At 38.4% G+C, this 72,089-nt stretch overlaps 1 non-coding gene and 3 pseudogenes across 1 annotated transcript; 3 read left to right on the plus strand and 1 right to left on the minus strand.

The window, feature by feature from the left end:
• Window positions 1-11,131: 11,131 nt before the first annotated feature.
• On the plus strand, window positions 11,132-12,350 carry LOC150021501 (phosphoglycerate kinase 1 pseudogene; annotated as a pseudogene).
• A 3,631-nt stretch (window positions 12,351-15,981) lies between these two features.
• LOC150021502 (small ribosomal subunit protein eS4-like) lies at window positions 15,982-17,173 on the minus strand (annotated as a pseudogene).
• Window positions 17,174-38,745: 21,572 nt separating this feature from the next.
• LOC150021503 (U1 spliceosomal RNA) lies at window positions 38,746-38,909 on the plus strand. Its single transcript, XR_016513509.1, has one exon. It is a non-coding gene; the product is annotated as a U1 spliceosomal RNA (small nuclear RNA).
• Window positions 38,910-44,891: 5,982 nt separating this feature from the next.
• Window positions 44,892-47,416, plus strand: LOC150021504 (heterogeneous nuclear ribonucleoprotein D-like pseudogene; annotated as a pseudogene).
• The last annotated feature ends 24,673 nt before the right edge of the window (window positions 47,417-72,089 follow it).

Below are 72,089 nucleotides of genomic sequence, written 5' to 3' on the forward strand. Positions count from 1 at the left end.
CAAGAATAGTGCTCCATCCCTGAATGGTGATGAATGGCTCTTCTTCTACTTCACCTCCAACAATTTTAATATGGAATGCCTTAACATTGAGATTCCTGGAGCCCAGCAGAGAATTTATGTTGTTACTAATACCATTTCCATTGTTTAGAAATCAAAAAATAGAAGAGGGAGTATCTGTTTTGGGGCAGATGGGGATTCTAATCCTTAGTTTAAAGGTCTGCAGGGAGACTTCTGGTCAAGATAGTGGCATAGGCAGACTTGGCTCACCTCTTCATAGAACCACATCAATATTACAACTAAAATATATAACAACCATCACTCAGAACCATCAGAAATCAAGTTGAATGAAATTCTGACAACTAGGTAATTAAAGAAACCACATCCATCCAGACTGGTAGGAGGGGCGCAGACATGGAGCAGGCTGGTCACACACCCACATATAGTGGATAAAAATTCAGGAAGGATATCTCAGGAGCAAGGATTCCCAGCTCCATACCAGACCCCTCAAGCCCAGGGTTCCAGTGCCAAGAAGATAAGTCCCCACAATCTCTGGCTGCAAACATAGCAGGAATTAAGTCAGAGGAAGAAACTTCTGGAAGCACAAGCAGTTCCTCTTAATAACCCCCACACAGACTCACTTACTGAGACTCACTATGTCTGAACTCTAGCACTGAGGTAACAGCTTGAAAGGCACCAGTGGTATACAGGGAGAAACTGAAGTGTCTTGCATGAAGGTGAGCAGAGGCTATTGTCCCTTTTCTAAACCCTCTCCCCATAGAGCTGGAAAACTGGTGCCATATCTGAAACTCCATCAACTTTGCTAATACTCTTTGACCCACCTTGAATATCCCCAGAGACTCCACCTCACTCAATTTATTGGCCCACCCAAGCTACTTTTCCATATGAACAGCTGGTCTTGGCTCAGGCTTCACAACTTCCTAAATCCTTCCAAACAAGTAACATCTGGTCTCAGTGAGCCCCAGGCCTGGACCTAGCAGCAGCCAACCTAGATTCACAGCTAGGCTTTGCCTGGAAATCTCCAAGCCAGGCAAAGGTAGCAGCCATTTCAGATTGCTTTATAGCTCAGGCAGTGTGGCCTAAGGCAAAACACAGGTGGGAAATGACCTTGGTGTGTACCACCCAGGAAACCTCAGGGCCAGCACACCCAGTGGACAGCTACAGATCATGTTGAAGTACCACACCTTGCTCCTGCACAGCTGATATTCAATATAGGATGGAGGTTCAGTGGGCACAGCCAGATCTTGGAGCTGACTGACCTGGGTAAATCCCTCCTATAGATCTGCCAACAGCAACCAAGGCTCAACTATAAGAGGAGGGTATACTCAGCCCACACAAAGGGCACACCTTGAGTACCCAGCTTGGGTGATAGGGGAGGCTGTGCCACTAGACCCTACAGGACACCTACTACATTAAGCCACACTATCAAGGCATGCAGTCAAAACAGCTCTACCTAATATGTAGAAACAAACACAGGGAAGATGCTAGAATAAGGAGACAGAGAAAAATGGCCCAAATGAATACAGATTAGAACTCCAGAAAAAGAGTTAAATGAAGTGGAGATAAGCAGTCTTTCAGATGCAGAATTCAAAACACTGGTTATGAGGATGCTCAAAAGAACTTAGTGAGGACCTCAACAGCATAAAAAAGATCCATTCAGAAATGAAGAATACACTAATGGAAATAAAGAACAGTTTACAGGGAAACAACAGTAGAGTGGGTTAAGCCAAGAATCGAATCAATGATTTGTAACATTAGGGGGCAAAAAACAACCAGTCAAAACAACAAGGACAAAAAAAAGAATACAAAAAAATGAGGATAATATAAGCAGCCTCTGGTACAACTTCATGCATTCCAATACTCAGATCATAAGGGTGCCAGAAGGAGAAGAGAAATCTATTTGAAAAAATAACGAAAGAAAACGTCCCTAATTTTTTGAAGGAAATAGACATGCAAGTCCTGAAAGCATAGAATCCCATACAAGATGCATGCAAAGAGGCCCACTCCAAAACACATCATAATTAAAACGCCAAAGGTTAAAGAGAGAATCTTAAAAGCAGTGAGAGAAAAGTAGTGAAAAATGGAAGGGACAATTGCAAACACCTCTATTTCTGCACTTGTATAGTTTGCATATAAGGGAGATTGGTCATGTTCTCAAAAATCAAAAACACAGTGAAAAAAGCATTTGATTGAGAATAAAAGTACCAGAGTTCTACTACTGATGTATTTGTTAATTTATATTCTGACCTGTATAATCAGAGAATAAGTTATTAATCCATGCAGTGAAAGGGTTGGACTGGAGCTGCAGTGTTCAGACTCTGCTTCTACCCACCTTAGGGTTTTTCAGAGCTATAGCAGCATCAGCTTCTGGGGAGAGGGGCTGCCAAAGATGCAGAGTTCCTTGGCATTGAGAGGTGCTCCTTCCTTTTGCATTCTGCCATGCTTTATCTTATTGAATTGGTTTCGAAAGGTCATGAAGAAAGCAGAATTTAATTTTGAAGCCACTTTCTTCCTTGCTATCCCTTCTAGCAGTGTGACCATATTCTTTCTACTAGTAGGAACAGGAGACTAAGGTGATAATCTTGCCACCTAACAGAGAGAGTTTGGGGTGGCATCAAAATAACATGTGTTTTTATGGATTTTTGGAGAGAGACAGAATCCTTGTTTCCTTTTTTTTCAAACCTTTTGAGTCTAGTGATGAAATTTTAAGCCAAATAGGATGGGCAGGTGTTTTCATAGCAGCCAAGAAGTGCCTTCAAATTATATCACATAAATGGCCTCTCATTCTACCTGTGCGAGCTTCAAATATGTGCATTCACACACAGGCATTCACACACACAGTGCCAGTACTAATCTTTAGCTAAGTAGTTTAATATGCATTACTCATATTAAGAGGAATGTGCACACATGTACACACAGACACATTTGTTTTCCTACTAGCTCATGGTGATCTCACTTCTCTCTCTTCATAATGCTCAGCAGATGGACTAACACAAAAGTCAATCAATTATACAATAGATAATTATGAAGTACTTTGTATTCTAGAGGCAATTGGGGGTTTTCAAGGAAACAAGACACTTGTCCGCTAGGATCTTAACACACATGAAACATTAGCAGACAGCATATAAAGTGTTAAATTGTCTGCAACAGGCTGTTATGTAGTGGGGATTTCAGAGAAGAGGAAGAGAAATGAGAGCTAGTATAGTCAACTAAATCTTTGGAAGAGATGAAATATGAACTGAATCTTTAAGGGTGGCTATCATTTCTGTTGTCATAAAAAATAAGATGAGGGGAAAGCCCCTATGCTGGATGGTCCATCAAAGTAACTTTCATGACTTGATGTGCATCACAAGGGGCATAATTCAAGGGCATCCAGAAAGCTCTTCTGTCCCATCACATATGAAAAAATATCTCATACTATTAGGTATAATATTACATTTACTTTTTAAAATATAAATATTTGGGGGAATTTTAACATGTTAAGATAAGTTACTTTAGCTAAAACTACAGTTAAGATTATTTCTTTCCACTGAATACTTAATTGTAGAATAACAAGAACTTGTCACATGTATCAGACAGAGTCTCTTGTAGAAAGGCCCATGAAAAGATTTGTTCTTATGTATTGAGCCTCAGTGACTGGAAACACTTGGTTCCCTTAGATAAATTGTTTTGGTTCCTTATGATAAGGGGGAAACATATGTTGACATATGATTAGTTTAATGGCAGTAGAAACTTTGGCCCACATTTGTCCCTTCTAACTTTTCTGTAAGCTTTGACTATATATATATATATATAAAACCTAAGCGTCAGACTCCTCTCACTCATTTCCAGGTTCACCATCTTATGGCATATAGAGATAGAGGGAATATTGGTCACATTATTTCTCTGAATTATTCAAATATTAGTTTCTCCTCAGCATCATGTCTTCCTCAGGATCAATTTTGAGATGCTCCCCTCCATGTGACAAAGACTGCAAGTTGTCACCTATTTGTTTCCTTTTATTCCTCAGTCATAGAAACTTTAATTTTTAGCTAGATAGATGTTTAACTCTAATAGAGACTACTTTCTCAGGCTTCCTTGCTACAGGTATACCCATGGGACTAAATCTTAATCAATGAGATATAGGTAGAAGTGGTGCATGCAATTCATAGGAAGTTCCTAAAGTAAGTGGGCATGGCTTTCTTAGTTGCTTTCTCCTTCCTGTTAGAATATAGATGGAGTAACAAGATTTGAGCAACCATCATGGAGAAATGAGAAGACCTTGGGAATGTAGGTCACCTATGGAGAGCAGTAAGAAATAGTACTTATCTCAAAATATAGATGTAAAGAATAATAAGAAAAATGTATAAAATATCATTGTCACAAAAAATTACTCAAATTTCTTAATTTTTGCTTAGATTGGATTCTGACCTCTTTGGGAGGGCCGTGTGTGTGTGTTCCATCACTTGTCTATTTGATATCAGAATATAGCATTAAGGCTGCAGCTTTCACTCCAAAGGAACCAGACTTGGAAAAACCATATCTACTGGACTATGCCAGTATCCAACCAAGGCTGTCATGGTAGAGGTTTCATGACAGTCTTACTAGATTGGCTAGCTCACATTTGGAGAAATGTGCTGCAGAGGAATAGAAGGTGGATCTTGAGATGGCCTAACCTCTGATACTAGTAGAGCTACATTAAGCTTTGAATAACAAAGACTTAAAATAACACAGTGTTTAAAAAGACAATTATTTATTTATCATTCATTTAAGGCAGCGGTTCTCAACCTGTGGATTGTTACCCCTTTGGGGGTCAAACGACCCTTTCACAGGGGTTGCCTAAAATCATTGAAAACACATATATAATTACATATTATTTTTGTGATTAATCACTATGCTTTAATTATGTTCAATTCATAACAATCAAAATACATTTTGCATATCAGATATTTACAATTCATAACAGTAGCAAAATTACAGTTGTGAAGTAACAACAAAAATAATTTTATGGTTGGGGTTCACCACAGCATGGGGAACTGTATTAAAGGGTCGTGGCATTAGGATGGTTGAGAACCACTGATTTAAGGGTTAATACAGCCAGTTTTTAAAGATCTAATGTGATTTTTGGATAAGCTGATGTCCTTCTTCTCAGTCCCTAGGTAATTGAAGTAGGTGTGTCATTCTTACAATTAAGTAATTTTCTTGTGTCTGAATTAATTAAAAATTTAAAAAAATATACTTTCCTAAGCTTTCTTAAAGTATTGATAAAATGCTGTGGAAGGGATAACAATAAAATAGACCTGAGAAATTATAAGTTTTAATGGGGGAGAAGGAAGCAACCTCTCTCTGGACATGTAATTGTGGAGGGGGAGAGAGAGAGAGAGAGAGAGAGAGAGAGAGAGAGAGAGAGAGAGAGAGAGAGGAGAGAGAGAGAGAGAGAGAGAGAGAGAGAGAGAGAGAGAGAGAGAGAGAGAGAGAGAGAGAGAGAGAGAGAGAGACCCAAGTCAAGAGGTTCTCTCCTTGGCCTCAGTTCTTGTCTTGTTCGCAAGACACAAATTCAAGCAAGAGACAAACACTCATAGTGGAAATGAAATAGCAAGTTTATTTATTAAACACATGAGCACAAAGTTGCAAGCAAGCACCGAGCTAGTCTAAATGCCCCCTGTATAGAGGAAAGAAAGTTGTTAGTAAGTTTACTCTACACACTAGAGCCAAGGCTACAAATGGGTGCTTAGCTAATCTAAGTATGCCAACTATTGGGGTTCAGGGATTATATACTTCAGCTGGCTTCTAGGTTCCCCCTCCTTCCCTCCTTTGGGAATAATGTACAGCTACAAAGGCTTTCTTTCTCAGTTAGAACAGGCTCTTTGTCTTAGTGAAATTGTTACAGAGGCTCCCTTTCCCAGCATAGGCCTCCCTTTTCCTCCTATGTATCCTGCTTGTGATGTTCAGAACACCCAATAATCTTAGTAAGATTGTTACAGAAGCTCCCATTCTCAGCACAGTCTCAAGGATGCTCCCCTGCTTCTGTGCTATTTTGCTATTAATGCTTGAGGCACCCAGAAATCTTATCAAACTGAGCTCAAGGCTACTGAGTTAAATGGTGAGGCATGTTTTCCTTTTGCTTCTAACCTCCTTTTTTGTTAGATTGTAATGGCAAGGGCCCTGCCTTTATTTCCCCTCTGGCCACTCATTCCTAGCTGCTACCTAACAGAAGCTGAAGTAATAATACCTGATCAATGGGTAGAGTGCCCTGAGGATAGCATGAGGGCACTGGACTATGTGTCAGAAGACCTGAGACATGGAGGGGATCAGGCCACTTGGGAAAGCTCTGCCAGTCTCACTATCACTTCTCTTGACTGGGCTGTTGATGTCTGTTAGAGTTTTGTGTGTGTATTAATGAGCATTACCACAGTACAACATCTACAACAAATTTTTAACATTTACTGAGTGCCAACATGGTATGGAGGTGCAGCTATGTTTAAAGAAAGAAAGGCTTTTTTTTTTTCTTCTAATCTCCTATTGGGAAGGCCAGTTCATTTGTTTAGATTCAAGGAAAAATAGTAATGTATCCTTTAACAAGATTTCTTTTCAGAATCAATGTGCAATATGGGAATCCTAGTGAGCATTTAAGGACTGATAAAAATCATAAAAAGAGAAAGAGAAAGCATAAACTTAAATCAGGTTCATCAGCAAATAAAAATTAATGTCTTTATGTATTCCCTTATGAAGAATAAGATAGTCTTATTCTTATATGCTCAGCAAAGTCCTGAGACTCTAATGTGTGTTTCTCAATTTTATTCTCTATAAAATAAAATGGAAACTAAGAATCGTCTGACAGTGAAAAAATTTGTAGATGGAGTTAAAGGAGAAACCTGCAATCCCCAAATGATGTGGCTTGTTGAAGATGACCTAGTTCAATTCTATGTTGTTCATACACATAGAAGATTCTTTTCTTTTTAATATCCACTGGTCTCATTTGTATTATATAAAAGTATCAGAAACCAAAAGGGAGGGTTATTATAAGAAAGCAGGGATAATACAAGGGGGTTAGTGAAAATAAAACAGAAATATCTTCTGGAGGGTGGGTCTCTTGTAGTACAGACTTCCCCCATTAGGTGAGTGTTCTAGGAACCCATCTGTATCAGTGTATCAGCTGGCATTGTTGTGAGAGGCTGCATTTGGCTTCAGTGAATTTTTAAAAAGACTCTTTCAATGTGTTTCCTTGTTTCATGATTGGTGATTTATGAGCACACCTGCCCACTGTGTTCAGTAGTTTTTGACCAAAAATGGCATGACTCCCATGACCCAACCTCTCTATTCATCCAATCTCACACGGAGTGACTTTTTTGTTTGTTTGTTTCCTTGGATGAAAAAATCTTCAAAAGGAAATGTTTTGTTGATATGGAAGAGGTGAAACAAAAACAAAAAATGGCTGAAGCACTAAAAGGCATCAAACTTGATGAGTTCAAAAACTTTTTTTTTTCTTTTATTATTTGGTTTTTCAATTATGGTTGTCCCATTTTTCCAAATGTCTCGATAGGTGCATTGCATCAAATGGAGAGTACTTTGAATGTGACTGAAGTTTAAACATATAAGAATGAATACACAGTTTTTATAAATGTTTTTTTTTCTTTTGCCCCTCATTCCCCTTTCATGGAAATGGAAGACAGGAATGAAGCTGGTCTTTAGGAAAAACCAGGGAGCAGGAAAAGGAAAGCCATCAGGGTCAGCACAAAGCTCTATGTCTTGACTGATCTTCCTTGTTTGTGTGGTCTGGCCTTTCCTTTTCCACCATATGATAGAACAGGCTGCTCCATGGCTCACATGTTTCTGTGTTATAGATCTATGCTCTTGTGAATGGCTGTTTCATTGGCCAAATTTGGAATCTCAGGGGAGACTGAGCAGTTTGAATCCATGTCCAACTTAGTTCCAAATAGCTGTGAACAAGGGTGAGGGTCATGTAGTAGAACTGAACTGCCATGGGCTAACCTCATAATATTTATGGAGGTTACCCTCAAAGAAGGTGATTTGGTTCATGGTCTAGGCTGTCTCATCATATGGTAAACTACTATGTTTATTTCACATTCAGCACTTAATAAACTGCTTAAAAATTTTTATTTACCTCCTTGTATTAACTTCCAATAATATCTTGCAAGTGCTGTTATTCCAAGTCAGCATAAAGGAACAGTGAGATTCTATTAATTTGGTATATTCTCTTTGGAGAGTAAATTCTGAACTCCCTGATCCCTCCATATTTTGTGGATTTCACTCCAGGTAAATTTAAAGAAAATGAATAAATGAAGATAGAAAATTTATTTTATAGATATTTGAAAGCAGTGGGGCCTGTGATACATGTATTTATAAGTTATTAATACCCTGGGACAGATGGGGATAGCTTCTCCCATAGCAAATTCCCTGTCATCAAACAATTTCTTAGTTCACATTAAAAGAAAAAAGGAAACTGGAAGACAACATCTAATCATCTTGTAGACCTATTTACAAAAAAGATACGATGGTTAACCCATATTTTCAAAATACACATCTTGCAAAAAAATTCCTCAGGAGTCTTTAGATTGTCTGTGTTTGGATTGTCTCAGTGCTGACGGCTCAGATTCAGTCTATTGAGATTAGTTCAAAATAAGGAAAGCAACTGCAGAGCTGGAATTTGCATACCTGATCATGCCTTCTAAGTCTTCTAGAATCTGAGAATGACACTCAAGTCAGTATATACAGAACCAGCATCTTCAGTCCAGCAGAGAGCATCTTGAGGGAGGTACTGCTGAGTTTTTAGATGAAGAAGGAAAAAAATTATTTTTTACTTTTTTGCCATTCACAATCATTCCTGGTTGCGAGATTCCCAGCTGTTGAGACTGAATCAATCCAACACTCACTTGTGATAAAAAACACTCAGAAAAATGGGAATAGAGGGAGCATACCTCAACATAATAAAGGCCATGTATGTGAAACCTACTGCCAACATCATATTCAGTGGGCAAAAGCTTTTTCCTTAAGATCAGGAACAAGACAAGGGTGTCACTTTCATCACTCTTATTTAACATAGTACTAGAAGTTATAGCCACAGAGATTAAGCAAGAAAAAGAAATAAAAGGCATCTAAATCAGAAAGGAGGAAATAAAAGTATCATTATTCACAGATGACATATTGTATGTAGAAAACCATATTGTCTCCACCACAAAACCACTCACCCTTATAAGTGAATTTGGCAAAATAGCAGGATACAAAATCAATATTCAGAAATCACTGGCATTCTTGTACGTCAACAATAAATTATCAAAAAGAGAAATTAGAAAAAAATCTCATTTACTATAGCAGCAAGAAAAATAAAATACCTAGGAATAAATTTAACCAAGGATGTAAAAAACCTGTACTCTGTAAAGTATAAAACACTGAATAAAGAAATTAAGGAAGATACAAATAAATGGAAGTATATACTGTGTCCATGGATTGGAAGAATTAACACCATTAAAATGTCCATACTACCCAAAGCAATGTATAGATTCAATGTAATTCCTATTAAAATACCAATGGCATATTTCACAGATCTAGAAAAATATTTCAAAAATGTACATGGAACCAAAAAAGAATCCCAATGCCTCAGCAATCCTGAGAAAGAAGAACAAAGTTGGGGGAATCACAATATCTGATATTGAATTATACTACAAGGCCACTGTAATTAAGACAGTCTGGTACAGGCATAAGAACAGACACACAGATCAATGGAAATGAATAATGAACCCAGAGATAAACCCATGTCTCTGTGGTCAATTAATGTTTGACAAAGGGACATAAGCATACAGTGGAGTAAAACAGCCTCTTCAATAAATGGTGTTGGGAGAACTGGAATGGTACATGCAATAAAATGAAACTGTATCACCAACTTCACCACACACCAGAATAAACTCAATGTGGATAAAGGACTTAAATATAAGTTGTGATACCATGAAAATCCTAGTTGAAAACATAGGCAGTAAAATTTCAGACATCCCCTGTAGCAATATTTTTGCCGATATATCTCCTATGGCAAGGAAAATAAGGGGTAAAAATGGGACTACATCAAATTAAAAGTTTCTACACAGCTAAATGAAAAGCAAACCAACTGTAAAGAAGAACATATTTGCTAATGATACATTGGACAAGGGTTTATCCTCCAAAATATATAAAGCATTCTTGCAACTCAACACCAAAAAGACAAACGAACCCAATTAAAAAATGGGCCAAAGACCTGAATAGACATTTCTCCAAGGAGGACATACAGATGGCCCATAGACGTATGAAAAAAAGCTCAACATCACTAACCATCAGAGAGATGCAAATTAAAACCACAAGATGTCACCTCACACCTGTCAGAATGACCACAATTAATTAATCAACAAACAAGTACTGGCAAGAATGCAAAGAAAAGGAACCCTAGTGCACTGTTGGTGAGAATGTAGACTGATGCAGCCACTACTGAATTTCCTCAAAAAATTAAAAATGGAACTGCCTTATGACTCAGTGATTCCAGTGCTGGAAATATACTCTAAGAATCCTTAAATACAAATTCAAAAGAAGTTATGTACCCTTATGTTCATAGCAGCACTACTTACAATAGCTAAGTGCTGGAAATAGCCTAAGTGCCCATCAATAACTGAGTGGATCAAAAAACTGTGAACTACTACACAGCAGAAAGAAAGGAGGAATTACTATCTTTTGTGACAGCATGGATGGAACTGGTGGTTATCATGCAAAGTGAAATAAGCCAAACAGTGAAAGACAAATACTATATGATCTCACTTACAACTGGAATCTATGAAGAAAATAAACTAACAAGAAAAACAGAACCAGAGACATGGAAACATGGAACAAACTGATAGCTGTAGGAGGGGTGGGGGCGGGGGTAATGGTGGAAAGGAGAAGGTATTAGTCAAAGAAAATGTATGAATGACCCATGGACATGGATGATGAAGAAGGGATTGACTGTGGGGGGTGGTGGTGGAAGGGGCAAAAGGAAAAAAATTGGGACAACTGTAATAGAATAAATAATTTTTAAAAAGTAGGAAAAAAAGCACATTCACTGCAGTCCCCATCTCTGTGCAATTCTTTGGCCTCTCTCCGCTGCTCTATTCCCAATATGTCGCTTTCTAACGAGTTGAATCTGGACAAGCTGAACGTGGAGGGGAAGCACATCATCATGAGAGTGGACTTCAATGTTCCTATGAAGAACAATCAGATAAAAAACAACCAGAGGATCAAGGCCACCATCCCAAGGATCAAATTCTATTTGGACAACGGATCCAAGTCAGTTGTTCTCATGAGCTGCCTGGGCTGGCCTGATGGTGTCCGCATGCCTGACAAGTAGTCCTTGGAGCCTGTTGCTATAAAGCTCAAATCTCTCCTGGGAAAGAATGTTTTGTTCTTGAAGGACTGAGTGGGCCTTGAACTGGAGAAAGCTTGTGCTGACCCAGCCACGGAGTCTGTCATCCTGCTGGAGAACCTTTGCTTTCATGTGGAGGAAGAAGGGAAGGGAAAAGATGCTTCTGGGAATAAGGTTAAAGCTGAGCCAGCTAAAATAGAAGCTTTCTGAGCTTTGCTTTCCAAGCTAGGGGATGTTTATGTTGACGCATTCAGCACTTCTCACTGAGCCTACAGCTCTATGGTGGGAATCAATCTGCCACAGAAAGCTGGAGGCTTTTTGATGGAGAAGGAGTTGAGCTACTTTGCCAAGACCTTGGAAAGCCCAGCATGACCATTCCTGGTCATCCTGGCTGGAGGTAAAGTTGCTGGATAAATTCAATGAGATGATTATTGGTGGTGGAATGGCTTTTACCTTCCTTAAGGTGCTCAACAACATGGAGATCAGCACCTCTCTGTTTGTTGAAGAGGGAGCCAAGATTGTCAAAGATCAGATGTCCAAAACTGAGAAGAATGGTGTGAAGATTGCCTTACCAGTGGACTTTTTCACTGCTGACAAGTTTGATGAGAATGCCAAGACTGGACAAGCCACTGTGGTCTCTGGCATACCTGCTGGCTGGATGGGCTTGGACTGTGGGCCTGAGAGCAGCAAGAAGTACAGAGGCTGTTGCTAGGGCCAAGTAGATTGTGTGAAACGGACCTGTGTGCATATTTGAATGGGAAGCTTTTGCCCAAGGGACCAAAGCCCTCACAGACGAAGTAGTTAAAGCCACTTCCTGGAGCTGCATCACCATCGTAGGTGGGGAAGACACTGCCACTTGCTGCACCAAATGGAAAACGGAGGATAAGCCAGCCATGTCAGCATTGGGGGTGGTGCCAGTTTAAAGCTCTTCAAAGGTAAAGCCCTGCTGGGGGTGGATGCTCTCAGCAATGTTTAGTACTTTTCCTGCCTTTTGGTGCCTGTGCGCATTCCTCACTCAACTTAGTGCTTTCCCTATCTCTACTTGGTGTTAGCTAAGATCTTCCTCCATGTCAAGATTCAGCTAGTGGCCAAAAGATGCAGCCCTGGAACACTTAACACAATTGTACAGCAGCATATCAGCTCGCCTATACCGCACCCTGGATTTGACTACATTCTTCAGGAACCCATTTGAATTTCTTAGTGGCTAAACCATTGTGCATTCTAGAGTGCATATATTTATATTTTACCTGTTAATTAAGCTGCTAGCTTAATTCTCTTCTTGGAGTAGTTTACCCTGATTAGCTTTGTCATTGTTTTGCTACTGGACATGAAAACAAGATGAAACTCCAGTTGAAGAGAGGGAGGGAGATGAAGTTGTAGACCTATTAAATAAATAATAAAAGTATTCATGGAAACTGGGGTGGGGGGAAGTAGATAAAAAGACTGAATCACTTTCCATTAATCAAATTTTTTAAAATAAGAAATTGGTGACAGCGATGGTCTAATTTAAATGCACACAGGATGGTGAAGGTACTGTAGAGATGCTGGTTTAATATGGGATGGATTATTATGCATCAACTAATATCTAGCCAGTCTCTCCAACTCCCTAATATATTTAAAGATCTTATTCAAAAAATCAACTTGGTAATTTCTAAAAATAATATGAATCTTTTAAAAGAAATGAATCTTTTAAAAGAAATGAAATAAGTAATATGAGTTTGTTTTGGAATAATACAAAAAGTCAGTAGAGAATTCACATGAAACAAACCTTTGTCCTATCCTCCCCTGCAACAGATAGATGTCATTTGATTTATAATATTTTATTTATTTAGTTTTGATCTTTTAAAAGAAATGAGTCTTTTAAAAGAAATGAAATAAGTAATATGAGCTTGTTTTGGAATAATACAAAAGGTCAGTAGAGAATTCACATAAAACAAACCTTTGTCCTATCCTCCCCTGCAACAGATAGATGTCATTTGATTTATAATATTTTATTTATTTAGTTTTGAACCAAGTATTATATTAAAATTATATATTATATTATTGAGGTATGATTAAAATACAATATGATGTATGTAATGCATATGACAATGAATTTGGAGCACTTGATTTTTTTTAAAAAACCTGCTTAAGGAGGAGAGTATGGTTGTTTTTGATATATTATTATTGGATATTTTTTGTTTTGTATTGTTAATTTCTAATAAATATGCACATGAAGTTTTAAAGGTTACATGGAAAATAGGATTATACTGGATCTCAGCCCAGTGAATTACAACCAAAATTCACTAGATTGACAAGACACAAGGCAAAGAAAAGATAAAAATTCACTCAAGGGTAACATCAGTAACAGTGTGGTGATATATATTTTTCTAAATTTAAATGGCAAATAAGAATAAAAGTTTTTGTACTATCTCAGTATTGACTTAAAATAATATGTTGATAATCCTGCTACTCCTAGTCAGAGTAACAAAATAATGTGCTTTCATTTATATGATATATTCCCTTTGGAGACTAAATTTATGATATGAAATTGTCATATTTTATTCAGAATATTTTGTGTAAGGTATTCTGAAATCTTTATCTTTCTTCTGAGACAGAGCAAGAACTGTTAAATTTAAGAAAAATGAGTAATTTCATATGTGTTCAGAATTTATTTTTATTTTGAAATTTCTCTAATATAATCTTTTCCACTCTTTTTCTCTCTCTGTATCCCTCTATTTATTTCCCTTTCCTTCCTTCAACTTATGCATTATTAGGAAACATATAAAGCTCAAACAAATAAATGCTTGGCTTTAAGTGCAGTGGAGAATTCATTTTCTTTCTTGACTTTATTCATGTGTATATCCTGTTACCAGTGAATGATTTCATTATATTGGTTACCTCCAAAACTTACACCCAAATTAGTGGTTGGCTTAGTATGGTCCCTGGAATGAGAATAGTTTGTTTTCAAATTCCAGATATTGATTGACCATATGTTACTTTGGGAACAACAGCTGGCTTGTTTTCTTAGCAGGATAATGAGAAAATTACTGACCTCCTCTCAAGAGAGGTTTGGCAAATAGAGAATTACAAAATGCTTTGCATTAAAAAAGCTAAATATTCCACTAAGTGCTTTTATTTTTCTTGGCATAGCAATGTTCATTTGAGGATGGTTTTATGGGAAGATTTCAACCATGAGGCACATGTAACTTTTCTTTAGCCACTGCAAACATCTTGTTACATTCAGGAGGACCTGACTAAGAGAGTTTTAGAACTGCAAAAATGCCCTGACAGAGCCTGACCATGTGCCCATTAAGGAGACAGTAAGAGTTCCTGTGCCATGTTTTCCAGATGGATTCACTGTAATACCTGCCACTTAGCCAATCTGAATCCTTGCCCACTCACTTTCACTCTCCTAATTGGGTCATTACTGGGAAAGGTGGAAAGCAGTGTAATTGAGATTGGATGGGACCCTCAATGTTGCTGGCGGCATGGCCGTCCAACACAACCAGCACTGTTCCAGTATTGGCAAACATTTTAAAAATAAAATAAATGGGGGATCAACCAACATTTCATTTGTCACTGTCTCAACAGCCTGAGGCAGAACTCTGTTTTGTCAACTACATTTTTGAATGGAAGCAGGCATTTCAGTTGCATTCATTTTCCTGACAGTTCAGACTGTGTAGGTTCCACGGGACAGCTGCAGTTTCCCTGCCCTTGGCTCAGTGCTTCTCTCTGGTGCTTCTTCACAGCCATTTCCTCATAGCTTAAGGTTTCTGAGCACATGGGGTGTTTGCATTAGTAAAAGACTTGTATTTAGGTGCACTAGAATCTAAGACCTGCAATGGCCCCCAGGCAGGACTTAGCAAAAAATTGTTCAAAAGAGATAGTTGCCTACATTCTTGTAAAATACACACAAATGCACACCTTCACACATGCACACACACACAGCTAGAGAATTACCATAAGCCTCAGTCTAGTGAAGTGTGTAGTCGTCTATATTTGGATCCTTTCCACCCTTACTGTCACATCATAAGTTCTAGCCTTAGTTCTAAGACTAGGTACATGTTTTGGGCAAGTCATCATCTCTGCGGACATGATGTAGAGAGTCCTGTTAATAAAATAAAAATTAAAATTTCTCCTCTGATTTACACTGGTGTATTCAATGTAATGTCTGTATGGGTCTGGGACTGACTATGGTTGACAACTGTGGGAATTCACTGGTAGGTATAGAGGACTTCATTATGATATTGTCTGCTTGTGTATTTGAAGTATTCTATTATTAAAAGTTTTTAAAGTATAATAATAAGTGAAAATAAAAACCTGTCCTGCCTATTGACTCAATAGAAGTGTGAAAATCAAGGAGGTAACATGCAAAAGTGTTTTTTGAATAGTAAAGCACAAGAACAAGCATGTGTCAAAAAAGTTTATCTCCAAAGTGCACACATTAGACTCACTGTGTGTACTAATTTAAAAATAGAGTTGCAGAGTTCCACAGACCTATGGAATCAGATGTGGTGGTGATGTACCTCTGGGGAATCCCCCCCATTTTTTCATGCTGTATTATCTTTAATTAAGTACAAAGATTCTTCCAATTATGTCAACTAGAGCTTATTTCACCTACCACTCTATTTGGCGGCCAGTCTCTTGTCTCTCTCTTCAGCAATGGTGAGGTGGGTACTCTTTCCATGGGGAAGGGAAATCCATGATTTGTTGCCTTTGCCAATAACAAAAGTGTTGGAAAGCCAGGTGGTAAAGCTGCTGCCATTGGCTTCTTTCACATAAACTACATCAAAAGAACGAGGGTGTCCCTCTGTTGGTGATCATGCCATTTCTTCCCAGGTTAGCACCTCTGGTCACTATACACAAGTCATCAGTGACAGTTTGATGAAATCAGTAATTTTAGCAGTCCCAAATTAATCTGAATGGTGTCATTCATCTTGATGAGGGGATCAGGGTAGCAGATGGTGTGAGCACCATTGGTCACCAGATGAGGGATTCCTGTTGTGCCCACAAAGATCTTCCTCACTTTGCACAATTTCTACTTGGCCTCCTCAGAGGTCATATAATGAACAGCAAAGTAACCCTTTCACTGAACATAATTTTTAAAGATGCCAGGGAACCATGTGGAAATGTTCTCTTCACCCCCAACATGCAATCCTGTGGTTAGCAGATTTTGCTGCTAGAATGTGACTGTCTATCAGTACTATGAAACAATGAGTTTCCTATTTGACAAAGGAATCAAAGAATCAATTAATGTATTAAAACACCAACAAAATATATGTGCTTTTAAAATTCCTTTGGTTGAAACAATCAACAAAAGAAAAAGAGATAGAACGGTGTCACAACTTGCAGCCTGCTTTTGGTGCAGTTACATTTTCACTTGGTAGGATTTTGGCCTCTTTGAGAATGGCCTTGTGACAGAATATTTATATATATGTGTCATGTCAGGGTGACCGTAGCCAGGGTCCTCGCCTCCACATGCATGTATTTTCATTTGCCTAGGTCACCCTTATCTAAGAAAATTCTTTCTGTGTATGCATTACACAACTCAGACTGGCCAGGTGTCATCTTTGTCAGCTTCATGTATTTACACGGGCCCCTGCTGTTCAAGGGGTGCCAGATGATTTTGGCCCCCATAGCTACATCCTTGCCTGCCACCACAGGACGAGTGAAGGCAGATAATCCTTTGGCTCCCATGATTCCCCTGTTCTTGCTCACCATGACAAGAACTGTAAGACAGATCCTATTGTTCCTGTCCTTGCCTGCAGGAGTGAGAGTAAACTGGTATGATTTCACGCTCCAACGCTCCACTGTCATTTTTCAGTCTCAGCTACTCCAAAGTAAACTTATCTGGAGTCAAAGTCCTGTGCTGCTACAATACGTCAGAAACCTCATGGGTAATGGCTATGACTATAGAACAGAGCCTTCCTGCTCGTCATTCACCCTGCTCTTCGGGGTTCCCTGGAATTTTTCCTTCTTTCACTCATGTATTTTCTCAACCACGAAGCATTTATATTAATGATGCTCCAATTAGTATCTTCAGTTGGTATTCTCCAGACCTATAATTCCAACTGATTTTAGATAGCCGATTGATGGCATCCGATACTTCAAACTCAATAAACTTTAAACCAGACTTTAATCTTTGCTCTTTCCTACTTGTTCTCTTGAAATATTTTATTTTCCCATTTCAGTTAATGATGTTCCAATTTAATTATTTGTCTTAGAGAAAAACCTCTGAGTTATTTATTTTCACCTAATGCTCACTTCCCACATTCACTGATTTTACCTCTGAAATATCTTGCACTTTTTTTCTCACCACCATCATCATTTCCATTCATGTACTGTAAATTCTTTTTTTATTGGATTTATTGGGGTGACATTGGTTAATAAAATTATATAGGTTTCCGGTGTATAGTTCTATAACACATCATCTGAATACTGGAGTGTATTCACCACCCCAAGTCAAGTCTCCTTCCATCACCACTTATCTCTCCTATCCTCTCCTACATTCTCCCACCTACTGCTCCCTCTCGTAATCACCATACTGTCGTCTATCTATGAGGATTTTATATTTTTCTTAATCCCTTCACTTTTTTCACACAGCCCACTTAATCCCTCCTCTCTGACAACTCTTAGTCTGTTCTCTGTATTTATGAGTCTGTTTTTATTTTGTTCATTAGATTCCACATATAAGTGAAATCATATGATATTTGTCTTTCACTGACTGACTTATTTCACCTAGTATAATACTCTCCAGGTCCATCCATGCTGTCCTAAAAAGTAAGATTTTTCCTATTTTTTATAGCCAAGTAGTATTACATTGTGGAAATGCACCACAGCTTCCCCCAACTCTTTATCTTCAGCTAAGGACATGCTTTATTGATTTTAGAGAGGGGGGAAAGGAAGCAGAGAGAGAGGGACAGAAACATCAATGTGAGAGAGAAATATCCATCCATTGCTTCTAGCATGTGCCTCAGTTGGGAACCAAACCCAAAACTCAGGCATGTGCACTGACTGGGAATTGAACCTGCAACCTTTCAATTTACAGGACAATGCTGCAACCAGCTAAGCCACTACATCCAGGGATACCACAGCTTTTTTATCCACTCATCTACTGATGGGCACTTGGGCTGCTTCCAAATGTTGGATATTGTAAATAATGCTGCAATTAAAATAGGGGTGCATATATTTTTTCAAATTAGTGTTTTGGTTTCTTCAGTTATACTCCCAGAAGTGGAAACTCTGGGTCACAAGGCAGTTCCACTTTTCAATTTTTTGACATAACTCCATAGTGCTTTACACAATGGCTGCAACAATCTGCATTCCCACCAAGAATTCACAAGGGTTCCCTTTTATCCACATCCTTACCAACACTTGTTGTTTGTTGATTTATTGATAATAGTGATTCTGACAAGTGTGAGGTGATATCTCATTATGGTTTTAATTTGAATTTCTCTTCTGGTGAGTGATGTAGAGCATCTTTTCATATGTCTATTGGCCATCCGTATGTCCTCTTTGCAGAAGTTTCTATTCAGGTCTTTTGACCATTTTTAAATTGAATTGTTTGTTTTCTTGGTGTTAAGTTTTATAAGTTCTTATAAATTTTGGATATTAACCTCTTATCAGAGGTATCATTGACAAATATATTCTCCTATTCAGTGGGTAGTCTTTTTATTTTGTTGATAGTTTTATTTTAGTTTTTGCTGTGCAAAACCTTTTTAGTTTGATATAGTCCTATTTGTATATATATATTTTTGTTTCCATTTCCATAGGAGATATAGCAGAAAAAAAAAATTGCTAGGAGAGATTTTACTGCCCATGTTTTCTTCTAAATTTTTTTTATCATTTCAAGTCTAATATTTAAGTTTTTAATCCATTTTGAGTTTATTCTTGTGTATAGTATAAGAGGTTGGTCTGGTTTCTTTCTTTTCTTTATTTCTTCCTTTTTTTTTTTTTTTTGCATATACCTGTTCAATTTTCCAAACACCATTTATTGAAGAGACTGTCTTTACCTTACCCAATTGTATGTTGTAGTCTCTTTTGTTAAATAGTAATTGATGGTCAAGGCATGGGTTTATTTCTCGGGTCTCTATTCTGTTCCATTGATCTATATATCTGTTTTTATGCCAGCACCATGCTGTTTTGATTACTGTGCCCTTATAGTATAGTTTGATATCAGGTAGCATGATTTCCCCAGCTTTGTTCTTTGTCAAGATTTCTGTGGCTATTTGGGGTCTTTTGTGGTTTCATATAAATTTTTGAAACATTTGTTCTAGTTCTGTAAAATACACCATTGGTATCTTGAGAGAAATTGCATTGAACCAATAGATTGCACTAGGTAGTGCGGACATTTTGATGATGTTAATTCTTCCAGTCCATGAACACAGTATATACTTCCACTTATTTGCATCTTCTTCAATTTCTTTCTTCAGTGTCTTATAATTTTGTGAGTACAGATATTTTACATTACTGACAATTTATTCCAAAGTCTTTTATTTTTTGATGCAATTGTAAATGGAATTGTTTTCTTAGTTTCTCTTTTTGATTGGTCATTATTGGCACATAGAAATGCAATTGACTTCTGGAGATTTATTTTGTTTTCTGCTGCTTTGCTGAATTTATCAGTTCTAGTATTTTTTTGGTGGAATCTTTACGATTCTCTATGTTTATTATCATGTCATCTGTAAGTAACAACAGTTTTACTTCTTCCTTTCCCATTTGGATGCCTTTTATTTCTTCTTATTGCTTGAATGCTGTGGCTATGACTTCCGGTACTATCTTGAATAAGAGTGATTTTAAGGGGAACACTTGTAGTTTTTGCCTATTATCTGTGATGTTGGCTGTGGGTTTGTCATATATGGCCTCTATTATTGTAAGGTATGTTCCTTCTATTCCCACTTTGCTGATAGTTTTTATCATAAATGGGTGATGGATTTTCATGTAATAAATTTTTAACCAAAGTCTGTTTTCCATTTTGCAGTCCATTGTTTACATATGTCTCTCCCCACCACAGAGCCATGTTGTGTGTTTAGAGTCCCTAGGCCATGCACTCTTATATCTATATCCCTCCACACATGCTTCTTATCCTAGAACTCTTCTCTCCTCCCCTGTTGTCCTCCAATTTCCCATCTTCCCCTCAAAGGTCTAGTAAAGCTTATTCCTTCCTTTCAGAAAGCTCTAGAAGTAGGGGATGTCCTTCGTACTCCAATTGATCCTGGTACTCCCAACCACTATAACATTTGTCTTGTGGCACTGTATTTATTTATTTTCCCCCACTCTGCTACTGCACTGAGACTTGTGTTCCAGCACAAAGTGTCTTTTGCCATCTTTGTGGCTCCAGAAACTTGCATAAGTCTTAGAAAGTCTTAGGTGCTCAATATCTCTTGCTTTAGTGAATGGACAAGTGAACAATTTGTGATTCCCTCTGCATCTTTTCCAGTAAACAAGAATGACCTTCCCTTGTTTCTTTTTCTTCCACTTGACCTCATGAATATTTTCACATGAGCAAGAAAGGTGAAAGGGTATCTGAATATACTATCTTCCAGACACAGAAAGCAAATCGTCCTAGATACTGGGAAATTTACTTAGGAGCTGGAGAAGAGGTGGGAGCAGAGGGCCACAGCTGGAGTCACTAAAGCCCAGGTGCCAGAAGGGGTTCCCCAGTGCCCCTTTCTTAGTGCACATATGATGATGGTGTTAACAAGCAAAAAGGGGGCTTTTTCATGTGGTGTCTTGGTGTAAAACCCTACAATTAGTTTGAGGAAAACAGGTCTTTATTTACTAATATTCCAACCTGGAGGGGTGTGTGGCTGGGAGCACTCTTGCTCAGAGCCCTGTTCTTTCAGCACTTCCCTTGCTCCCCAAAAGCCTATAAGCCAAAAACATGCCCAGAAATTCCCCATTTCTTATCTGTCAGCTCTCTCCTTCAGGGTCTGGGATATGTTGACATCAGCCTCCTTATAATAGTCCAGAAGAGCATGTTCCATGTTGCACTGGATCATGATGACATCCAGAAAAGTTCAGAAAGTCCTGGTCTGCAAAGCAGAGTTCTTGGTAGCCTGGAGTCTGCTGAAGCCAGCATGATTAAAGCAGCAGCAGGACAGCTTTTTTACTAGCCCAGGCCAAATGGCCTCCCTTTCCTTCTTTCAGATTGCATGGTTCTCTTTACCCTTTCAGAACCACATGGTTTTCTTTACCTCCTTACAAACCACATGGCTTTCTTCCTCTTTTCAAACGGCATGGCATTCCCCCTGCTTAACAGCTGCCACCTTATTTTATTTTATTTATTTATTTTTTATTTTTTGGTTTTTCAATTACAGATGTCCCATTTTTCCCCCATTTCTCTCCCCCACCCAGCCCACCCCTTCTCCCACAATCATATCCCTCCCCATTGTCCATGTCCATGAGTCATTTATACACGTTCTTTGACTAAACCCTTTCCTTACTTATCCCCCTTCACTCCCTCCCCCTCCCCACTATTGACTGCTATTCTGCTCTTTATCCTATTTAGTTCCTTTGTTTGTGTTGTTCTTCAGTTTCCTGTATTAGGTGATATCATATGGTATTTTGCTTTCTTTTTCTGGCTTATTTCACGAAGCATAATTTTCTCTAGTTCCATCCATGTTGTTGCAAATGGCAAGAGTTCCTTCTTTCTTTCTGCTACATAGTAGTCCATTGTGTAAATGTACCACAGTTTTTTGAATCACTCATTTACAGATGGGCATTTAGGCTGTTTCTAGCACTTAGCTATTGTAAACAGTGCTGCTATGAACATAGGGGTGCATAAGTTCTTTTGAATTATTGTTTTAGGATTTTTCGGGTATAATCCTAGTAGTGGAATTGCTGGTTCAAAAGACAGTTCCATTTTTATGTTTTTGAGGTAATTCGATACTGTTTTCCATAGTGGCTGCACCAGTCTGCATTCCCACCAGCAGTGCAGTAGGGTTCCTGTTTCTCCACATCCTCGCCAGCACTTGTTTGTTGATTTGTTGATGATGGCCATTCTGACTGGTGTAAAATGGTATCTCATTGTGGTTTTTATTTGCATCTCCCTGATGGCTAATGATGTTGAGCGTTTTTCATGTGTCTATGGACCTTCTGTATGTCCTCTTCGGAGAAGTGTTAGTTCAGGTCCTTTGCCCATTTTTTAATTGGGTTGTTTGTTTTCTTGATGTTGAGTTGTATAAGCTCTTTATATATTTTGGAAATCAGTCTCCTGTCTGTGATGTCATTGGCAAATATGTTTTCCCATATGGTTGGCTTTCTTTTCATCTTGCTGATGTTTTCTTTTGCTGAGCAGAAAGTCTTTAGTTTGATGTAATCCCATTTGTTTATTTTTTTCCTTTATTTCTCTTGCCTTAGGAGATGTATTCGTGAAGATATTGTTACATGAGTTATCTGAAATTTTCTTGCCTATGTTTTCTTCTAGGACTTTTATGGTGTCATGGCTTATGTTTAAGTCTTTGATGCATCTTGAGTTTATTCTCATGTGTGGTGTAAGTTGGTGGTCTAGTTTCATTTTTTTGCACGTCCCTGTCCAGTTCTCCTAGCACCATTTGTTAAAGAGGCTCTTCTCACTCCATTTTATGTTCCTTCTCCCTTTATCAAATATTAGTTGACCATAGAGGCCTGGGTTTATTTCTGGGCTTTCAATTCTGTTCCACTGAATTGTGTCCACCCCGATCTGTCGTGGGGTGGGGGGCTTCTCTCGGTGCCAGCTGTTGGCCAAGGCTCGTAGGAAGTGGGCCAGTCAGGGCCTCCAGGCCGCCCTCCATAGGCTGGTTGCAGGTCCCTGCACCCTGGGGCGCTCTGTGTACGCCCTGATCTGGAAGGATAGTGGGATGGAGTTGGGGGTGAATGTGGCCGCTTGGAGGAGTGGAGAGGGGGAGCCATTGTGCAGCAGGACAGTTGTTGATAGTGGGGACCCCTGACTCAGGCTTGGTACCTGGGCTCTGTAAGGTCTGAGGGACACCAGTGATTAATATGGTTAAGGACACTTAGCAAGCCACCGGATGGATGGGCCTATCATAAGCGGCCCACCTGCTAGCCTGGTGTCTCCCGTGAGTGAGGAGTCTCTGACTCCTGTGTGTCTTTGTGATGCTGGTCCAGGGGATGATGGAGACATGGTGATCCTGAGCTTGTCCCCTGAGCTTGACCCACCTCGGTTTCCTAGAACTGTCCGAGCCCTGTCTGTGCATTAGGAGGTGGTGAGACAGACACATTCCTGAGCCCTGCTAGCCAGGCTTGTGTTCTACCATGACCACCCAGGCGGTTCTGATGCTGCCTGTCCAAACCCCGGAGGCTTTGGAACCACCCACCACTTTGGAACTTAGCTGGGAGTCAAGAAGTGGCCAAAAGCTGAGGCCCTGGGCATCACGCTGCATGTCACAGCATATTTTTAGAGGCTAGAATTCTGAGAAAAGAAGCTTAAAAGGTTTCTGATGTTTGTTTTATCTGGGCTTGGCTTGGATGCCTCCAGTGATGGGTGTCTCATTACCTTACAAGGCAGCCCAATGATTTCAACACAACCCTGTAGAAAGTGCTTCTTTCCATCCAGCCAATTCCTGCCTCTCTGTAATGTGCAGAGGGTGGTCTAGCTCAGTCATCTGGAGACACACAGTAAGTACCATCCTCTTCTTCAAACAGCCTGCCTGGCGTTCAGGTGTTTTTAATGGTGATGAATGCTAGTATCTATATAGGTGGATGTTGTACCCTGGCTGGTTTGGCTCAGTGGATTGAGCGTCGGCCTGCGAGCTAAGTGTCGCTGGTTCGATCTTCCAGTCAGGGCACATCAGAGAAGGAAAACTCTGACTCCAAAAAACCTCCGCTGCCTTGCGGCATACCTCTTCAGGGGAAAGGCTAAGGGAGTAAACCCCGACAGAAAATCCGGAGCCGGAGTCCCTAAGGCGGTTTGACGTTGTAGTCAACACCGGCAACTCCTGCGGCGCACCTGAAGCCAAGCTGTATTGACTCCGTCTTTCCCTTGGGCCCTTCAGCTGCAAAGAGAGGTGGGGTCTGCTGCATGGGCAACAGCAGACCCTCCATATCACCCTGCCCAGGCTCTGTAGCTTCAGCTTCACTGGAGAGGACACTCCAGCGTCATCGCAAGATGTCGATTCAACACGGGAGGAGACAGATACCGTGTCACTCCCGAGTCGGACTGCACAGCCATTCTTGGCGGTGCAGATAGACTCTTAAGAAGCTACACCATCGTCTCTCGAGACGGACGGCTGCCGATGACGACTTTCAGTTTTTGTCCATTGAGTATGATGTTGGCTTCAGGCTTCTCATATGTAGCCTTAATTATGTTAAAGTATGCTCCCTCTATTCCCATTTTGCTGAGTATTTTCATCATAAATGGGTGTCGTACTTTATCAAATGCTTTTTCTGCATCTATTGATATGATCATGTGATTTTTGTCTTTCATTTTGTTTAGGTGACATTATATTCATTGATTTGTGAATATTAAACCATCCTTGCATTCCTGGGATGAATCCCACTTGATCATGGTGTATGATCTTTTCGATGTATTGCTGGATCCTGTTTGCCAATATTTTGTTGAGGATTTTAGCATCTATGTTCATCAGTGATACTGGCCTGTAGTTTTCTTTCTTTGTTGTGTCTTGACCTGGTTTTGGGATTAAGGTAATACTGGCTTCATAGAAAGAGTTTGGAATTTTTCCCTCTTCTTGGATTTTTAGGAATAGTTCTTCCCTAAATGTTTTGTAAAATTCACCTGTGAAGCCATCCGGTCCAGGGCTTTTGTGTGCAGGGAGATTTTGGATTACTGTTTCAATTTCCTTCTTTATTATTGGTCTGTTGAGACTTTCTACTTCTTCTTGATTCAGTTTTGGAAGGTTACATGTTTCTAAAAATTTGTCCATTTCTTCTAGGTTGTCAAATTTCTTGCCATACAGTTGTCTGTAGTAATTTCTTACTATCGTTTGTATTTCTGTGGTATCAGTCATGATTTCTCCTCTTCCATTTCTGATTTTGTTTATTTGGGTTTGCTCTCTTTTTCTTGATGAGCCTTGCTAGAGGCTTGTCAATTTTGTTTATTTTTTCGAAGAACCAACTCCAAGTTTCGTTGCTCTTTTGGATTGTTTGTTTAGTCTCTCTGTCATTTAATTCTTCTCCGATCTTGATGATTTCCTTCCTTCTTCTTGCCCTAGGCTTTGTTTGTTGTCGTTTTAGTTCTTGTAGCTTTAGGGTTAGATTTTTTATTTGAGGTTTTCTACCCTTTTCCGATATGCCTGTATTATTATGCACTTCCCTCTTAGGACTGCTTTTGCTGTGTCCCATAGGTTTTGGGCTGTTGTGTGTTCATTATCATTAGTTTCTAGAAATTTCATGATTTCTTCTTTGATGTCATTGTTAACCCATTCATTATTTAATAGCATGTTATTCATTCTCCATGAGTTTGGGCATCTTTGATTTTTTTCTCTGAGGTTGATTTTTAGTTTCAAGGCATTGTGGTCTGAAAAGATGCTTGATATAATTTCAAATTTCTTGAATTTTTTGAGGCCTGTTTTGTGTCCTATCATGTGGTCTATCTTTGAAAATGTCCCATGTGTATTTGAAAAGAATGTATATTTTGCTTCTTTGGGGTGGAAATTTCTATATATATATCAGTTAAGTCCATGTGGTTTAGTGTGTTGTTCAGTGCCTGTATATCCTTGGTGTTTCTTTGCTTCAATAATCTGTCTATTGTTGATAATGGTGTGTTGGAGTCCCCTACTATGAGTGTGTTGTTGTTGATATCCTTCTTGTGGTCTTCTAGTATTTGCTTTATGTATTTGGGTGCTCCTATGTTTGGTGCATATATGTTTATCAGTGTTATATCTTCTTGATGGATTGTTCCTTTAAGTATTATGAAATGTCCTTCTTTGTCTCTTTTTATTGCCCTTGCTTTGAAATCCGTTTTGTCTGATATGAGGACTGCTACTCCAGCTTTTTATTCCGGTCCTTTTGCTTGGAATATTTTTTATATCCCTTTACTATCAGTCTATGTAAATCTTTCATTTTAAGCTGTGTTTCTTGTAGACAGCAAATATGTGGGTCCTGTTTTCTTATCCATTCCGTTACCTTATGTCTTTGAATTGGAGCATTTAATCCATTTACATTTAAGGTTATTATTGAAGTGTATTTATTCATTTCCCTTTGTACCTCTGTTCCTCTCCTCTTTTTCTTCTTCTTCTTTTTTCTTAGAACATTCCCTTTAGCATCTCTTGCAATGCTGGTTTGGTGGAGATGTATTCTTTTAATCTTCCCTTGTCTGAGTAACTCCTTATTTCGCCTTCCATTTGAATGAGAGCCTCGCTGGGTAGCGTATTCTTGGTTGTAGGCCTTTGTTTTTCATTGCTGGTAGTGTTTCTGTTGAGAAATCAGTTGATAGCCTTATTGGAGCTCCCTTGTATGCTATTTGCTGTTTTTCTCTTGCTGCTTTTAGGATCCTCTCTTTGTCTTGGAATGTTGCCATTTTAATTATGATGTGCCTTGGAGTGGGTTTTTTTGGGTTCCTCTTCATTGGAACTCTCTGTGCTTCCTGAACTTGTATAACTTTTTCTCTCATCAGGTTGGGAAAATTTTCTGCCACTATTTCTCCTATCAGTTTTTCAATTCCATGCTCCTTTTCTTCTCCCTCTCTGATTCCGATGATCCTGATATTATTTCTTATCATGCTATCCTGTAATTCCCTTACATCTTGTTCATATTTTTTCAATGTCTTTTCATTTTGCTGTATTGTTTGGGAGTTTTTCTCTACATTATCTTCTGACTCACTAATTCGATCCTCTGCTTCGTTTAGTCTGCTTTTGACTGATTCTACTGTGTTTTTCAGTTCAGAGATTGAATTCTTCATTTCTTCCTGGTTCTTGTTAATAGTTTCTATGTCTTTTTTTATGCTGGTTTAGTTCTCTGCAAGTTCCCTGTAATTTTCTTGGAGCTGCTGGTAACTTCCTTGGAGGTTGTCATAGTTGATTTTAAGGTTGTCAAGTATATTGAGCTTCTTCACCACCATTGTTTTGAATTTCGTGTCTGACATTTGGGCTATGTCTATTTCATCTACCTCTCTTTTTGGGAATTCCTCTTTTGTTTTCATTGCGAGGTTATTTCTGCATCTTACCATGTTGGATTCTTCTTGTTTGTTTTTATTTTTTTGGGTTTGTCTGCTTTGACTTCTCACCTTTGTGGTATGAGATTCTTTATAGGAGATCTGGGGGTTTCAGTGGTGCAGTCTCTTTGATCTCCTGAGCCTGATGTTCTTGGTTTACCCTTTATGTCATTTGTTTATGCTGTCTTGTTATACTTCAGATGCTCTTTGGTAGGCTCTTCCTTCTGCCTAGTTTATTGAGAGTCACTCTATCCACTTTGTCTTGAGTTCTTTTGTGGAGATGCTGTTAAAAACATAAACACACAGCCCATGCAGGAGACCCACGTCGTCAAAAATATCCCCCACCCTCTATTCCGCTATTGTCAGCCGATGAGCCAGTATTAATATAAATGTAAAGAGATTAGAGCTTTTATACTATAGGAAGAATAGATAAAGAGTTGTTTTTAGGGAGGAAAAATATGATTTTTGAGAGAGGGGATGATAGATTAATAATAGTTGAGACTATGCAAGACAGTAGGTAATATTTACATTGTATGTTAATAACAATATAAGAAAAGGATGGAAAAATGCAGAATATAGTAAGAAAGTGCGATTGTATAGTATTGGATTTATACAGTAATTATATTCTATTTATTTAGAGTGAAAGGGAGGCTAAACTAGACACACAAACAAATAAACAAAAATTAAAGAGGAAGGATGAGAAGGAGAGATCATATGAAACAAATTAGAGATATAGTTTTTTTTTTTCTTTCCTCTTTCTTTTTCCCTTCCTCTCTTCTCTTCTTTTTTCCCTTTTTTAAGAAAGGGAAAATAAAAGAAGAAGAAGAAGAAGAAAAAAGGAATGTTTTTACTCAGTTCAGCCTTTGTGTGTCGTCTTCTTTTTCTGTGTCCCCAGCTGGTCTAATGTGGCAGGTCAGAGGTTCTTGTTCCTTGCAGCAGCTGTGTGCACCTGCGGTGGCTGGCACAGCGCGCTCTCTTGGTGCCCGCTGGAGCCAGCTGAGGTGCCTTTGCGCGCGCGTGCCTCTCCGCACACAGGGCGGCAGGAGAACTTGCCTCGGCCCTGCAGAGCCGCACTCTGGGAGCTGATCTCTTGCGTCCCAGGGCAGTGTCCCAGACGCTCGTGCACAGTGGAAGTGAGTGTCTGTGAGTCGCTGCCGCCCACTGTTCCCATGCTGCAGCCACCCGCCATTCCGGCACCCGTCTGAGTGGGCACTAGTGGAGCCCAAGCAAGTGGTCTGTGTTCCGGCCTGGGGCCTGGCGCCCACTGGAGCTGGCCAGGGGTGTCTGCACACGGTCTTCTGCATGTTCATTGGGCCCACCCTGTGCCCCTTGGGGCACTGATCTTATGTTTGTTGGGGAGTGTCTGAGGGGCACCTGGACTCACGGCTCCGCGCACCTGGGCCAGTGAAGGAGGGCACTTCCTTATGCATGCCCGCGAGACCCAAGTGGAGGGTTGGGGAGTGGATGAGCGTGCTTCTGCACTTGCGCTCCTCAAGAATGTCCTACCACCCCCAAACTTTCCACCCCTCTCCGCAGTCCACAAGAAAAATATAAAGAAAAATTATTTTCTTACTTGCACAGCAGTACGCTGTCTCCTGTCCTTCAGCGCCAATGCCACTTGGTCGAGTCCCGTCTCTGCCAGAGTGCAGAGATCCACTCTCCTCCTGACTCCTGTCTGGGGAAGCCTGTGGTCACCAAAAAGCCTTTGTGTACTTCAAGCTGTAGCTCGGGCAGCCACCCCAGTCAGGAATCCTATTTCGTCCCTTTTTCCTTCGCTATCCTCACTAAACAGGTTGTTCCCAGATGGTTTTTTTCTAATCTAGCAGTGCCAAGGCTTGACTCCTGCCAGTGTCCAGCTGCTCACTGAGATGTTCTGTCTGCAATTAGTCCAAACTATAGATGGGTCTCAGGAGCCTGAAAGCGCAGCCTCCCCTCACTCCTCCGCCATCTTCTCCCCTCTGCCACCTTATTTTAAATCCCTGACTGTGGCCTGTGACACAATGGGCGGGATAACTGGTTCTGACCATTAGTAGAACCTCAAAAAGCCCTGTAAGCTCTTTTGTCACCATTCTATGGCCAAATCCCCTCCTATCTATCTATTGCCTTGGCACCTTGGAAGAACCAAAACCATTTGCACAACTAAGATACTAGCTACCAGTCATAAATATGCAAAGGCATCTCTCAGGAAAAATAGCTGTGCTCCATTGAGTCCCATCCCCCATTCCCCAATCTGTGGGATCTGGGGAATTTTGGGGACCCTGCTCTTTAAAAGTGGCACTGATGGAGGACTAACTTTGTGAATCAATTGACTAGAGGATTATCTGCGGTTTGGGAACCTGACTGTATTGTTCATGTCTCTCTTCTCAGTAATTGTTAGTCTGCCTGGCATAGGGCAGGTACCTAGTAAGTGATAAAATGCCCACTGTTTATTTTCTTATTGGCAGGCTGCAGTCTTGTGTTAATATGGTACCTAGAACTGTTCATAACTTTTGCGGCAAAAGCGAACCATGCAAATATGAGCAACTGTGACTTTATTGAGGTGTCTTTGATAACTGGGGAGGACTCATCAGCAGACTTTGTTTCATTATAGAATATGAATTTCTTTAGATAAAAATCTGTGCATTACATGCATGCCTTCACTTGAAATATATTGCTAAGTCTGGATGCTCACTGTGTTTCTTTATTGGTTCAAATGAAAGGAACAAAAAGGAAAAGGTTAGACTTTCTCTCTCTTTATAGATAGAGTAAAAATTCTGCCTCTAGTTATACAGATATATTTATTTGGTAAGATATAATAGAAGTGCATGAAGTTCATTCATATTTAAATTTTATTAAAACAAAACTTCAAGTTCTTTAATGTGGATAGACATCTTTTTGTGGGGCTCAAATATTTCTTCAAACATGTGACCTACTTCTGCTTCCCAAAGATTCCTGTTGTGATGATACTTTTTGAACAGGAAGTAATCTGAACAATCCTAATCCCCCTCACCCTCCAACTCTTGTGACTTCTGGAGAGAGTATAGTTATATTACTCTGTGTCAGCAACTCCCTGTCTGGCTGTGCTTCTTTGCAAACATTATCTCAGACTGTCAGTATAATAATAATAATCACTTATGTTTGTAAAAGGCTTTATAATATACTTTCACTTGTTTTATCCTCATAATAATAAACTAAGCAGTACTGATGGATCCACTTTACAGATGAGGATACTGAGGCTTAGAGATATTCTTAAGCCAAGTTCATACCAGCAATAATGTAAGCAATGGAATTAAATTCAAATTTTAATTTTCAAATTCTTCACGTCTTTTTATCCACACCAATTGCTAAACTGTGCTAATATTAGTTCATTAGAAAAGGTGGCTTTGGGGTGAGAGCCAGTTTTATTTAGCACATCTGAAAATGGGATCCTAAAACAATATCTCTGCTAATAACCTTTTACTTATTCCCGTTAGAGAAGCCCTTATAATTATTAGCTGGTGTCTGCTCTATGACAATGACACACATGAGCACAGGCCCTTGACAATGAGCACATGGGCACAGGTGTTACTATTCTTGGGCAGAGCATTAATAATTAGACATTACTTGGGGAAAAGGGCAACACTTCATCAAAAGACAAAGTGCTAGCTTTGATATCTCTCTGTGCAGTTGCCAGAACGTTCTTAGTGCCTGCTTTTGATCTAAAGATTAGCTGGCGGCTTTGCCCTTTTTCTTGTGAAATTTCTGTTCTTATGGGAAACCAGTACTAACACATATTGAGAATTTTTATGTCTTATTAAAGGTTTTTCACTGATATTTGTAGTTTCCTGCAACATCTACCACATTATTATCTGGCAAATTCTAAATTTACTCAGAGAGAAATAATGTTATGAAAAGAGTTCTTCAAAATCGTAAGGGATTTCACTGTGGGGTGAACATCTTTGTCACTGAAAAAGTTTCTTATGACTTGCATTTTTATTGCTTTGAAGTAGATTGGAGTGGACCTTAATTCAGAGCTGGAATTTTAAGAGGAAAACTTTAATGTCATCATTGCAATATTTCCAGACAGGACTGGGCATGGCTCAGTCAGCATCAGAAGGACTGACAGGAGGGGTAGTTCTTATTCAGGGTGGGCAAAGGGGTGCATATCATTGTGGGTGCTCAACGCTGTTTGGTCTTGAAAAAAACCCAAAACCCACTAAACTGCATATTCTGAGACTGCACCCTCCAGAGAAGACAAGCAGTTAGTACTGGGTGATGTATGGCTTGCAGGGAGGGACAAGTGGTCTAAGAATATCCACAGGTCCTAAGAAGTCCAGTTAGCTTCCAGAAAGTTGTAGGCAGTGAATCAGGGTGGTCTGCTTTGGGGAGGAGGCTCAACCATGGAGGTTTCTCTTCAGGGGTCAGGCTTTCATCCTCAGGGGGCCCTGTAGGTTCTAGGGTCTGAAATATATACAGATTTCAAGGTAAGGATTTGGTGCTAGATTGAGGGTTAAAGCTTAGATATCAGCACTGGGCCCAAAGGTGGAGCCTAATTCCTGGGGATGAGGCAGAAGTCCAGTTTTCACCAAGGCAGAAGGCCCAGGTCACTGAATCCCACCTAACCTCCATCTTTTATTCTATCACATGACAATGATAATAAGGTCCACTTTAAAGTTGCAAAACCTATGAATAATATATTTGGAAGAGCTTTAAGTATTATAAAATACCAAATAGTTATTGTTTGTAAGTTCATTACATTAGTAAGCATTTACCTTCCAAGTACTGCACCTGTGATGATCAATCAATAATACTGTTATTTAAAAATATGTATTTTTATTGTATGTTTCCTATACCATTTATTCCCCTTATACCACCTCTCTGCTTCTATCACCACATTATTTTCCACGTCTATGAGTCCTTTTTCCTTTTTGCTTTATCCCTCCACCCCTATCCCCCACTCCCACTCCCACCCCCACCCAGAGCTGATATAAACATCAGAACACCTTCCTGGTGCCTTCTTGCAGTTATGATCTATTTTTTCCACTCTTATCTGTAATTTGGAATCTTCATCTAGCCTTATTTTCTATGGCCACCCTGAGTCAACCCCTCTTTCTGTCCTCTTCATCCTTGCAGATGCCCATTTCCAGTATATACTCCTATGCTGTCATTGGACAGTCCAAAACTTTCAGTCTAGGAGTTGCTGAAAAATGTGCCTCACCTCTTTTAGGAACATTGGAACGCTCCCATATGGAGCTTAATGATAGTCAGTGTGTGTGTGTGTGTGTGTGTGTGTGTGTGTGTGTGTGTGTAGGGGCTGGATTTAGCAGTAGATTGGGAAACAACTGCCTAGTACATAGAGAAAGAAGGAAACCTTGGTCAGAGAGAGTTTGAGGAGACTCCTGCAGCTCAGGCAGAATCTGAACTACAAGGCAATACAGAGAAGACATAGAATGACCTTATTAAGTGCAGGAATATTTATACAGAGACAATAGCTCTCCAAACAGAGGACACATACTAAGAGGCAAGCTTTATAGCCTTAGTTCAAGGATCTGCAGGGGAGTTGTAATCACTGATAAGGCATGTTCATCTTCTCCTATTTATAGAGGAATATCCAAAAATTATCTTTGGATAGTGAGAACACAGGCAAGGGTAACACCAGTAAAGAGGTGAACAGACCACCAAGGGATGTCCCTCCAGAGAGACTAAAGCAGACCTGCAAGGAAAGCTTCAAGCAGCTTCCTTAGCAACTGACCCCAGGGGATACTTTTAAGACATTTAAAGACATGGGGACATTGTGGGCTTTTTGACTACTTCAGTTTTGATGTTTGTTGGTTACTTTCCTTTTTTAATGTAGGTTTTTCCTTCTTTCTGGAAGTTTGCTTGCAAAGTTAACTTGGTTTGTACTGGTTTTACTATCCAAACAGGTTTTCCTGGGCCTTTGAATGTGGGCTTAAGCCAAGAGAAAAATGAAAGGCTAAAGCAACTAACCTAGGTTTTCATTGTTACTATTTTGTTTTTCTTTTTTTCTCTGATACAAGCTCTGACTCTTGGCTTGTATGTTTTAATCAGTAATCTGTTCTATACATTATCAATAAAACAAAAATGTTTATTGCCCATAGGTATTAATTGCTGTGTTAAGTGTTAGCAGGAACTATTTTAAAAAGCAAAAAGACACATCTCTGCCATTCAAATCAAGACTAACAAATCATAAGAAATTATAAATTACAAAACAATGATTAATTATAAAAAATAAAGAAGTATAGATATTTACATAATTAAAAAGTCTCATTTCATCTCTTTCCTTCCCTTATTTATATTTTGTTTGACTTTCCTGTCAAAACACACACATACACAGATTCATTCAGGAAAGTTCCAGTAATTATGGACACAGTAAAATGATAAGACTCTAAGAGGCTAGCTTCAATATTAATAGATCTCTCATAAGGTAGTGAATAATTAATATTAAAATTAGTAAGACAGATTCACAGTACCAGATGAGAACAGGAGAGTCTGAATATTGGACTAAAATATTTCAGGACCATTTTGTAAAAGAGGAAGAATTTAAACTGGGGCATAAATAATTGATAGAATTTGGTTAAGAGGAAAGAAGTGAGTACAACATGATCAGCAGTGTGGAGAGAAAAGCCGACAGAGAGAGAAATATATGAAGAGGTGCAGAATGGAGAAGATTAATATTTGGAAATAAAACTAAAAGAATGTAAGGCATGCTTTTGGAGTGTCTTCATGCCAGTTTAGGAATTGGGATATGGCTCTTCTGATGAAAACAAAGATTTATGAATGTGAGCCCCTATTGTCATTTTAAAGAAAACCTTTTCCTAAACATGTGAGTGCATGTACAGTTTCACAGGCATAGATATAAACGCAGATCACTGCTGTAGCAACCCAATACCACCTGCCGCCATTCATGTTCAAAAATTCTAGAATAGTAATTTTTCATTTAGAAAGTGAATGAGAGTCATCTTAACAGGTGATGGATAGATGCTGACGAGAAGTGTGTTGAGACGGTTTCAGACATCTGCAATGCCAGCACATCCTAGTCAGAAATATGTTATGTTATATTTCATGCCATATCTAGAAAACAATCACGCCTACATTTTAAAAAGTTCTTTCAAACATTAATATAATTTTGAAGATGAACATACTTCACAGTAGAATTTCACTTTGCTAGTAGATGAGTTTTGTAAGCTCTTAAAAGAAACTATTTAACCTAGTTAATAATTAATGCCTGAGGATGAGGAAAGGCTCTGAATTGTCCCACCATCAATATTATTACATGAATTACATATATTATTACAATATATTTCATGTTCCATTTAAAATATATATTTAATTAAAAATACTATTTTGTTTTATGATTATGAAATTACCTTGGGCTATGGATATTAGCTGGAGAGCTAGTTCTATAATATTAGAATTCAACACTGGTTTCTGAGTTATATCTATGATCAAAAATGAAATCCAGATTTGTGCCCTTACAGTATACATTTGTAAAAGGTCATTTACAGATAAGTCTTTAAGGTTAATTGAATGACATCCTCTTGTGTAAGTTTTTAAATACAGAAGACTGGATTTTTTTTCCTCCCTGTTTGGAAAACCATTTTGTAACTTCCATTCCCTCACAGAAAATATGACTGCCTTGTTTGTGGTTCTCAATCATTCACTGATATTTTTCAAGGGGGATTAAATGTAAAAGCCCACATCCTTAAAGGTGATGTGACTCAAAAGAGTCCACCAAAATTCTAAGACTGCTTTTGCCCCTGGGTTCCAATGATTGCAGGTAAACTGTGAAACCCACCTGACAATATCAGTGATTACATCTGTGAAATAGTGATTATAAAGGCACCTTAGTCAATTTGTTTCCCTAGTATTGCTGGAAATTTGACCTTCAGTTTGTCCTATCCCTCACCCATTCTTTTTATACTGGCTCATCCTTTCAACACTATTATTTAATGGTATTTATTTCTCTGTTGTTTAAAAAGTTTATACTTATCATATTTGTGCAGGCCTTTTCTGATCTCTTTACTCTGTCTCTTTCTCTTTATTTGGTAGGGGCTTGTTTTGGGGTTAGACCTCTTCTCTTTTCAAGACTTGACTCCTCTGATTGGGGGACTGAGAGGTGACCTGAGAGTAAGGGGAACATGTCTCTTTACTTAACTCCCCAAGGCTATTGGTTTCTCTGTTCATCTCTTAATGGGCCATCAAGGTCCTTTCAGCATCTGTGTCAGTGAGATTCTCAGCAGAAAGAGATGTCACATTCAAATTGAGACCAAGAAAAAGAGGAAAACAGATTTTGGCAAGGAGGTATAAGTTTCTGTTGAATATGGTAAATACATTTTAAAAATTCAAGTTAAATAAGTTAATCAGTAGTTGACATGACAACTTATATAAAACAACCTAGAGAAGAAACAGCCACCAATAAAACAAGTAGTATGAGACTCTAAATGAAACAAAATGCCAGTGTCCAGAGGGATTGTGATCTTTTACCTGCTAACTCTAAAGTACTTTTTGCGCACCTTTATATATCTTGAAAACTAAAAATGTCCTTTAGATATCTCAACCCCTGAGGGACTAATGAGGCACTGATTTGGGGGTCATGTGGGAATCATGCTCTGATTTAATTCCAGGTTTTTGCAATGTAAAAAGGCCAGCTTCCTTATTTCTTGCTGGTTGCTTGTGATGGTGAAGTTCAATCAAATGTATCATCCATCCATGAGACATTTTAGGTGAGAACCTGAGTAATGTAGGGCCAATTACAAAAGAAGAATCAAAGACTGAGAGGTCAGATGCATATTTTAGAAGCAATATAGAGGAAATCTGAGAGAGATACAAAGAGGAAACAGAGGTATTCCTAAACTGTGATCAGTAAATGTTATCAAAACCAAGTTGATGATAGATTTCAGTATCAGTCTCTGTGAGATTACTTTTTAAAAGTCAGTTTTCTTTCCAGTCATGTTAATTGATAAATGCTGCTGTGGTTATTACTAAAAACTGAATAAAGAAGGTTGTTTTTTTTTTTTTTTTTTTTTTTTTAAATAACATCCATGGAAGCCACAAGAAATTTCTGACATTCAGGATTAGCTCAATGTTTGAAAGGCTCAAGGCTTCTTCTTGTCATTCATTCATGCCTTTCCCATTCTTACTGATTTCTGCATACTGTTGGGACAGAAATTACTGAAAAGTGCATAAGAATATAAGCAACATGGCTTCAAATTTCACTTGAATAAAGTTTCTCAAAATTTCACTCATTGTCATATTAATGTTAAGAACCCTAGCACATTTACAAATCTGTAATAACAATGGACTGGAGTCTGGAGATCTAAGTTTTTTGTCTTGGCTTTGTCACAACTTAAGCTGTTAACCTTGGACAAATGTTTCACCTTGGACAAATGTTTCATGTCTCAGTTTTTATCTATTAACTGAGGCATTTGATCTAGATGCCTTTTAAGGTCACGATGTCTTCTGATATTAATTGACAATTCACTAATATAGTCAGGGGAACAAATTCAGCACCAATTGCCTCTCCAATTTGTCTCTAATGATTTTTAAAAATTCATTCTGGCAGATTTTTTTTTTTTTCCTTATAATATGGCAAGCAAGACAAGACAAGAGGACAAGGCAGGGTGTGGGCCTATCCTTTACATCAATATAATATTCCAGGGAAACTGGGTCATGGGAGTCTATAACTGGTGCAGATCTCATAGCTCATCTTGGCCATATTTTAAGATTCAAATTTTAAAAAAAGTGGCTCAGAGAAGTGAAGTAACTAGTTTAAAATCAAATGCTGAGAAATTCAAAAGCAGTGTCTTATTCCATTTGGGCTTCTAATAAGAAAATGCCACAGACTGGGTGGCCCATAAACAATAGAAATTTATTTCTCACAGTTCTGGAGGCTGGAAGTCTGAGATCAGGGTGAGGGTCATCTTCCAAGTTGCAGATTCCTTGTTGTGTCCTCACATGGTGGGAGGGGAGAGAAAGTTCTCTGGTGCCTCAGCCTCTTTTATAGAGTCACTAATCCCATTCATGAGAACTCTGCCCTTATGACCTGATCACCCCCTGCCTCCCATCAAACTCCCACATTCTAATTCTATCACATTGGACATTAAGATTTTAACTTATGAATTTAGGGGTTATGAAAACATTCAGCCTTCAGCAGGTAGGAAAAATAATCCATGTCTTTTAACTATTAATCCTGTGATGTCCTTCTTTAGGTCTCACTATGTTGTCTTTCTTCCCCATATTGAAAACACTTGGAAATATCTTCCATAGGACACTACAAGCTATGTGTAGAAGCAAGGAACACAAATAATAAGTGTGATAACTTTCTTGGTAGATAGACTTAGCGAAACTTGCTAAAATGACTCAAGCGATTGTACACATTTTATTAGTTTATGATAAGAGGTGATAGTCCTTTCAGAAAAATTACATGTTGATTGTTACCATTTGCACATATAAATAAAAATTATTGGGACGATTCAAAATATGGAAAACTCAAATTCTTAGACTCTATGAAAATGCTTTAAATATTATTTATAAGTTGGCAATAACAAAAATTAAATGTTTCTTTATAAAACTAGTATTTTATTCTTCTATAGATAGTTTCTATACATATGTCAGCACTGCATGTTTGCAAATATTTAAATATAAAGAAAAACCCTGTAAAGCCAACATTACAATTGTTTTAAAACCATATCTCTTTTACTGCTTTTAAATGATTGTAAATATTTAATTGAAACTTGCACAAAATGACTCTGTTGAGAACAGCAAGTAACCAAAATGCTTCTTTTCTTGAAATGTACAGTCTGTATAAAATAACAGATTCTCTGAGAATAAAGTTGGTCTTGGAATCTGGCCATGACAGTATTGGGTCAGAAACAGTGATTTAGAAAAAAAAAGAGGGTGAAGAATAATTTTAAATATATATCTTTGTGTGCATATGTGAGTGCCAGGACTTGAACAAACAAAACAGGAAAACTACATCCCCCTTCACACCAACTGTAAGATTCTCTTACCTTGAAATGGAGGAGCTGCCTGCCACCTTGGCTACTGGCAAATGTAGATTTTGTTCTACTGGGTAAAGAATCAGATCAGGATGGAAAAGAAATGTCTCCCAAGCACACCAAGTGTTGTAAACTTGATTGGAAGGGAATAAATAGTAACAGCTCCCTCTTCTAAACACATACTCTGTGCCAAGTACTATGAGATAATGTTGTTAATTATTTCTGACAAAGATATGTGGATGTTATTATTTCACATTTTATGATAAGGTCAGAAAAATTTATTGAGGTTAAATGAAATGTTCATACTCACCTGGCAAGGGAGATACCATAATCATGAAGGTGCTTTTCCCAGGGAGAGGCTTATCCATTGCACTCTGGATGTGCTGACCCCTGCAATGTCCCCAAATGTGGGAAAGTTGACTGCATAATTTGTGGTGGTGGGGGCCTGTGTTTGCATTCTCCCAGAAATAAATAAATAGTCCAGACCCACAGAAGTATGGAAAAAGTAAGCTTGGAATCTACTATAGGTCTGTATGGTTCAAAAGCCTCTGCTTTTTTTCTCTATATTATGTACTACATGGGTTGATGTCTAGAATACATTATAAAGCTACCATATTACTTTTACTCTTAGTAATTTTCTGAAACTGAGGGTCTCATTGCAATATAATCTTTTATAATGATTTTCTATCTCTTTTATATGGTAGATTGCAGTAAATATCTCACTTGTCCTTCTCCTGTGAAGTTCAGTCAGATTCACCATTGGGATGGCTATAAATCTTAGCGAAGACCAAAGACCTGGGTAATTTAAATATGATTATGTTTTATGCTCCCTAGAGAGGAAAATATTTTTTTACCTTTAGAAGCTTTAAAACTGCTTTTATACTTACAGATGGAAGCTTTGAGAAATTTCCTATCTTCATATCTATTGTGCAAAGTGAGAAACCCTTGGCCATTCCTGCTGTGTTGTGTGTCTTCTAGGGGTTTCTGTAATCCCCATAACCCAATATCTTATCATCACTCATCTTTTCCCTCCACTGATACTCCTAGGCATTCTCTAACAGGGATAGATGCATTTTACCACATGTTATTTAACACTTTTCAGCTATGCCTCATGGGGTTCTTAATTAGAACTCCTTCTTTACTGTATAAAGCTCAGAAAAAGTTACCTAGAAATCCTACATACTCAGCCAGCAAGATCATAGATCATTTCTGTGTACTGACAGGGGTCAAATGAGCTTAGGAAACCCAAACATAATGCTGCCAATTAGGGAAAGGACATGTGCACACTAAGATAAGTGGAATTAGATCATTAAATAGGCAAATTTTAATGTCTGTTAATAAGTAGAAAAGAAAGAAGTTGATCTTGTCAAAAATAAAAGAGCAAGATCTTGTCATGTAGAAAGAATCTGAGATGAAATAATATTAGTAATATAGAACTACTGAAAATAGGAGGCTATTCTCATGTGCTCAACTTCTTATTTTATATTGTCCTATCACTGAACCACAGTTCAGGATATCTAGAGGTTGTATGGGCTAATGGAAAGAGCCCTTACCTTGAAGTCTAAAGTCGTGGATTTAGGTCTCAGCTCTACCTTGCATTTAAGTTTGTAAAGCAAATGCCTTATTTATTTTCTTTGAGCCTCCATTTACATAGCTGTAAAACAGAGACAGTAAAACCTGCCTTACCTACCTCACAGATATTTGTGACAATAAAATGTAATGTATGGAAAAGCACTTTGTTAATTTTAAGATAGTATTAGCAGGATTGCCTGCATGATCTGTGGGACAAATGTAAAATTAAAATGTGAGCCCCCTATTCAGAATCTATCAAGAATTTCAAGGTGGTGATGGCAGGACATTAAACCAAAGACAGGGATTTTTGAAGTATAGACCCCTGTTGAAAAGTAAATTGTATGCCTACAAAACCATTCCTGAGAATTAATAGTAGTAAAGGATGTGCCTCCTTGTTCCACTTCTTGCCCTACTGCTGCTGTAACAATTGAGAAAGTATTCACTCTCATTGTTCCAGCAAGACTGCATTGTCTTTCTGAGGTCCTGCTTGCTTGCAATGCATTTGCCCTAGAAGCAAGTTCTTGGGAGTGATACAAATGAGTAGGAAGTTAGATTTGTTTAAGCTAATACTATTAGCACTGCACCTCTCGTAAGGTAGAGGTCAAACAAACTTGATCCAGGCAGTATTCTCTAATGACAGTTAATCATTGTTAATGGTTAAGTCTTTCCATGGGGAATTAGATTATGAGTTTTCACTCTGCAGCTTTTAGAACATAGCCTACTCTTCCGTTGGGGACTTCCTGTACTTCTCTCCATGAGACCAGCTGCTATGTTAGAAGACAATATGGTAGTTGCCTGAAAATTTTCAGTTCAGCCTTCTCTCCAAGGAAATTTGATCCTTCCATAGGGAAATCATTAGTTACCCAATTGTGCCCAGAGCTGCCAAAACCACTAATAAAGTCTCTGGAAAGTTGTGATATAGACACAGAAGGAGATGAACAAGAAATGGGAAAAAATTCAATAAGTCGATTCCCCTACAGGATGGTACAAAGTTGTTTACTGTGACCTGGGTTTCTTCCTAGTCTACTTTTAAATATAACTTCATAAGCCTTTCCTAGGTTAGGAAGTTTTTTTCTTGCCATTCAGCAAGATAAATTATTTATTTTTAAAAGTTCATCATATTGCATGGACTTAATTTTTTGCATTTCTACTAATTGTGTTTTACATCCCAAGTATTTACAGACTTCTTTGGTCCTTCTCAAAAACTGTGAAGACCAGCTGCACAAATCAGATGTTTTCTTTTTTTACTTTCTCCATCAATCCATCCTGCTATAATTATAACCATTGCTCTCTTGGAACATTCTCCTCTCTGTCACCTGCTCTGTGTTACTGAACTGGTCCAAAGAGAATGAAAACTTTTGGGTTTTTAGTTATAGAGATCTATGCATATGTCTGGATGGAAACTGTCCCTAAATAATTTTGGCCATTTTTTTTTCTGTCAAGTATTCTGCTATGAAGAAGTATACGGAATGGGTACACTTCACCATGCATATTAGCTAAAGAAAATTAGAAAGTTCAAACAAGAAAACCACATATTGAATTTTAAAGTTAGGAGATCAATTTCATCAAACTGTCAACTTGCTTAGCCAGATGCTCTGAGTCAAGCAAGGTCTCTATGGGTATGGAAGCTGTGGAGATGTCCTACTTGGATCTCACTTCAAGGAGAAACTTATTTTTAAGTTGGGAGACAGGCAGTTACCTAACTGCATCCAACTGTAGCACCTTTGGGACCTGCCATAGCATTTGGACCGAGGTCACTATTTTCCAGGTGGCTGTTAGCACATCACTGAATGTGGAAGGGCTGCCAGAGTCTGGACATTTCTGCCCAATGTGGGTCTTCTCTACTGGGCAGTCTGCTCCAGAGTACCTTATGGAGTCAGCTTAGGCTTTGTGAGACTTGTATCACAGCTTGCAATTTACCTGCACAATCTTGCTTCCTTCCATCTTAACCTCTCACAGGTGTGAGATCTGTTGAGTTGTCTGAAGACTTTCACTGTTTAACCTGCTTCATCTTTCATGAGTGTTACCCACCTAAATCTGAACACAGAAGAGATCCTATGACTGACTCAGCATAGACTTCACTTATCTACCTGCTGTGGTAAAACTCATTGTTTAATTGACCACCTCCACAAGGTCTGTGGGATCCATTACCTTCTTTTACCATCTCCTGCTCTGAGTACCAAGGTGAAGGGCATAGGATCTGGCTTCCTCAGCATTTGCTAAAGAGACAGGAGATACCACCAAGATGTAGGGAATTCACTCCCTATGGTGTGAACATTGACTATTAAGGGGGGAGAATCCAGGAGAGAACAAAACAAGAAATTATTTCCTATCCCTTTTCTCTGGACTGTTTGGAAACTCATTAGTCCTACATGCTTCTCGAAAGTCATACAGGGAGCCTGAGCAATCAATGGACCTTGCTATAAAGCTGTGGCCAGTTTAGTAATATTCTGCCTTATAGGTTCTCGTTCTGCTTTAGTGCTTTTTTTCTTTACCTATTTTCTTCCTAGTAAGATATTAGCATCTTAGTCCATCTAGGGGAACTGGTCTGAGATAGGCATCATTGATTAGTTGCTAATGTTATTGGTATTATGCCACCAATCTGAGACTCTATGAGTCACTACTTTATTCAGATTATCTTGCTATGCAGCCCAGCATAACTTCTCTACTTGTTTTAAATTGCTCATAATATTTTAGAGACATGCTAGCAATTCTAGCAGAGAAAGAGTCAAAGATATCAGCTACTGACTAGGTATATGTTTGTGTAATTGATTCTCAATCTGTTTAGGCATAGGATATTGTGCTGTGGCTTATAATTTGTATTAGTTGATTTTGATAGTCATTTTAACGATAGAGTTTTTATTTCTATTCCAACCACATGTGTATATTAAAAATGGAAGGTCTTCAGTGCCTTAGCTCAGAATTGGAATATTTCCTGTGGACATTTGGGATTCACCGGAGGTCATAGATAATGAAGTGACATGTCAGAGCGAAACTTTATGGAGATTAGTCTGGAGGTACATGGGATTCAAAATGGAAGAGTAGATATCACATGTGAAAGGCTATGGACAGCTGGATGTTAGTAGTAAAACAGATCCCTTTAGAGCTGGGAGGATCCTAAATAATTCTCTAACTTGGAAGTAAGTAAGAAGAGGAGAGCTGGAAGAACTTGGTGAGTGTACCCCAAGGAATCATTGTAATTATTCAAATCTCCACACTCCATTCTTTAGTGGTGAGATGAAGACAACTTTGTATTTATTTGAACATTTATTAAACACCTGCCCTGAGACCATGCAAGGAAGTTTACATGCATAATTACATTTATTCCTTTTAACAATCTGTACAGCATTCTTTCTTATTTCCTTTCATAGATGAGGACGGTTATGCTACAAGTGTTAAGTGCTCAATGTTGCACACCTCCTCTTTAGCCAAGACAGAATTTAAACCAGAGTTTTCTGATTCCAATGCCTGTGCTGTCTATAACACACTACACTGCCATCATATACACTGTCCTACATGGTTCAAGACCCAGTGAGTGACAGAAATGCTAGAAGACTATACAAGGCCGTCTGTAATCAAGATGTCAGAGTTGGCTACTGATTTTTTTCTACATTTTTTATTCTTACATATATCAGTAATGTCTACCTTTGACATGTCAGAAATAGGCTTTTATCCAGAGCCTCCATGAAGACTGACAGCATATTGATGGATGTGTTTTCATGCTTTAGAACCAAGGCATCTGAAAAACCCTGGTCTAAAATGTAAGAAGATATTATTGCAACAACAGAACCTAGTTTCCAGATGTAAAGTTCGTTCCTTATCATGTTGTATTTGCTATCTTCTCCTTTGGTAATCTTTTTTCAGTGTTTATAGCAGAATTGCCTTACCAATTCTCTTACTGCAACAGCATAGCTATTACTGTGTATGACACTCATGGTATCTTACTTTAGCTATCATGTGACTGTTGAACTTAGAAAATATTCAAAGAATGAGTAAAATTGTTTCTAGGCTTGCCAGTGCAGCTGCAGGGGAGTTGGAGTAATTTCCCATAGCATCACACTAAATGCTATTTTTATTAAAGTAAGCAAACAGTTAATAAAATTAAACTGGGTTCTTTATTCTGTCAGAAAAAAATATAATTCTATAAGATAATATTTATATTATGGCTGATACTAGCATGTTATTCCACAGTGTATGGACCCAGACAAGTTTAATTTAGTTCTTAAGTGGAAGGTAGTTTTATTCTGATACCCCAAGAGAAATATTTGCTGGACTAAACTGCTAGAACTCAATTCATTTGTAAAATAGAGGTTGTTTGCCTTTCTATTTTGTAAAGTGAGGCTCATCTGTAACTTGGATAGTATGAGCTCCCTTTATTCTTTCTCAATATATCTACCCATAGTTAGGAACTAATTGTCATAGACAAAGAGGCTGTAAATATGTAAAACTAGATTTTTTTTTTACCTTGTTCTAATGCTGTTTGATGAGATTTACCTTTGTTCAACAGGATCAAAATAACTGAACATTCTGATTCAGTAAAAAATTTAGGCAGAGGGTTGTTTGGTGTAGGGAGATAAGCCCTTATAATTCAGGGTATGTATTCTGGGAGAACAGGGACAGAATAAACATGTAAACATGTCAACACAGTGTATGACTGTTCATTGGAGCAGAAGCCACTATGGTAACAATTAGTGGTAAACAAACTGTGTGCTTAATGGAAAAAGAGCATGCAATTTAGAATTTACAAGATAAAAGCTATTCTTCGCTGTTAAACTAAAGAATATTGTAAAATATAGAATTCTTTTGAAGTTTTCACCAGTATTATTGTCAACACACCCATTTGCTCTACTTATTAGGTACCAAGTGTTTAGACATAATGTGTGAGAGAACAAAAGTGAAAGGCTCTGTCTCTGTCCCTAAGGAACTCACAGTACAGGTAAGGACACCTGTTATATATAGCACAGACCTGTAAAAATAATAGCCCTCAGTTGTTTGGTGGGTCCTTGCTCTTTGCTAGGCATTACAAGAGTTATTTTACTTTTATGATCTAATCTCATCATTATCTCAGCACTGCAAAGTAAGAATCATTACTCTTTTTCTTTAAATGAGGAAACTGAGGCTCATAGAGAAGAAATAATTTGATTCTGACAAAACAACTTGTTAGTGTTTGATTAAGAATTCAAATCTGAACCGAGCTCTCTTTCTATTAAACTTAGCTGCTTTTTAAAATTTGTGTCATAAAGTTTAAAATCCAAATTGATTTGAGACTAGAACAAGCATGCAAACACTGTCAAAAATGCCTTTTTAAAAAGCTGTACTTGAGGCAAAAGATCAATAAATGGACAGTGTGTTGATTGGGGCCAACATTACAATATTGATGTGTAATATAGAAGAACAGATACTCTCAACTTTTGTGTTGCTTTTGTCTTGTCTGTCAAATAGAATGATCTTCAAACCATAGCGGAGTAAGACAAAATTTGTTACAGGGCAATTTAAATCTATATGGGTGAAGATATTATGAGACAGTACGTAATGGATCTAAATGAGCTCAGGTCTCCTACTAGAAAAAATATGTCATTGAGGATTAGGAAAATCTTAGATCAATATTCCTATTATATTTTTTCATAGCACCCAATAAAACAGAATATGTTATGACTTGTAAGTATACACTTATTCGTGTGGTTATGCCAATGATTACTTTTCTGTCCCAGGTATGACACTAGAAGCAAAGCTTTATGTTGTGCTCTCGGTGCTGTTTCCCTGATGGCGGGTAAAGTGCCTGGGGCCTAGCTGGGACTCAGCATACCTTCAGTGAATAAAAAAATTCATTGAATCTCTGTGGGCAACCCCTGAGGACTCAGTAGGAACTGAAGTGAATGAATACTTTTAGGGGACACATATTTTATAGTTTGTCATAGTTTTCACCTCCCTCTGCTTTTCCCTAATTTTATTCCCTGGTTGATTCTTGGAAGCATATGTGACTTAGAGTTCAATAGATTATTAACATTGACTATGTGAAAAACTCTAGAATACATCACTGCCAAGATGATGGATTTAAAAATATTGGAGAGAAAAGAGTGATTTCTAAGACACAGGGAAAATAATTTCCATCTTTTTTAAAAAACAGTATATAACAATAGTGTGCAGTAAACTAGGGTAGTGGAAACCTAAAAGACTGTGTTTGCGATATAATATACTCAATATGTTTATGAATGATTGCTGGAACTGATGAATTATATCCAAAACCAAATTTTCTAAATAACATCTTTTCAAACAACATGCTTGTATGTACAGTTTTTAATTTATTAATTTTAGTTGGTATTTTCAGACTCTGTTTTGGTAGTTGAGGATCTAGTACTTTTAACATAATCAGGATAACATTCATGGTATAGTATATTAAGTACTTTGGATATTGGGTTTCTTACAACGGTGTGAGAATAGAAGTTACCCATTCACCAAAAAATGTTGTTAAAAATATATCAGAACAAAACAACCCTCCTACTTAAAATATGAACATGTTTAAATGTTCCTCTACTTTATCACAATCATTTCCACTCCTACTAAGTTTTTACCATTTAATCTGTTTAATATAGTTAGAGTATCTTAGATTCCAAAGCAAAAGGGTGTATATTTCCTCATCGTTTGCCATACTCATTCAAAAATATTCGGTAGTGGATAAGATGCTAATGACGTGATCAATATATTTATGGTTTTACCTCTACCTTAGGATACATTTGATGATGTTTCTAATGATTTGTGCAAAGACTTTGATTGACAGGGAACTGGTCTATATGATCCTCCACCATTGAGGATGTGAACCAGTACAGCAATATAGAGAATTCACAGAGGGATCCAAGGCAGTGGGAGCAAGACTTAGCAGGATGAGGATAAAATGTTTATTGGAGGCTTCAGCTGGGATACAAGCAAGAAAGATTAGACTGAATATTTGTCTAGATTTGGGGAAATTGCAGACTCCACATTTAAAAAAGATGCAGTCACTGGAATATCAAGAGGATTTAGACAGATTTGTACTTTTCAAAGATGCCGCTAGTGTTGATAAAGTTTTGGAAGTGAAGGAACACAAACTGGTTGGCAAATTGATAGACCCCAAAAGGGTCTAAGCTTTAAAATGGAAGGAACCTCCCAAAAATATTTTTCTGGGTTAACTGAGCCCAAATACTTCTCAAGAACATATTAAAGAATATTTTGGAGATTTTGGAGAGATTAAAGATATTGAGCTTCCCATAGATACAGAAATAGATGAAAGAAGATATTTTTGTTTTATCACATACACACAAAAAGCCAGTAAAGAAATTGTTAGAAACCACATATCACTTAATTGGTTCTAGGAAGTGTGAAATCCAAGTTGCCCAGCAAAAAGAGGTTTATAGTTATCAATAGCAACAACAAAAAAGAGCAGAGACACTACAGCTGGTTGACTAGCAATTATGACTGAAATCAGGGCCAAACTGGAACCAAAGATTTAATAACTATAATGATCAGGGATATGGAAATTACAGTAGTGCCTATGATGGTGATCAAAACTATGGTGGCTATGGTGACTACATGATTATACTGGGTATAACTATGAGAGCATAGATATGGACAGTGATGTACTGACTACAGGGGGCAACAGAGCACTTAAGACAAGACACCTTGACTTCTGGCCAACATGGAGGCATAGACAGACATGCTGCATCTTCCTCCACAACTAAGAAGGAATACAACTACCTCAAAACTAGACACAACCAGAAGTTCCAGAAAATCAAACTGCATAGAAGTCCAGCAACCAAAGTTATAAAGAAGAAATACTCATCTAGACACGTAGGAGGGGCAGAGCCAGGGAGGAGAGAATGCAGTGTGGTGGCAGCGGCAGCAGCAGCAGGCCACAGAAAGTGTAGTCACACATTTTAAAAAGTCGGAGGGATACCTGGGGAGTGTTCCCAGCTCCTCACCAGACCTCAAAGCTCAGAGCCCCAGCACCGGGGAAAATCAAGGCTCATTGCTTCTGACTATGCAAACCAGTGGGGGTTGGGGTAGAAGCAGGAATTGCCAGTTTCTCAGCAGAGTCTACTTGTTTAAAGGGCCCCCACAGTCCTAGAATGTCTGCAGACCCACCCACTCTGGGAACAATGGCTAGGGCAACAGCTAGAAAGGCACCAGTCCCATACGAAAGTGGGAAAAGTGCTTGGAAAATGGGCAAGTGCTGAGCAAGTGGCATGGTTCCCTCTCAGACCCCTCCCCCACATACAACGCCACAACGTGGTGAAACAGGTCTCCCTGTACTGACAAATCCCTAAGGCTCTGCCCCTTACAATGTAACAGGAGTGACAGCTCTTCCTGGGATGCAGAGACAAACAAACACAGGAGCCTGTCAGAATGAGGAGACAGAGAAGTATGGCCCAAAAGGGGAAATGGATCAAGGTTCCAGTGGGAGAACTAAGTGACAAGGAGATAGCCAACTTAACAGATGAGGAGATAGATAACCTAACTGGTGAAGAATTCAAAACACTGGTGATAAAGATGCTCACAGGTTTGACAGATATGCTTGAGTATGGCAAACACATAGGGAAGAAGTGAAGGCTATGCTAAGTGAAATGTAGGAAAATCCATACAAAACCAATGGTGAAGGGAAGGAAACTGGGGTTCAAAGCAATGATTTAGAACACAAGGAATAAAAAAAAACAGTCAACCAGTGCAGGATAAGGAAGCAAGAATTGAAAAAAAAAATAAGGAAAACTTCAAAAATTTTGCGAAGGAGATGGACATACAGGTCTGGGAAGCATGGAGTGTCCCGGGCAAATTAGACCCAGAGGGGACCACACCAGGATCCATCATGATTGAGATGCCAAAGGTGAAAGATAGAGAGAGAGTCTTGGGAGCAGCAAGAGAGAGGTGGAGAGTTGCCTTCAGAGGGATGCCTATAGGACTATCAGCTGATTTCTCAGAGAACACTTTGCAGTCAGGAAGGGACTAGCAAGCAGTATTCAATATGATGAAAGACAACCTACAACCAGGATTACTGTATCCAGCAAAGCTATCATTTGGAATGGAAGGGCAGATAAAGTGCTTCCCAGACAAGGTAAAGTCAAAAAGTTCATCATCACCAAGCCATTATTATATGAAAGGTCAAAGGGACTTACTTAAGAAAAAGAAGATCAAAACTATGAACACTAAAATGACAACAAACTCACAACTATCAACAACTGAATCTAAAAAACAAAAACAAAATCCATCTAAGCAAACCAGAATAGGAACAAAATCATAGATATGGGGATCATTTGGAGGGTTTTCAGCTGGGAGGGGGGAGGGGAAGAAATGGGGATATGGTGCAGCGATTAAGAAGCATAATCAATTGGTACAAAATAGACAGGAGGAAGTTAAGAATAAAATAGGAAAGGATGAAGCCAAAGAACTTATATGCACGACCCATGGACATGAACTAAATTGCTGGAGGGAAGAGGTGTACTGGGCAGAGGGGAGCAAAGGGGAGAAAAAATTGGGACCACTGTAACAACACAATCAATAAAATATATTTTTTAAAAATAGACAAGACATCTTAATCTGGTGGCAATCACCAAATAATTATCAGCCATACTAAAGGAGGACAATGGAGAAAACTGGAGAAGAGTGCTATAGTAACCCTTCTTGTAGGATGACATTGAACATTGGTGTTTTGTTGATCTAAGATGATTATATTGTAAAAGACTTTCTAGTGTACAAGATACAACTATTTCTAACTGTAAATAGCAGCAAATTAGTTTTCTTTTTTTATTTTCTCTCACTGTTGTCTCCCCTCTCATTCTCTACATTATGGGTTAGTAAGATACTAATGTCTCAACTGTCACTTAGGTATAATTTCAGAAGTATTAAAGGTAACAAAACATGTGACAAGTCTATGTGTAATCAAATAGTTTTAATTTTTTCAAATGATGACAAAATTTTAATGAGGATTTTTGGTGTCAGCTATTAAAATAAAGTGATCAACTCATCACTGTGAAGGAGGTATATTGCCTCTTTAACACTTGATAGAATGAGATTCAAAGGGTTTAATTAACTTGTTCAGAGTATTATCCACTTAAGTGGTAGACACATATTCTAAGTCAGACCATTCTGATTCTGATGACCACACTGTAACTACTAAACATTGCTTACTACATCAAATAACTGACATACAGCAGTTTTTCAATGATGGCAATTATTAGCAATATTAACCCACTAGTATTCAATGTTTTAGTTGGATGTCATTTCTAGAGTGTGTAGGGTAATAGAATCATCCTTATATACAGCATCTAGAATAATTTAGGCCTGACAGCAGTAGGTAACATAATTCACATTTTAAGAACTTGTTGTGGTATGTAGAATAATATTTCTCCTCCCAAAGATGTCCACATTCTAATCCCTAAAAATTGAATATGTTTGGTTACATAACAAGGGGAGTTAGGTTACAAATGGAATTAAATGTGCTAATCAGCTGATCTTGAGATATCTGGATGGGCCAAATGTAATCACAACAGTCCTCATAAGTGGAAGAGAGAGACAGAAGAGAAAGAATCAGAAGTATGTCAGCATGGCATAGACAGAGAGCAGACTGACAGCTGTTGGGTGGGGGCAGGTTGACGGACTGGGTAGGAAGGTGGAGGGATTGAGCACAAAAGAAAAAGAGAAAAAACTCATGAACATGGACAGCAGTGTGGTGGTTGCTAGGGGGTGGGTGAGTGAGGGGATGTGGAAGAGGGTATGGGGCATAAATAGTGATGGACAGAGACTTGACTTGGGGTGGTGAACACACAATACAGTGTACAGATGATATGTGGTGGAATTGTGCACCTGAAACCTGTTATAATTTTGTTAACCAGTGTCACCCCCCAAAATTCATTATAAATGAAGAAAAAGAAGCAGGTCAGCACAAGAAGGACTAATTTTAATGAAGCTGGCTGTGAAAATGAAGGAATGGGGCCATGAGACAGGAATGTGGGTAGTCTCTGGAAGCTGGAAAAGGCAAGGAAACCAGTTCTCCCTTACAATCTCCTGAGGAAATGCAGCCCTGCCAACACTATGAATTCAGCCCTATGAGACTCATTTCCGACTTCTGATCTCCAGAACTATAAAATAACTTTTGAAAGCCACTAAGTTTATGGTAATTTATTTACAGCAAACTTCATCTAATCTGCTATTAATTTCTACTAATGTATTCTTCATTTCTGACTGGTTGTTTTTATGATTACCATGTTCTTGTTTTGTGCTTACTATATCTCTTTGTGTAAGTTCTCATGGAGTTCATCTACTCTTCCCCTAAGTTTATCAAGCATTCTTATAATTATTGTTTTGAATTCTAAATTTGGTAGATTACTTGTCTCCATTTCATTTGGTTCTTTTCTGGAGATTTCTCCTGTTTTTCCCTTTGGGACACGTTTCTTTGTCTCCCATTTTGGCTGCTTCCCTGTGTTTGTTTCTGTGTATTAGGTAGAGCCGCTACATTTCCCAGTCTTGGCATGGTGGCTTTATGTAGTAGGTGTCCTGTGGGTCCCAGTGCCGCAGTCCTCCTGATCATCTGAGCTAGGTGCTCCAGGAGTGTCCTTTGTGAAGATTATATGGGCCCACCTGTTGTAATTCAGCCTTGATTGCTATTGGTGTGTCAGTGGGTGGGAATAACCCTCAGTCTGGCTGACTGTGAGGATTGGACATGACCACAGTGTATAAGCTACTCCATTAAGTGAGATTTGCCCCAGCAGGATCTGGTGCCTGTCTAGACCTCCCTTTGGGTGTGCGGCTTGTGGAGCAAATTGGGTGGTGCTCTATTATGGTCTGAAGCTAGCCACAGGGTGTGTTGGTTCTGGGGTCCCTTGGGAGGGACTCCAGGTTCAAGTCAATGTGAGACACTGCTTGTGACTGGTTTTAGGGGTACTTGTGTGGTGGCCCACTCAGAATGTGGAGCTGGTCGAGGCACACAGGTGCTCGGGAGCAGCTTGTTTTTAAAGCAGCAATAGAAATAAACACAATTGTGAAATAAAATGTTTTTGTGCATGCAGGTGTGCATGAATGTATGCAGTTTACCAGAGGAAAAGGTGATTACTTACTTGGGAAGATTTGGCAGAGGGACATGATGTGATTAACTAGTAACCCAAGAGGTGGAAGGCAGCTTGGATTGGAAGGAGAAATTAGTGCTACAAAGGTATCACTCACTGGTCAAAGGTAGGAGGGAATCAATTCCATCTTGGACATGTAGAACAGTGACCCTTCTTGTTCCAAAAGTCTAAAATGTCCCTAAATTTTCCACAGTATGCAGAGTGTATACCTTGTGTCAGGACACACAAGCAAGGGAACACTGATGCACGGAGGGAATGAAAAGTGCCAATCCTAATGAAATGAGAGTTAGAGGGTGATAGCACACTCTACAGAGCGGATGAAATGAATCTCCATAGTATCACCAAGTAAACATTATTTCTAAAATGGGCTCTTACCTATTCAGGCCTCAGTGATGCAGTGAGGTTAGAGGCCCTCTCAGGTAGCACCAGGAGGAAAGTGAGACAGGAAAGAGAAAGAAGTCGATACTCTAATGAGAAGATTATCAGAATGGTGAAGGAGGGTTAAGTTCTGCTGGGTTTCAGTTGTCCCCCTAAGAAGCAAATGGGCTGTGATATTTATTTACCAACTTCCCTTTGTCAATGGTTCAGGGCTACTTTAGGGATGTCACCTTTGCGCTACCTCAAGACTCCCTTATACATGGGCTGAGTATTCTCTGGAAAGTAGATAAAGCCTTCGGTGAAGAGTTGTAGGTGCCTGAAGTACAAAACTCTCAACAGGTATGGAAATGGTGGATGCCAAGGTATTGAGTTCTGCCACCCTACCAGTTGTGACAGAGGTAGTACGACATGTATGGCACAAGAATTGAAGAGATACCTGGGTTGCATCAGCCAGATCTAGAATAAGAAAAGCCAGACTGGTCACAACACAAACAATTTTTTTTTTCTTGTCTTGCTGATTAATAGTCACTAATTTCCTGGAGAAGAGGGATTAGGAATTGACATTAAAAAAATATTATCCTTGTTGACATTGCAGAGCATGTCTGTGTTAACTATATAGGAAGCTAGATGCAGAGATATAACATCAAACTGACATGTTGCAGCCTATATGTAGGTTCCCAAAGGAAACAAATAAGATAAATAGCACCAAGTGTGCATGCCAACAAGGGTTATTGAGTTATGCATGTGTCCTCTATTACATTTTACTTTCCTTTTCTAAAAACACACACAAAAAATCAAAGCCCCCAGTAGGCACATTTCCCAAAATATGCAAATTATAAGTGCAACATATGTGGTTAAGACTTCAAGCCAAGGAATTGGTTGTACCCTTCATCCTTCCCTGGAGGTAGAACAGTTGGGAGTATCATCTTTATGCACTAAGAGTTGCAATTTAAAGTAATAGCAGTCTCAGACTGTATCAGTTTACAGATGTAATAGCTCAGATATGGACAATGTAAAAATAAGTAAAAAACCCCAAACATTTGGACATAATTTGTATTTAAAGACTGTAGACAATTATATAAAAAGATCTGGCAAAACAGAGATGAAAAGCTGTTTCTTTATGCATGTTATATTCACTGATATCTTAAGAGAAGCATTAAAAAGAAAAACCAAAACAGAAGCTCTAGCTTTGGAACCAGATGAAGGACTAAATGCTCTTATTCTAATGCTGGCTAGCTTTGTCCTTGACCCAAGTTGTTTGAATCTCAATTCTTTCACCTGTCATGTTAAGACATAATGCTTTTTTATTGTAGACTTTGAATTGAGTGTTCATCCTAATTTTTCATTATGTCGTCCTGGGCTTTCTCAGAGTAAAAGGGATATTTGCTTTATTTTAATAAGTCCAAGATTGTTTACTTACACTTTTTTGAGTTCTAGGTAGTTCACTAGCTATTGCTGATACCAAAAAGAATGGAAAATAGACCCTGTTTTTGAGGCATTAAAAACATAGTGGAGGTACACCAAGGATATACAGGCATTGAACAACACACTAAACCACATGGATCTAACTGATATATATATAGAACTTTTCACCCCAAAGAAGCAAAATATACATTCTTTTCAAGTGCACATGGGACATTTTCAAAGATAGACCACATGATAGGTCACAAAACAAGCCTCAACAAATTCAAGAAAATTGAAATCATATCAAGCATCTTTTCAGATCACAATGCCTTGAAACTAGAAATCAACCTCAGAGAAAAAAATCAAAGACACCCAAACTCATGGAGATTGAATAACATGTTATTAAATAATGAATGGGTTAACAATGACATCAAAGAAGAAATCAAGAAATTTCTAGAAACTAATGATAATGAGCACACAACAGCCCAAAACCTGTGGGACACAGCAAAAGCAGTCCTGAGAGGGAAGTTCATACAGGCATATCTGAAAAGGATAGAAGAATCTCAAATAAAAAAACTAACCATAAAGCTACAAGAACTAGAACAACAACAACAAACAAAGCCTAGGGCAAGAAGAAGGAACAAAATCATCAAGATCAGAGCAGAACTAAATGACATAGAGACCAAACAAATAATCCAAAAGATCAACAAAACTAGGAGCTGGTTCTTCAAAAAAAATAAACAAAATCGACAAGCCTCTAGCCAGTCTAATCAAGAAAAAAATAGAGAAGACCCAAATAAACAAAATCAGAAATGAAAGAGGAGAAATCACGACTGATACCTCAGAAATACAAAAGATAGTTAGAAATTACTTAAGACAACTGTATGACAAGAAATTTGACAATCTAGAACAAATGGACAAATTTCTAGAAACATACAACCTTCCAAAACTGAATCAAGAAGAAGTGGAAAGTCTCAACAGACCAATAACAAAAAAGGAAATTGAAACAGTAATCCAAAATCTCCCTGCACACAAAAGCCCTGGACCGAATGGCTTCACAGGCGAATTCTACAAAACATTCAGGGAAGAACTAACTCCTATCCTCCTCAAACTGTTCCAAAAAATCCAAGAAGAGGGGAAAATCCCAAACTCTTCCTATGAAGCCAGTATTATCCTAATCCCCAAACCAGGTCAAGACACAACAAAGAAAGAAATCTACAGGCCAATATCACTGATGAACATAGATGCTAAAATCCTCAATAAAATATTGGCAAACAGGATCCAGCAACACATCAAAAAGATCATACATCATGATCAAGTGGGCTTCATTCCAGGGATGCAAGGATTGTTTAATATTCACAAATCAATAAATATAATACATCACCTAAACAGAATGAAAGACAAAAATCACATGATCATATCAATAGATGCAGAAAAAGCATTTGATAAAGTACAACACCCATTTATGATGAAAACACTCAGCAAAATGGGAATAGAGGGAGCATACCTTAACATAATTAAGGCTATATATGAGAAGCCTGAGGCCAACATCATACTCAATGGACAAAAACTGAAAGCATTCCCCCTGAACTCAGGAACTAGACAAGGTTGTCCACTCTCTCCACTCCTTTTCAACATAGTGTTGGAAGTCCTAGCCACAGCAATCAGACAAGAAAAAGAAATAAAAGGCATCCAAGTTGGGAAAGAGGAAGTAAAACTTTCATTATATGCAGATGACATGATAGTATACCTAGAAAATCCTATAAACTCCACTAAAAGACTACTCGATATAATAAGTGAATTTGGCAAAATAGCAGGGTACAAAATAAATATACAGAAATATAAGGCATTTCTGTACACCAACAATAAAATAGCAGAGACAGAGACAAAAAAGAAAATACCATTTACTATAGCAACAAGAAAAATAAAGTACCTAGGAGTAAACTTAACCAAAGAGATAAAAGACCTGTACTTTGAAAACTACATAACATTGAAGAAAGAAATTAAGGGAGAAACAAATAAATGGAAGTAAATACCATGTTCTTTGATGGGAAGAATGAACATCATCAAAATGGCCATACTACCCAAAGCAATTTACAGATTCAATGCAATCCCTATTAAAATATCAATGACATATTTCACAGACCTGGAACAAATACTCCAAAAATTCATATGGAACCAAAAAAGACCCCAAATAGCAAAAGCAATCTTGAGACAGAAGAACACAGCAGGAGGAATCACAACACCAGATATCGAACAATACTACAAAGCCACTGTAATCAAAACAGTCTGGTACTGGCATAAGAACAGACATATAGATCAGTGGAACAGAATAGAGTCCAGAAATAAACCCAGGCCTCTATGGTCAACTAATATTTGATAAAGGAGGAAGGAACATAAAATGGAGTGAGAAGAGCCTCTTTAACACATGGTGCTGGGAGAACTGGATAAGGACCTGCAAAAAAATGAAACTAGACCACCAACTTGCACCACACACGGGAATTAACTCAAGATGGATCAAAGACTTAAATGTAAACCGTGACACCATAAAAGTCCTAGAGGAAAACATAGGCAAGAAAATATCAGATATCTCACGTAACAATCTCTTCACGGATACATCTCCTAAAGCAAGAGAAGTAAAGGAAAAAATAAACAAATGGGATTACATCAAACTAAAGAGTTTCTGCTCAGCAAAAGAAAACATCAGCAAGATGAAAAGGAAACCAACCATATGGGAAAACATATTTGCCAATGACATCACAGACAGGGGACTGATTTCCAAAATATATAAAGAGCTGATACGACTCAACATCAAGAAAACAAACAACCCAATTAAAAAATGGGCAAAGGACCTGAACAAACACTTCTCCGAAGAGGACATACAGAAGGTCCATAGACACATGAAAAAATGCTCAACATCATTAGCCATCAGGGAGATGCAAATAAAAACCACAATGAGATACCACTTTCCACCAGTCAGAATGGCCATCATCAACAAATCAACAAGCAACAAGTGCTGGCAAGGATGTGGAGAAATGGGAACCCTACTGCACTGTTGGTGGGAATGCAGACTGGTGCAGCCTCTATGGAGAACAGTATGGAATTACCTCAAAAGATTAAAAATGGAACTGCCTTTCGAACCAGCGACTCCACTACTAGGATTATACCCGAAGAATCATGAAACACCAATTCAAAAGAACTTATGCACCCCTATGTTCATTGCAGCACTGTTTACAATAGCTAAGTGCTGGAAACAACCTAAGTGCCCATCTGTAGATGAGTGGATCAAAAAAGTGTGGTACATTTACACAATGGAATCCTATGTAGCAGAAAGAAAGAAGGAACTCCTGCCATTTGCAACAACATGGATGGAACTAGAGAGAATTATGCTTAGTGAAATAAGCCAGGCAAAGAAAGAAAAATACCATATGATATCACCTAATATAGGAAACTAAAGAACAACACAAACAAAGGAACTAAAAAGAACAAAGAGCAGAATAGCAGTCAATAGGGGGGAGGGAAGAGGGAGAGAAGGGGCATAAGTAAGGGAAGGGTTTAGTCAAAGAACCTGTATAAAAGACTCATGGACATGGACAATGGGGAGGGATATGATTGCGGGGAAGGGGTGTGTTGGGTGGGGGAGAGAAATTAGGGGAAAAGGGGACAACTGTAATTGAAAAACCAAAATAAAAATAAAAATAAATAAAACATAGTGGAGGTAGAGAGAAATAATTTTGGTACATTATTATGTGCTAAAGTAGAAGTATACACAAAATGTTAAAGGAGCTCAGATGATGGGGTAATTGATTCTGTTGGGGAAATAGAAAGAAGAAGAGGAGACCAAGAAGGGAAGTAATATTTGAGCTATTCGAGCTGTGCCTTGAAGATTAAGTAAGATTCTTTATTTTGAAAGGTAAGAGAGAGGGAATATTGTAAGCAGAAGAACTGTCTTAAGAACTGTGTTTAAAGTGCTTTTATATGAGCAGCCTATACAACATTTGGGGCAAAGGGTTGATAAGGCCTTTGGGAAGTTTACTTCCATAGACTATATCCTGAATCATTGTGTAGAGAAAAAAAAACACTTGGTTTTTATCACGGTTATAATGGTGACTTGAATGACCTTTTTGTTGAATGTAATTTTGAATTTATGTGTATTATACAGAAGGGCGCACCAATTCAGAAGCCTAACTTCAAACAAGTATAACCATCTAGAATTAGCCAGAGAAGAGAAAATAGTGAAAAACTTATAGAAAGCCTCTGAGTAGGGACAGAACTATTACAGATTATATGGGTTTAATTTTAAATCTATTTTTAAATTACAGAAAATAAACTGGCAATTATCAATATATAAGTATTTAGAATAAAAAACAAAAGTTGAGATTTTTGGTTAAGTAGGGCACACACATTTTATCCCACGCTTCTGTCTAAAATTCCAATAAAAGGACAATAAGGTAATTTTTAAAAGTCATATATCCAAAATAGCAAGGAAAACAATAGAGATAACAACATAGGAGTTGTAGAAAAGCTGTAATCAGCAGACAGAAGGAAGTTGAACCTTAACTGGGTAGGGAGTTCAAGACCAGCAGCAGAGCCATTTGGACCACACATACACATAGCGAATCTGAAACTGGCAGTGAAGTTGAACCTTAACTGGGTAGGGAGTTCAAGACCAGCAGCAGAGCCATTTGGACCACACATACACATAGCGAATCTGAAACTGGCAGTGCTAGTAGGACTAAAAATCTGGAGCATTATTATTAGAAAGGCCATTTAAGAAATCAACCCCTAGATTTCCTCCTTCAGCCCACACTATCAGGTACCCACAGCTCCCTCCCCCTGAATTAAGGCATATGGATTTTCTGAAGAGGCATAGTCAGTGAGATTCTGAATTTAGGACATGAGGCATGGAAATTTTAGTCGGGAGGAAGGTAAGAATGTGTAGTAGGAAGATCAAAGGACTGCTGCATATTTCTTTTTAAAGCCTGGTAGATTGCTTGATTATTTTAACAACATAAATAACTTTGTAAAAAAGAATTAAATAAAGTCTCCTCTCTTCTCACTGCTGGGCTTCATGATTTAGTGATTCTCTCAGACCCTCATATGGATTTATTTTATTATGAGTTCATATGAATATTACAGTGCAATCTATATTCAAATGTTATGTCAGTATTCTGGATTGAAGGGAAGGATTTGTATGATGAAAAGAAGATACATGAAGCAAATTTTTCTCATTATTTTATTTACTATATATTTTTCAATAAAATATAAAAAATAACCAAAATTCCATTTATTCTAGATACTATTCTGATTTTAGGTGTCATAAGTATTAGAATAGAACCACAGACTTCTGATTTTCTTCTTTCAGACTTTTTAATTAATTAATTAATTAGGGGGCGGACCCCCACTCTGTAACAATTCCCCACTCAGACTTAAGACTCTTTATAATCTTACAAAAGACAATGGGTGAAGGTCTCGTGCTCCTTTAGCTGCTTCAAGCTGGACATGGTCTTTGTTCTACCTACCCTTGAGTCCAGAAATCCTTAATAAGAGTAGGGGTGTGGAGGGGAGGGTGGCCTTCCCACATGGGGAAGAATCTTGCAGACTCCAGGATAGTTAGCTGTCCCTGGTGTAGTCTTCTTTGGGTCTAAATTGTTTGGGACTCTCTGTGCTTCCTGGATTGGTATGTCTATTTCCTTTGCCAAATTGGGGAAGTTTTTCTTCATTATTTTTTCACATAAACTTTCAATTTCTTGCTCTTCCTCTTCTCCTTCTGGCACCCCTATGATTTGGATATTGCCACATTTAAAGTTGTCCCAGAGGTTCCTAAACCTCTCCTCATTTTTTAAAATTCTTCTTTCCTCATTCTGTACTGATTGACTGTTTTTTTCTTCCTTATGTTTCAAATAATTGATTTGAACCCCAGTTTTCATCTCGTCATCATTGTTTTTGTGTGGATTTTCCGTCGTTTCACTTAGCATAGCCTTCACTTCTTCCCTGTGTTTTGGGGATACTAAAGCATATCTGTCAAGCCCGAGAACATCTTTATCACCAGTGTTTTGAATTCTGCATCTGTTAAGTTGGCTATCTCCTTGTCTGCTAGGTTGGCTATCTCCTCATCACTTAGTTCTCCCACTGGAATTTTGATCCGTTTCCCCTTTTGGACCATACTTCTCTGTCTCCTTATCTTTACAGGCTCCTGTGTCTGTCTGTGTCTTAGGCAGAGCTGTCGCTTCTGTTATGTTGTAAGGGGCAGAGCCTTAGGGATTCATCAGTACAGGGTGAACGTTGACCATGTTGTGGCGATGTATGTGGGGGACGGGTCAGAGAGAGAACAATGCCACTTGCTCAGCACTTGCCCATTTTCCAGGCACTTCTCCCTGGCGCCTCTCTAGCTTTAGCCCTGGCCATCATTCCCAGAGTGGGTGGGTCTGTGGATGTTCTAGGACCATGGGGACTCTTTAAACAAGTGGACTCTGCTGAGATACTGGCAGTTTCTTCCTCCACCTCAACCCCCACTGGTTTGCACAGTCAGAAGGAATGAGGCTTGATTTTCCATGGCACTGGGATCATGAGCTGTGCAGTCTGGTTAGGAGCTGGGAACATTCCCCAGGTGTCCCTCCCCACTTTGTAAAATATGTGACTGTGCTTTCTGCTGGCCTGTCACTGCCACTGCCACCGATGCTGCTGCCACCACACTACACACTTTCTGCCCCAGCTCCACCCGTCCTGCCTGTCTGGATGAGTATTTCTTCTTTATATCTTTCTTTGTTGGACTTCCATGCAGCTTGATTTTCTGGAACTTCTGGTTGTCTCTAGTTTTGAGGTAGTTGTATTCCTTCTTAGTTGTGGAGGGAGACCCAGCATGTCAATCTAGGCCTCCATCTTCACCAGAAGTCAGAAACATTTTAAAGCCACTGCCTAGGAGAGACAAAAGGAGCAAGTTACTTTTTTTTCTTTCAATTTTTGATTTATGTACTGTATTTCTATTACAGTTGTCTCACTTTTGCCTCCATTTCTCCCCCCCCCCCACCCCTTCTCCCACAGTCAATCCCCACCCTGTTATATATGTCCATGGGTTATTTATAGTAGTTCCTTTACTAAACCCTTCCCCTACTTACCTCCTTCTCTCCCTCCCACCCCACCCCCCTCCTTGGTAACTGTTACTCTGTTCCTATTTACATGCCTCTAATTCAATTTTGCTCATTTGTTTATGTTTTATGTTTTTCATTAGTTTCTTGTATTTGGTGATATCATATGGTATTTGTCTTTTGCTGCTTGGCTTATTTTACTAAGCATAATTCTCTCTAGTTCCATCCATTTTATCTCAAATGGCAGGCGTCCCTTTTTTCTTTCTACTGCATAGTATTCCATTGTGTAAATGTACCCCAGTTTTTTGACCCACTCATTTACAGATGGGCACTTAGGCTGTTTCCAGAACTTGGCTATTATAAATAACACTGCTATGAACATAGGGGTGCATAAGTTTTATTGAATTGAGGTTTCAGGATTCTTCAGGTATAATCCTAGCAATGGAATTGCTGGTTTAAAAGGCAGTTTCACTTTTTTTTTTTTTTTTTTAGGGAATTCCATACTATTTTCCATAGTGGATGCACCAGTCTGCATTCCCACCAGCAGTGCACTAGAGTTCCCTTTTCTCTGCATCCTCACCATCATTTGTTGTTTGCTGATTTATTGATGATGGCCATTCTGGCTGGTATGAGGTGTTATTTCACTGTGGTTTTTATTTGCACCTATCTGATAGCTAGTGGTGTTGAGCATTCTTTCATATGCTTATGGACCCTCATATGTCCTCTTTAGAGAAGTATTTGTTCAGGTTCTTTGCCCATTTTTTAATTGGGTTGCCTATCTTCTTGGTGTTGAGATGTATAAGTTCTTTATATATATTTGGAGATCAATCCCTTGTGTGAGGTATCATTGGCAAATATATTTTCCTATATGGTTGGTTCCCTTTTCATCTTGCTGTTTTCTTTTGCTGAGCAGAAACTCTTTAGTTTGATGTAGTTCCATTTATTTATTCTTTCCTTTATTTCTCTTGCCTAAGGAGATATATCAGTGAAAATGTTGCTTTGTGGGATATCTGAAATTTTCCTGCCTATGTGTTCCTCTAGGAATTCTATGGTGTCACGGCTTACATTTAAGTCTTTGATATATCTTGAGTTTATTCCGGTGTTTGGTGTAAGTTGGTGGTCTAGTTTCATTTTTTTGGCACGTCCATGTCAATTTCTCCCAGCACCATTTGTTGAAGAGGCTTTTCTCATTGCATTTTACGTTCCTTCCCTTTTTGTCAAATATTAGTTGACCATATAGACCTGGGTTATTTTTGGGGTCTCTACTCTGTTCCAATAATCTATATGTCTGTTTTTATGCCAGTACCAGACTATTTTGATTACCATGGCCTTTTAGTATAGTTTGATTTCAGGTATTGTGATTCCTATTACTGTGTTCTTCTGTCTGAAGATTGCTGTGGCTATTCAGGGTCTTTTTCAGTTCTATATAAATTTTTGAAGTATTTGTTCTAGGTCTATGAAATATGTCATTGGTATTTTAATAGGGATTGCATTGAATCTATAAATTACTTTAGGTAGTATGGACTTTTTAATGATGTTGATTCTTACCATCCATGAACATAGCATATGCTTTCATTTATTTGTATCTTTCTTAATTTCTTTCTTCAGTGTTATGTAGTTTTCTGAGTATAGGTCTTTTACCACCTTGGTTAAGTTTATTCCCACGTACTTTATTTTTCTGTTACTATAGTAAATGGGATGTTTTTCTAGTTTCTATCTCTGATATTTTATTGCTGGTGTACAGAAATAACTTTGAGTTATGAATATTGATTTTGTACCCTTCTATTTTGGAAGATTTATTTATTCAGTTGAGCAGTTTTTTTGTGAAGTCTGTAGTGTTTTCTATGTACACTATCATGTCATCTGCAAATAATGAGTTTTACTTTCTCTTTTCCAATTTGGATGCCTTTTATTTCTCTTTCTTGTCTGATTGCTATGGCTAGAAGTTCCAAGACTATATTGAATAGGAGTAGAGAGAGTGGACATTCTTATCTTGTTCCTGATCTTAGCAGGAATGCTTTCCATTTTTGCCCATTGAGTATGATGTTGGCTTCAGGTTTCTCATATATGGCCTTTATTATGATAAGGTATGTTTCCTCTAGTCCCATTTTGCTGAGTGTTTTAATCATAATTGGGCATTGTACTTTATCAAAGTCTTTTTCAGCATCTATTGTTATGATCATGTGATTTTTCTCTTTCATTTTGCTTATGTGGTGTATTACATTTATTGATTTGTGAATATTAAACCATCCTTGCATCCCTGGGGTGAATCCCACTTGATTGTGGTGTATGATCTTTCTAATATGTTGTTAGATCCAGTTTGCCAATATATTTTTTTTTAATTTTATTTTTTGGTTTTTCATTTACAGTTGTCCCATTTTTCCCCTATTGCTCCCCCCTCCCAGCCCATCCCTTCTCCCACAATCATATCCCTCCCCATTGTCCATGTCCATGAGTCATTCATACACGTTCCTTGACTAGACCCTTCCCTTACTATCCCCCTTCTCTCCCTCCCCCCTACCCCCTACAGACTACTATTCTAGTCTTTGCCTATTTAGTTCGTTTGTTTGTGTTGCTCTTTAGTTTCCTGCATTAGGTGATATCATATGGTATTTTGCTTACTTTGCCTGGCTTATTTCACTAAGCATAATTCTGTCTAGTTCCATCCATGTTGTCGCAAATGACAGGAGTTCTTTCTTTCTGCTACATAGTATTCCATTGTGTAAATGTACCACAGTTTTTTGATCCACTCATCTACAGATGGGCACTTAGGTTGTTTCTAGCACTTAGCTATTGTAAACAGACCTGCTATGAACATAAAGGTGCATAGGCTTTTTTGAATTAGGGTTTTAGGATTTTTCGGGTATAATCCTAGCAGTGGAATCGCTGGTTCAAAAGACAGTTCCATTTTTAGTTTTTTGAGGTAATTCCATACTGTTTTCCATAGTGGCTGCACTAGTCTGCATTCTCACCAACAGTGCAGTAGGGTTCCCGTTTCTCCATATCCTCGCCAGCACTTGTTTGTTGATTTGTTGATGATGGCCATTCTGACTGGTGTAAAGTGGTATCTCATTGTGGTTTTTACTTGCATCTCTCTGATGGCCAATGATGTTGAGCATTTTTTCATGTGCCTATGGACCTTCTGTATGTCCTCTTCATAGAAGTGTTAGTTCAGATCCTTTGCCCATTTTTTAATTGGGTTGTTTGTTTTCTTGATGTTGAGTCGTATAAGCTCTTTATATATTTTGGAGATCAGTCCCCTGTCTGTGATATCATTGGCAAATATGTTTTCCCATATGGTTGGTTTCCTTTTCATCTTGCTGATGTTTTCTTTTGCTGAGCAGAAACTCTTTAGTTTGATGTAATCCCATTTGTTTACTTTTTCCTTTATTTCTCTTGCCTTAGGAGATGTATCCGTGAAGATATTGTTACGTGGGATATCTGAAATTTTCCTGCCTATGTTTTCCTCTAGGACTTTTATGGTGTCACGGCTTACATTTAAGTCTTTAATCCATCTTGAGTTTATTCTCGTGTGTGGTGTAAGTTGGTGGTCTAGAGTCATTTTTTTGCACGTCCCTGTCCAGTTCTCCCAGCACCATTTGTTAAAGAGGCTCTTCTCACTCCATTTTATGTTCCTTCCTCCTTTATCAAATATTAGTTGACCATAGAGGCCTGCGTTTATTTTTGGACTCTCTATTCTGTTCCACTGATCTATATGTCTGTTCGTATGCCAGTACCAGACTGTTTTGATCACAGTGGCTTTGTAGTATTGTTTGATGTCTGGTATCGTGATTCCTCCTGCTGTGTTCTTCTGTCTCAAGATTGCTTTTGCTATTCGGGGTCTTTTTTGGTTCCATATGAATTTTTGGAGTGTTTGTTCTAGGTCAGTGAAATATGTCATTGGTATTTTAATAGGGATTGCATTGAATCTGTAAATTGCTTTGGATAGTATGGCCATTTTGATAATGTTCATTCTTCCCATCTCAGAACATGGTATTTGCTTCCATTTATTTGTATCTTCCTTAATTTCTTTCTTCATTGTTGCATAATTTTCAGTGTACAGGTCTTTTATCTTTTGGTTAAGTTTATTCCTAGGTACTTTATTTTTCTTGTTGCTATAGTAAATGGTATTTTCTTTTTTGTCTCTGTCTCTGCTATTTTATTGTTGGTGTACAGAAATGCCTTAGATTTCTGTATATTTATTTTGTACCCTGCCATTTTGCCAAATTCACTTATTATATCGAGTAGTCTTTTAGTGGAGTTTATAGGGTTTTCTAGGTATACTATCATGTCGTGTGCAAATAGTGATAGTTTTACTTCTTCTTTCCCAATTTGGATACCTTTTAATTTTTTGTCTTGTCTGATTGCTGTGGCTAGGACTTCCAACACTATGTTGAATAGAAGAGGGGAGAGTGGACAGCCTTGTCTAGTTCCTGATTTCAGGGGAATTACTTTCAGTTTTTGTCCATTGAGTATGATGTTGGCTTCAGGCTTCTCATATATAACCTTAATTATGTTAAGGTATGCTCCCTCTATTCCCATTTTGCTGAGTGTTTTCATCATAAATGGGTGTTGTACTATATCAAATGCTTTTTCTGCATCTATTGATATGATCATGTGATTTTTGTCTTTCATTTTGTTTAGATGATGTATTATATTTATTGATGTGCAAATATTAAACCATCCTTGCATCCCTGGGATGAATCCCACTTGATCATGGTGTATGATCTTTTTGATATATTGCTGGATCCTGTTTGCCAAAATTTTATTGAGGATTTTAGCATCTATGTTCATCAGTGATATTGGCCTGTAGTTTTTTTTCTTTGCTGTGTCTTGACCTGGTTTTGGGATTAGGGTAATTCTGGCTTCATAGAAAGAGTTTGGGATTTTGCCCTCTTCTTGGATTTTTTTGGAATAGTTTGAGGAGGGTAGGAGTTAGTTCTTCCCTAAATGTTTTGTAAAATTCACCTGTGAAGCCATCCGGTCCAGGGCTTTTGTGTGCAGGGAGATTTTGGATTACCGTTTCAATTTCCTTCTTTGTTATTAGTCTGTTGAGACTTTCTACTTCTTGATTCAGTTTTGGAAGGTTATATGTTTCTAGAAATCTGTCCATTTCTACTAGGTTGTCAAATTTCTTGCCATATAATTGTTTGTAGTAATTTCTTATAATTGTTTGTATATCTGAGGTATCAGTCGTGATTTCTCCTCTTTCATTTCTGATTTTGTTTATTTGGGTCTTTTCTCTTTTTTTCTTGATGAGCCTGGCTAGAGGTTTGTCGATTTTGTTTATTTTTTCAAAGAACCAGCTCCTAGTTTTGTTGATTTTTTGGATTGTTCGTTTAGTTTCTATGTCATTTAATTCTTCTCCGATCTTGATGATTTCCTTTCTTCTTTTTGCCCTAGGCTTTGTTTGTTGTTGTTGTTTCAGTTCTTCTAGCTGAAACGTTAGATTTTTTATTTGAGATTCTTCTAGTCTTATCAGATATGCCTGCATTGCTATAAACTTTCCTTTTAGGACTGCTTTTGCTGTGTCCCATAGGTTTGGGGCTGTTGTGTGTTCATTGTCATTAGTTTCTAGAAATTTCTTGATTTCCTCTTTGATGTCATTGTTAACCCATTCATTATTTAATAGCGTGTTATTCATTCTCCATGAGTTTGGATGTCTTTGATTTTTTTCTCTGAGGCTGATTTTTAGTTTCAATGCATTGTGGTCTGAAAAGATGCTTGATATGATTTCAATTTTCTTGAATTTGTTGAGGCTTGTTTTGTGTCCTATTATGACGTCTATCTTTGAAAATATCTCATCTGCCTTTGAAAAGAATGTATATTTTGCTTCTTTGGGGTGGAAATTTCTATATATATATCAGTTAAGTCCATGTGGTTTAGTGTGTTGTTCAATGCCTGTATATCTTTGGTGTTTCTTTGCTTAGATGATCTGTCTATTGTTGATAATGGAGTGTTGAGGTCCCCTACTATGAGTGTGTTGTTGTTAATATCCTTCTTGTGGTCTTCTAGTATTTGCTTTATGTATTTGGGTGCTCCTATGTTTGGTGCATATATGTTTATCAGTGTTATATCTTCTTGATGGATTGTTCCTTTAAGTATTATGAAATGTCCTTCTTTGTCTCTTTTTATTGACCTTGCTTTGAAATCCGTTTTGTCTGATAAGAGGACTGCTACCCCAGCTTTTTTTTCAGGTCCATTTGCTTGGAATATTTTTTTATATCCCTTTACTTTCAGTCTATGTAAATCTTTTGTTTTAAGGTGTGTTTCTTGTAGACAGCAAATATATGGGTCCAGTTTTCTTATCCATTCCGTTACCCTATGTCTTTGAATTGGAGCATTTTACCCATTTACATTTAAGGTTATTATTGACATGTATTTATTCATTTCCCTTTGTATCTCTGTTCCTCTACTCTTTTTTTTTTTGTTTTTTCTCTTCCTTTTTCTTAGAATATTTCCTTTAGCATCTCTTGCATTGCTGGTTTGGTGGAGATGTATTCTTTTAGTCTTCCTTTGTCTGAGAAACTCCTTATTTCACCTTCTGTTTTGAATGAGAGCCTTGCTGGGTAGAGTATTCTTGGTTGTAGGCCTTTGTTTTTCATTGCTTGAAATATTTTTGACCATTCCCTTCTGGCTTGTAATGTTTGGGTTGAGAAATCAGTCAATAGCCTTATTGGAGCTCCCTTGTAAGTTATTTGCTGTTTTTCTATTGCTGCTTTTAGGATTCTCTCTTTGTCTTGGAATGTTGTCATTTTAATTATGATGTGCCTTGGAGTGGGTTTTGGGGGTTCCTCTTTATTGGAACTCTCAGTGCTTCTTGGACTTGCATAACTTTTCCTCTCATCAGGTTTCAAAAATTTTCTGTCACTATTTCTCCTATCAGTTTTTCAATTCCATGCTCCTTTTCTTCTCCCTCTCTGATTCCGATGATCCTGATATTATTTTTTCTCATGCTATCCTGTAATTCCCTTACATCTTGTTCATATTTATTCAATCTTTTTTTCATTTTGCTCTATCGTTTTAGAATTATTTCCTACATTATACTCTAGCTCACTAATACGATCCTCTGCTTCATTTAGTTTGCTTTTGTCTGATTCTACTGTGTTTTTCTGTTCAGAGATTGCATTCTTCATTTCTTCCTGGTTCTTGTTGATAGTTTCTGTGTCTTGTTTTATGCTGGTGTAGTTCTCTGCAAGTTCTCTGTAATTTTCTTGGAGCTCTTGGTAACTTCCTTGGATGTTGTCATAGTTGTTTTTGAGGTTTTCAAGCATATTGAGCTTCTTCACCACCATTGTTTTGAATTCCATGTCTGACATTTGGGCTATGTCTATTCCATCTACCTCTCTTTCTGTGGATTCCTCTTTTCTTTTCATTGAGAGGTTGTTTCTGCGTCTTACCATGTTGGATTCTTCTTGTTTGTTTTTGTTATTTGAATTTGTCTGCTTTGCCTTCCCACCTCTGTGGTGTGAGATTCTTTATGGTAGATCTGGGGGTTTCAGTGGTGCAGTCTCTTTGATCTCCTGAGCCTGACGTTCTTGGGGTATCTTTTATATCATTTGTTTATGCTGTCCGTTTATATTTCAGATGCTTTTTGTTAGGATCTTTGTTCTGGCTAGTTGATCGAGAGTCACTCTATCCACTTTATCTTGAATTCTTTTGTGGAGATGTCAGTTCAGCCTTTGTGTGTTGTCTTGTTTTTCTGTATCCACAGCTGGTCTAATGAGGTGGGTCAGAGGTTCCCGTCCCTTGCAGCAGCGGGCCCCTGCACTGTGTGTTCCTTGGGTGTCAGTTGGAGCTAGCCAATGTGTCTTTGCAGGCACGCCTGTGAATGGATAAGGTGGCCCGAGAGCCCACCTCAGGCCTGTCACATAGCGCTCTGGGAGTTTCCCAAGGTGGCCAGGGAGTTATTCTCAGTTCTTCCACACTATTCTCCAGGAGATAGTCTCTCGCCTGCCAGTGCTGGACCCCAGACTCTCGTGTATAGTGGAAGTGAGCGATTGGTGCCTATTGATGTCGGCGAGGTATTTTGGCACTTGTGCACCTCTACTTGCCCAAGGCAGCTGGGGAGCTAGCCTCAGCGCAGCGCTCCAGGTAAGTGTCTGTGAGTCGCTGCTGCCTGCTGTTCCGGCGCCAGAGCTGCCCACCGTTCCTGCACCCGCCTGGGCGAGTATTCCCCGAGCCTGAGGGAATGTTCTGCATTCTGGCCTGGCACTCGGGACTGGCTCCTGCTGGAGCTGGCCAGGGGCAACTGCGCACCGTCTTCTGTGTATCCAGAGGTCTCTCCCTGCGCCCGTTTGGGCACTGATCTTATGTCTGTTGGGATGTGTCTGAGGGGCCCCTGGACTCTCGGCTCTGCGCACCTGGGCCAGTGAATGATAGCACTTCCCTATGCACGCCCGCGACCCAAGGGGAGGGTTGAGGAGTGAGCGCGCGCACCTCTGCACCTGCACTCCTCAAGAATGTACTTTCACCCCCAAACTTTCCCCCCTCTCCGTAGTTCACAAGAGAAAAATATAAAAAAAAATTTACGATTTCACTTGCTCAGCAACACGCTGTCTCCCGTCTTTCAGCGCCTATGCCACCTGGTTGAGTCCTGTCTCTGTCAGCCGGCAGAGACCTGCTTTCCTCCTGATTTCCCTCTGGGGAGGCCTGTGGTCGCCAAAAAGGCTTTGTGTCCTTTCAGCCATGGCTAGGGCAGCCACCCCAGTCAGGAATCCCATTTTGTCCCTTTTTCTTCTTTCACTATCTTCACTAAACAGGTTGTTCCCAGATGGTTTTTCTCTAATCCAGCAGTGCCAAGGCTTGACTCCTGCCAGTGACCAGCTGCTCACTGAGATGTTCTGTCTGCAATTAGTCCAAACTACAGACAGGTCTCGGGAGCCTGAGAGTGCACCCTCCCCTCATTGCTCCGCCATCTTCCCCATCCAGTTTGCCAATATTTTGTTCAGAATTTTAGCATCTGTGTTCATCAGCAATATTGGACTGTAGTTTTCTTTCTTTGTTGTGTCTTGACCTGGTTTGGGAATTAGAGTGATGGAGTAGTCCCTCTCTATATCACAGTTTACTTACCGCAGCCTCACTGTATCATGGGATTTTAAAAAATATTATATTTAATTATTTTTTGTGGATTTTTTGCTATAAGGTTAATAAGGGACTGGGAACGGTTTATAAATGTGTGGGAAGGGTTTATAAAGCCTTAAAATATATATAAATACTAAAATAAATGCAAGGTTCTTACTTTGTGGATTTTTACCTATTGTGGGGGTGGTAGTGTCTAGAATGTAATACTCGCGATAAGTGAGGGAATACTGCACTGGCTCCATAGAAAGAGTTTGGGATTCTGTCCTCATCTTGGATTTTTTGGAATAGTTTGAGAAGGATGGGAATTAGTTCTTTCCTAAATTTTTTTGTAAATTCACTGGTGTAGTCATCTGGTCCAGAACTCTTGTGTGCCACATGTTTTTTAATTACTTCTTCAATTTCACTAGTTTTGTTATTGGTCTGTTCAGGTTTTTTGCTTCTTCTTGATTCAGTTTTGAAAGATTACATGTTTCCAGAAATTGTCCATTTCCTCTAAGTTGTCAAATTTCTTGTGACAAACTTTTTCATAGTAATTCTTTACAATTCTTTGTATTTCTCTGGTATCGGTTGTGATTTCTCTTCTTTCATTTAGGATTTTATTTATTTGGATCCTTTCTCTTTTTTCTTGATGATCTTGGTCAACAGCTTGCCAATTTTGTTTATCTTTTCAAATAACCAGCTTCTGGTTTTGTTGATCTTTTGAATTGTTTGGTGTCTATGTAATTTAATTCTGCTCTGTTATTAATGATTTCCTTCCTTTCACTTGCCCTGTGCTTTGTTTGTTGTTGTTCCTTTAGTTCTTCTTGCTTTAGGGTTAGATTTTTTATTTGAGATTCTTCTTTCCCTTTCAGGTAGGCCTGTATTGCTACGAACTTTCCTCTCAGGACTGCTTTCACAGTATCCCATAGGTTTTGGGCTGTTGTGTCTTCATTATCATTTATTTCCATAAACTTCTTGATTTCTTCCTTGATGTAATTGTTAACGCATTATTTAATAGCATGTTATTCACTCTCCATGAGTCTGAATGTTTTTGATTTTTTTCCTTGAGGTTGATTTCTAGTTTCAAGCCATTGTGATCTGAGAAGATGCTTGACATAACTTCAATTTTCTTGAACTTGTTGAGGCATCATGTCCCACCATATGGTCTATCTTTGAGAATGTTTTATGTGCACTTGAAAAAAATGTATATTTTGCTTCTTTGGGGTGAAAAGTTCTATATATGTCAATTAAGTTCATTTGCTTTAGTGTGTTGTTTAATGCTTCAATATCCTTGGTGTTTCTTTGCTTTGAAGATCTGTCCATTGTTGACAATGAGGTGTTAAAGTCTTCTACTATGAATGAATTGCTGTCTATATCCTTCCTGAAATCTTTCAAAATTTTCCTTACATATTTGGGTGCTCCTATGTTGGGTGCATATATGTTTACAAGGGTTATATCATCTTGATGGGTTTTTCCCTTAAGTATTATCAAATTTTCTTCTTTGTCTTTTTTTATGACTTTTCTGTGAAATCTCTTTTGTCCAATATAACAGATTTTAAGCAAATTATCCATTTGCTTAAAATATTTTTTTCCATCCCTTCACTTTCAGTCTGTGTAGATCTTTTGTTCTGAGGTGGGTCTCTTGTAGACAATATATATGTGGGTCATGATTTTTAATCCATTCAGCTACCTTATATCTTTTGATTGGTACATTTAATCCATTTACATTTAAGGTTATTATTAATAGGTACTTAATTCATTGTCATTTTCCTCCATTGTACTTGTGTTTCTCTCTGTCTCTCTCTGTTTCTTGATTTTCTTAAAGCAGACCCTTTAGCATCTCTTGCAATACTAGTTTGGTGGAGATGTAATCTTTTAACTTTCTTTGTCTATGAAACTTCTTATTTCACCTTCCATTTTGAAAGAGAACTTTTCCAGGTAGAGTAGTCTTGTTTGTAGACCTTGTTTTTCATTGATTGGAATATTTTTTGCCATTCTCTCTGGCTTGTAGTGTTTCTGTTGAGAAATCTGATGATAGCCTTAGCGAAGCTC

This window comes from Furipterus horrens, unplaced genomic scaffold, assembly GCF_987537825.1.
Source record: "Furipterus horrens unplaced genomic scaffold, mFurHor1.1.pri manual_scaffold_1, whole genome shotgun sequence".
NCBI lineage: Eukaryota > Metazoa > Chordata > Mammalia > Chiroptera > Furipteridae > Furipterus > Furipterus horrens.